This window comes from Vidua macroura, chromosome 2 (assembly GCF_024509145.1).
Source record: "Vidua macroura isolate BioBank_ID:100142 chromosome 2, ASM2450914v1, whole genome shotgun sequence".
NCBI classification, from domain to species: Eukaryota; Metazoa; Chordata; class Aves; order Passeriformes; family Viduidae; genus Vidua; species Vidua macroura.
In genome coordinates, this window is record NC_071572.1 from 96385120 (window position 1) to 96456505 (window position 71386).

At 37.8% G+C, this 71386-nt stretch overlaps 3 protein-coding genes across 19 annotated transcripts; 1 reads left to right on the forward strand and 2 right to left on the reverse strand.

Moving 5' to 3' along the window:
• Positions 1-223: 223 nt before the first annotated feature.
• Positions 224-17995, reverse strand: ALG5 (ALG5 dolichyl-phosphate beta-glucosyltransferase). Of its 3 annotated transcripts, none has more exons than XM_053971550.1 (10): positions 17865-17995; positions 16829-16970; positions 15942-15988; positions 15207-15275; positions 13877-13969; positions 12270-12383; positions 10899-10958; positions 8018-8169; positions 2661-2746; positions 224-1453 (listed from the first exon to the last, which is right to left on the reverse strand). In XM_053971550.1, the coding sequence occupies exons 1-10, from the start codon at positions 17952-17954 to the stop codon at positions 1341-1343; spliced, it is 966 nt and encodes a 321-aa protein (XP_053827525.1). In that variant the 5' UTR covers positions 17955-17995; the 3' UTR covers positions 224-1340. The 3 variants fall into 3 exon arrangements, with proteins under 3 accessions (XP_053827525.1, XP_053827527.1, XP_053827528.1); XM_053971552.1 differs by lacking the exon at positions 17865-17995 and adding an exon at positions 17388-17675; XM_053971553.1 differs by lacking the exon at positions 17865-17995 and adding an exon at positions 17429-17673.
• An 84-nt stretch (positions 17996-18079) lies between these two features.
• Positions 18080-27622, forward strand: EXOSC8 (exosome component 8). 2 transcript variants are annotated; one of them, XM_053971555.1, is made up of 11 exons: positions 18124-18202; positions 19823-19859; positions 20902-20965; positions 21512-21585; positions 22147-22192; positions 23167-23272; positions 23355-23400; positions 23666-23762; positions 24782-24902; positions 26891-26997; positions 27410-27622. In XM_053971555.1, exons 1-11 carry the CDS (start codon positions 18186-18188, stop codon positions 27523-27525), a joined length of 831 nt encoding a protein of 276 aa, XP_053827530.1. In that variant the 5' UTR covers positions 18124-18185; the 3' UTR covers positions 27526-27622. The 2 variants fall into 2 exon arrangements, with proteins under 2 accessions (XP_053827529.1, XP_053827530.1); XM_053971554.1 differs by lacking the exon at positions 19823-19859 and having other exon boundaries at positions 18080-18202.
• Positions 27551-56865, reverse strand: SUPT20H (SPT20 homolog, SAGA complex component). 14 transcript variants are annotated; one of them, XM_053971537.1, is made up of 25 exons: positions 56787-56865; positions 56011-56108; positions 53995-54030; positions 52817-52875; positions 52667-52733; positions 51215-51341; positions 50508-50611; positions 49866-49982; positions 49689-49742; positions 49350-49489; positions 47952-48108; positions 47808-47864; positions 46634-46705; positions 45511-45668; positions 43307-43339; positions 41263-41374; positions 39069-39174; positions 38671-38829; positions 36636-36948; positions 35474-35628; positions 33140-33195; positions 31768-31881; positions 29559-29664; positions 28905-29029; positions 27551-28082 (listed from the first exon to the last, which is right to left on the reverse strand). In XM_053971537.1, the coding sequence occupies exons 2-25, from the start codon at positions 56026-56028 to the stop codon at positions 27945-27947; spliced, it is 2583 nt and encodes an 860-aa protein (XP_053827512.1). In that variant the 5' UTR covers positions 56029-56108; positions 56787-56865; the 3' UTR covers positions 27551-27944. The 14 variants fall into 14 exon arrangements, 13 of the variants coding, with proteins under 13 accessions (XP_053827512.1, XP_053827523.1, XP_053827518.1 ...); XM_053971548.1 differs by having other exon boundaries at positions 36636-36705; positions 39069-39177; XM_053971543.1 differs by having other exon boundaries at positions 36636-36705; positions 39069-39177; positions 51215-51344.
• Positions 56866-71386: the final 14521 nt, after the last annotated feature.

Sequence of the window (71386 nt, forward strand, 5' to 3'; positions counted from 1 at the left end):
TTAGCTCCACTGAAAGGGAATACATCAGGCTGCACCTAAAGAAGCAACCATTATAGGTCCCTTCCAACTCAGAATATTCTCTGATTCTGTGAATCCACACTGTAGCAAGGAGGAGGAGCTGGTATTTTATTCTAGAAATGACAATGTCTTGATTGATTCTGCAGAGGTGACAGACATGTATCTGGACAAAGTAAGAGAATAAAGCCTGTGAAGTCAAACTGAATATATTTTTTGAGAATTTATTCCAGCACTTTATAGAAAACTGAGGTAACTCTAACAGAAGCAAAACTCAAGTCAGTATTACAGAAAGAGTAAGAAAAATCACCAATGAATTCACATGTGAAAGTACAACCATACACTGTTCATTCTTTAAAGCTTTTCAAATTTTACAAGTTTCAGAAAGACAGATTGGCTTAGTTTGTTGGCAATTCACAGCTACTTTGAAAGTACAAATGAAACTGTTACTGTACTGTAATGCAATGTGATATTAGTATGAAAGAGTCAAGATCCTCCCTCTGTCTCTGATCTCATTTGAAGCATGACAACATCAGACTGGCATTACTAATGCACAGGTCCCCAGTAGTGTACACTGGGTCTCACTTTTGCATGCTCTGAGCTTTCCGTACCCTTTTCACTACAGATCTCTAGATGTCCAGGACTCCTAGCCTTGAGCATGCACTACTGTGTCTGTATAAGCAAAACACGTTTATAAAAGACATTTTAAAATTAAATGTGCTTTCTCTCAGACCTTCTACGGTCTTGAAAAGATCTGCAGTTTGATCTCAGGAAAACTATTTCAGCTTCAGACAAAAACATTTGGAATGTCAAGGGACTACTGGAAGTCCTGAGAACAACTTTATGAACATTACTGTTATAACTCAGTAAAATCCATTAATGTTTCCCATAACACTGAATCTCAACATGCATCAGCGTGAACCATGAATGGTAATTCCAAGTTGCAATATGTCCTAACATTCACAACAGAACATTGCACAGTGTCGAACAGAGTGCTTCTTTTTAATATGTATAAGGAGATTCCAGATGGATGATGAGACAAAAGCAGATATATTCATTTGAATGAATTTATAAGAAATGTTAAAGCTACTATTTAATAAAATAAAAACCTGATTACCACATAAGAAAACCTTTTTGGAAATGCTTTCTTTTTTCAAAATGTAGAAATTCTCTGCTGACAATCTTATAAAACACATACATGCTGCAAAATGAAACATACAGAGGAGCAATGAAGAATTACCTCAGCTTTCACCACCACTTCACTTGATTGAAACTGTTCTTGTGTTCCATTAAGCATAATAATATATTTGGAAAATGTAAATAACCTAATTACATTTTTTTGCTTCAAGCTTCCAGGCACCAGTCATATATCGCAGTCGTATAAAAAGAAGATCCCTGCCCATCTGCAGCCAGCTCCAAAAGGGAACTAACTTAGAACCTGTGATTAATGAAGAAGAAAATCAGAATGACATTGTTAGGAAAAAAATGAGCACCAGCAAGACTAACATTTAAGCAGTCCTGAACCTCTGCATTCTCAGCACACTCAGCCCCACAACCTAGACCTTAACGTTAATAAAAATATATATATTTTGAAAGCAATTGCTTTATAGTATTACATTATACCATAGGTGGGACACTCTAGTTTGCAAGCAGCACAGTAATTCCATGTACATGACAAGATGCGCAGTGCTCTCCCTGACAAGGCTTTGTTCAAGTAAATAGGAACCTGAACATCAAGGACTAAGCAAATGATTTATCTAGCAGCTTTGGAGAAGAGGACCACCAGCTTGTCTTACAGCAATAATATGAAGGTGCCAATCATCAGGCAAGGCAAGGAACCCACACTACAAAACCACGCCTTCTACCATCTCTGCTAAAATTTGTGTTAGGTGCAATGAACACATGGAACTGCACTGAAAGGAAACATTTCTAGTAAAACTGGCTCAGGACATTCTGTACTTGCACGTTTCATAATTACTACATAAGTTCATTATAACTTCTGTTGTCTGGAAGTTGTACTGAGGAGATTAAAAAAGATAAAAACCATGAAAAGGACAAAAAAATAAAGGAACTGCATTTGATGTAGGGGAAGTGAGCTTAAGCAAGCAGTACCTCTTAAGCTGGTTCTGCACTGAAGAAATACGCATGGAGCTATACTTCCAATAACTCAGTGGCAGAGACCTCCTTACAGGTCTGAAACAATATCACATCTTAAGAAGAGATGGTGCTCTAGAGGAACCCTTAATAGCTGACAATTTTGGAAGGCAAGATACAGTGAAATGGAATTGAATCAGTAAGTGATGATGGTCAGACTCCCTGCACAGTGGTTTACAACTGCATTAATTTATTAACACATTACAGCAAGAAGACATGCCAAAGTAAGTGTTTTGTCCTAGCACTGTAACTCCTTACTTTTGTCTCCAGTGGGACTGCACAGTTTCTCTGCCATGCTACCCCTTCACCTACTCTTTCTGTACCAAGCCATGGCAGTAGGCTGGCAAGGACATGAAATTCAGAATTTGTATTTGTAAATTTGAAGGAAAACTGTGTGCTATCAAAATCAGGTAAATAGGACAATAACCTTGGATCAGCTATTCTGGATTGATATGTCAGGAATCTTGTAAGAACATGAACTCTCTCCCTACCTTCTATTTCAGTCCAGTTGACAGCAACTTCTGCTATAGGTATTTTCAAGTGCTGGGCTATATAAAGAAGTTCCACGTCAAATGCCCTGAAGAAGAACATGAAATACCAAATATAATCAACATACTCCCAGATGAAAGACAGTGCAAATGTTAATTAAATGACTGTATAGTTATGTAGTTGATACCAATGCTCTATGGGTCAGATACACAGGGATGGGATATTAATTTTCCTGACTAAACATCTCAGAACACAGCCAAAATACAGTCAACAATAACAATACTTCTCTGAAATCTGTATTTGAAGGTATAGATCACTCTGTGTTCAGCCCACTACTTGCTTTTCCTTCTGTTACAAACACAATTTAAACATTTTTGAAGACCATGAAGACCAAGCAGTCAAATGTACAGGGTCACTCCACATCTCTAGTAGTTTTATCGAGGAGGACATCTACCTGCTGTGGCTTTATGCTGATCTGATGGGCACTCCTTTTACTTTCTCGTCAAGGAACTCAAGGTGGCAGCATAGAAGTGAGGTATTATTTATTTTACCATGCACAACAGAATCCAAACAACAGTTTAGTGACCACTTAATGCTCAAGAACCCTCCTGAGAGACTTGTCTTTTTTGTTGGCTCAAATTTTTGCAGGTTGTATGGCAAAATGAATTGGGGCAGTGATTCTGCTCTGTCAGGTGCTTTCCTTTTCACTTTGTCCAGAATGCACTTTAATCTTCTCAGGTCTCTGCACAGAGAATTGTCTGTGTGTTTCATTCCTGTAAATGCATTCTCAAGTAGGCCTTCTGGCTCTGAAACACCGGACTTTTTATATGCAATAAGTAGTTTGGCAGCTTTTAATGCTCGTTTAGAAATCAGCATATGAAACTGCCAGTAGCTACTATTGACAGGGTTGAACACAAATCACAATTGTGAAGATTCTAGTAATTTGCCTTTAATTCTCATTGCTAAGTCTAAGACAATTTTCTTTTGAAATTAAAGAAACTATTTTACACTGGAGGGAATGTATGCAATAAGAAAACCAGAAAATTATTAATTTATGCTTAAAGAGTTGCGTAAATTCATGTCTTTAACACTAGAGAAAAGATGGAAAGGGACAAAGTGATTAAGAACAGGCAGAAGACTTTAGCAGGTTGCTTGCCAAGTTCAGATGTTATTTCCTTCTACTTCAAGCCACCTTCTCCTTTTAAGCAGTGCATTTCTGTAAAGCTATTAATAAATGCAACAGCAGCAGTCCACTGTGAAATGTGCATGTAGGTCTGACACACACAGGTAGGTTCCCACTTAAGCACAGCCCACAGCAGGCTGGCTTGCTGGTGGAATCACAGGCACACACGCACAGACCTGGACTTGCGCTCTCCGTGTACGCGACAGGAGAGCCACTGATTCCACACAGGACAGCACTAAAACAAGCAAAGGCAGCACAGACAGATGTTATCTACAGAGGCTACAGCTATTGTGTACAGGGAATTTAGAGCTGCATTGTAAATCTGACTTTGATTAGGACACATGCCTTCTCATTGTCACCAAAAAAGTTACAAGAATAAATTATTTTTTTACCTCAGTGAACTAAATCTGCTCCAAGCAGCCCTGTCATTTCACTGCTGTCTTTACGTGAGGGTTGAATATTATTTTATTAATCACACCATTCTTCTACTGAAGAGGTAGTATTTAGTTTTTTGCTGACATTTTACATTTTTAAGCCAAAAACCCAATGTATTCACCTTTGAATGTTTATGGATCATGTGTATTAAGACTAAATCTAATTTTGTAATACTTACTTAAATGACTCAAAATCTTAAGAGACACAAAATAATTGTCTGATGAATTAGACTGCATGAGCTGCTCTAAAAGTATTACACAAACTATTAGCCTAGTGAACTAATAGTTATTTGCAGTAATTCCTGTGGACAACTGATTACTAGAATGTCAGCACATACATCAAGAACATTAAATAGTTCTGTGAACTACAGGGCTCAAACTAAGAGATTAAAAGCACAGGAATTAATCATGATGAACACTAATATTGTTACATGTGGTTGCCATTTGGGTAACAGTGAACATATCCTGAAATAAAAAAAAAAATAAAAAAAAAAAAACAAACCAAAAAAACTATTCAAAACTGAAAGGAGAATGACTTCAGTAGAATACCACTGGGTTATCGATTTTCATCTCTTTTCCCCACCACCTCTCAGTATGCCAGAATGGTTAGTCAGGGAATACAGACTGCAGTGTGCTCAATACACTGACAGCAGTACAGCCATACTGCAGACCACCAGATCCAGATGGTACAGGAGAACCACACAGAAGCTTCCACAGCCAGGATTAAACTTGAGTGTGTTAAATGGAGCCTACCCTAGAGGAGATCAAAGCCACACCAGTGGATGAGCTGTAAGTGCAATTCATGTGACTTGCCACAAAGCCGTTTGTGAGCAGTTAACCTGTGACAGAACCACTCTCAGAAACAGCAAGATATAATTCACACCATGTACTTCATTCTGCAGCCTCTTGGGAGGGGGGCACACAGTTCAGAACACCCAAACGTGGCTCCAGCCTGAAAGAATTCAGGTTCCAATTTAAGTACCCAGAGTACTGTAGCCAAAAATCTATGGTATGAATGATTTCCCCATCTATTTCTAATAGTGGCTCCATGATGTGCTAAGTACCACAAACATGTATTGTAAAGTAAAGAAAAAATTCTCCATGTGGTTGTGTTTTGGTTAAATTACAATTTAAGACAATTCTGGCTAAAATTCATTTGAAAACCAAGCTGGTAGGTGTTTAATTCAATTCAGTCTTTTTAAACTGAATCCTTAAGATGCTTGAGCTTATAAAATATCTATCCTTAAAAATTATTCTGCATTTTAAAATTGCACGAGGACTCTTTCTGGTCCAATACTATGTGTTTCACAAAACAAAATCAGGCCTTCAGCTATAATGTTTTAACTGGAATTTACGAGTACATTTTGTATGATGTGCAAAATGTACAATGTACAATTTTTGTACATCCAAGATATGTTTTTCCAAGAAACTCTTACAGGCAAAGAAAACAGCGAATGGTCAAAGAGGTCTAACAATGAAACCAAATAGGATGCCAAGTAGGCTAGAATGCCAGAACTGCCCTAGCTGAACTTGGCCTTTTGAAAGTCCACGTGTCAGCCAAGAGCAGGACTTTTTAAAAGACAAAACAGACAGAGTTAAACCAGAAAAATATTTTTGCGTTGACTAGATGCTCATAAACAATTTTACTTGCCATGCACAAAACCAGGAAAAAACCAATTCATTCCACTGCTTGTGTTGGTCTACAATGGCACAAAAGTGGGAAAAAAATCTCTGCAGCAACATGAATGCTTATTTTTCTGTAACTTTTATATAGCAACTCATATTTAGAGATTAGTGACAAACTGGAGAAACAAACATTTTTTTACATTGATCTTTCTCAGTTTTAAATGTGCAACAGCATGTCTTGTTCAGTGCACAAGGCAATTTTTATAGATAAAAGTAATAGCAACAATTTGGTCTCTTCATTGATCTGCTGACTTGTACAATGCTATCATAAATTGCCACTTCACAAAAATATGCCAATCAAACCAGGATTAGAACTACATTTTGAATTTCCCCTCTGTTTGTCATAAAGGTAGGACTGTCATTGCTATGTCTAGTTCTTCCAAGGATAGACATTTTCTGGCAGGAAGAAAATATATCTTTTTTTTTTGTTGTCAGAAGAAATCAATTATCAAATTTAGGACAGGAAAACTCAGCCAGTGAGACCATTTAATTTTCCAGTATTTCTCCTGTGCATCAAAATTTAACACGAACAGTTAGATTTTTCAGGTCAAGACTACAGATGCAGAACTAAATCTTCTTTTATAGCCTGAAGTAATTCCAGCTGTCTCTGTTATGTTTTTATAATATCTCTTTTAATTTTCTTTTAAGTTTTAGATTAAAAAATCTGCTCCATCCATTTCTGAAAAACAGATTAGCTGTGTAATCAAATTCAGAATCTAAAACACAAAGCATATGCTCTCTGTTCACAAGGTTGCTTTCATTTCAAACTAATGTCAAAACTTTGCTATTTAGAAAGTAAATTTCAAGAATGCTTCGTTTATACTCATATATATACAGCCAAAGGGTAGTTAAACAAAAAAGACAATGAGAACACTCACCAAAAAAAGCCAGTTTAGGATGTAAGTATTGAATACATAAACAGTTTGTAGAATCTATTAATTTTCAAATGCCTTCTAAAATGTAGGGTTAGATTAAAACAATATTCTAGGAAATATCTTGGTCTCTCTTTAAGAAGTGTTATGTGATCCTTATTGCCATAATGATAAAATTGTATTTTTCCTTGTATGCTTCAGTTTCAAGATTTCCTAAATGTAAGCATCTATAAATCAAATTCATCACAACAAGAAGAAAAATCTGGTCTGTTTTCTAGTATTTTTAATATTAAAGAGGTGTTTCAGTCCCATAATAGTAGTCATGGCAGTATCATTCACATAAGGTAACTGTTGTATCTAAATTACAGCTAAAGGAGCTCTAAAGTAATTTAAAGATCACACAATTTTCAGTCGTCTTAAATTAAAGATATCTGTCAATGTTCCTCACATAAAATACACTAGCAAGAAAGTAAGTAAAGAATAAGCATTTGTTTTCACTTTAGAGTCCTCAGCAATTACAAACACCTTATCAGATATTGATTTTTCATAAAACACTTTGGTTAAGCATTACTGAATAGTAATGTATAAAAAGTAACACTGATAGGAGTTTTGAGTATGATTAATAACTCTTAACTTTCCTTATCATAATAACAGCTTCTCTCCATTTCTTACTCTGCTTGCATGGCTTGTATCTGTAAAAGGAGAGAAGACTCAGAAACTGGGAGTGAATTACAGCACCATGAAAAACTGTTTGTTTGAAATTTCTTCTGGAGGTGAAGAAAGAAGAGTTATTGGGATTTTCAGTTGTTTGAGGACTTTTTCCTCTTTTTTGCCCTCTCCTCTTTCCTAATCAATTATCATTTCTTATGACAAGGCAAAACCAAAATATCCTACCTAGGATTACATACATCTTTTGAGAAAAGAGAATAAAATTAAATATGCAACTACTTTCCTACAATGTATCTTAATAAGAACATAGAATTTCTAGCAGTTACCAGGATACTTTAATGTAACAAGAAATCAAAGCTGCCATGCAGGCAATACTGTAATTGACTAAACTGAGCAGCTGGGATGTATACAAAGACATCACATATTTCATCATAGCTGCAGCACTAAAATTACTTTTCCAAACCCATGTTCAATTATTAAAAAAAACACCACCAACAAAAAAAGGAACAATTTACCAGCGTTCTATGTGAAGGTTTGAGAAAGTCTGCAAGGCAGCTTCTCTGGTTAGAAGTTTAAATCCACACTGTGTGTCCCGGATCTCTTTGACACAGAGAAACCACACCAGGAAGTGGAACCCATACATGAGGAGAGTTCGAAAGTAAGAGCGCTGTGGACAAAAGGCAAGAAGTTAAGTGGTTTTATTTGAGTGATGAGTCAAGTGCTTGAAGAGAGCTGTCTTACAGGACAGCAACCCTATTTCGTGATAGCTTTCAAAGTTCATAAACTGGCTGTATTTTTGCACTGGAATGAAAACAGAACTTACCAATTGTTACAGTACAAACAAAATTTTGGCTGAAAGGGAAATATTTTGATCTATGGAAAGACTTGCCAGTCATGTGTATAGTTTAGGATAGGAGAAATCCAAGTTCCTTTTTCTCCTCTCCCCAGATCAGAGCAGTTTTTCACTCTGGATTACGCCTTATTAAATAAAGCAAGAACCTGCACCTGGATTTCAAATAATTAGTGGAACAGCCATAGTATCTTCTGCATGACTCTTTGGAAGTATATAATGGACCAAGTGAAAACCAGGTCTAAAGTAAAGGCTGCTGTGTAAGATATTTCATTTTGTATTTCCAGCAATGTTACAGTCATCTCTTTTGTTCTTTTGCTTTCATGGATATATTTTAGATTCCTGATAAATGTACCCAACCTACTCTTTGGTTACACTTGTGTTCCTGACACGATAATCATACAGATAAGTCTGTCCATGAACTCCAGAGGCTGAGTCTAGATTTGCAGAGGTCCCTCTTAGTCTTTTATTCCAGACAGTTCCTAAACATCTAGAATTGTGATCTAAAAATTGCTTCTGAACTCACTGCTGTTCTCAAGCTAAATTTAAGTGATTGTATCTGACTGCAAGCCATGTATCATATAAAATCTTTAGAAGCCAATGATTCAAATGTTAAGTATCTCTGGGTGATAAGAGATGCCTTTAAAGCCAACAATTTAGAATCTCACTTGAAAAACAGAGAAGATGCTTGGCTTATTATGTAATAGCCTTTGGCTTAAGGAAAACCAAATTCATAGCTTGTGTCTTTTGTAAAGTGCTCCTGCCCAGGTTAATGGTGGATCTGGTGTGGCCTCTTTGGCTCTTTTTGTTCTGTGACCAAGAACACCAGGCTCCCACCAGGGCCAGAAGGGAAGAGCTAGGAGGCTGCATGATTGTCAGACAGTGAAACTGTGCACTTACTTCACAAAGAGGAGTTCTTGGGTTATACTTATCACTCCTAAGACTACTTATGCAAGTCATAGTATAGATTCATTAAAGGACATTAACATTTCTGGAGGCAGACCAGAATTCTTTATGTATTGAGATTGAACATAAGGGTGAAATTCTGGTCTTAATAACTTCAATACAGCTGCTTATCACAGCTTCATTCTACTGTTTTAGATGCCAATAAGTCCAGAGAGAAATCCCAACATCTAAAAGATTGCTCTCCAACTTTTTTATACCTATTGCACTACACAGCAGTCTTGTCCCACTATAGTAAAGGTAGTCTTTCTATTCCAGTCTAGGGACAACTGGGTGATGAAATGAAATGGGCTACACATTTCAAGCAAATCAGTACTACCCAACCAGTTTGTGATTCCTCTATTAAAAATTCAGAAATATGGGGAGAAGCAGGAAGCAAAGGATGGACATGTCCCAAAAAATAATACTTTTGTATTAAAAGATGAAAGTCCTGTTCCAGTACTTCTCCTTAATCTAGCAATACCTTCAAGAAATATGAATGCACTGAGAAAAGTCTGTCTACATCCAGTACTTGACCACGCAATGAAACACTTTTTCTGGGCTCCACCTTATCAGCTACATAATCTCCCTGTAGTAATTCCTAGTTTCTGATAATAATGACATTTTTTTTTCTTGTTGAGTTCTTTTTTTTGTTTTGGTTTCTTTTTCTTTTTGAGGATGAGGATGCTTTGAGGATGCTAATATACACACAGCAATATTTGCAAGAACTCAGGAAGAGTGAACCACTCCAATACTATCTCATAAACCAGAATAAAAAAGTACAGATCTACCAGAGGCTGAACATTACCAGTGTAACTTCTATTGAACTTCTGTAACTATTTTAGTAGTTGTGTATGTATTTTAGAATAATTTCAAGTACTAAACATCAGTATGAACAAAGAGAACTCTTTGAGAACATTTACTATGATGAGCACATCCAATGACACTAAAAAATGAGCCCAGCAATGTGTCTGCTGCAATACAAGTTCCATGCCTGTGCTTTGTCAATTACTGTCTGCCAAGACATCAGAAAATCAGATGCAAGATAAAGCCATGTGCCTGTGCATCACTGTTTATTACACGAGTCACACATAGAACAGTACTGTCTGTGTGTTCAAAACTCAAAAATTTTATTATGAGTAATACAGAAGACTTAAACCACTTTCCCATGAATAGAGGTACTCTTCAAACAGTTGGCTGCTAATTATCCCTAACTCATTTTAAACAGGTTTCAAGATCTGCAGGCCAAGTTCTTGCACTGGAAGGAAATCAATAGTAATGAACTCATCAGCTGCTTTCCCTTCCAGCCCCAGTACTCGTTACTGGCAACCAATTCTGTCAGGGTTTAGAAGCTCTGCTTGTGAGATATTCTCAACTATAAAAATGAAATCCATAAATTGGAACACTAACTGAAATGAGTTCAAAGTGCCTAAAATCTAGAACACATCCTTTGTATATGATGGAGGACATGAATGACAAGCTTTTCCTTATTTTTAGCTTCCATTCTTTTAAAAATATTGATTATCTAATTGCAAAACCTGTAGAGCAGAAACAAATAATGGAAATATTTGGTTATAAGTACACAGCAGGAAATGGAAACAAACCTTTGCTATTGAGTCCTTCTCCAGATGAGCTCTAGAACCACAGGAAATAGCCATCCCTTCCTGTACAGGAATATAAATTAAAGAGTTATTTCTTAAATTAATATTATTTGAATTGGTGGAATCTTGTGTTGAGAATTATAAAATAAAAAAAAAAAACTTCAAAGCAGCAGACTTTCTTTTTCCTGTAGCTGCATTTCTTCTAGTGCTAGGTTTTGAGCCTAAATCAGTCTTCTACAATTAAGAGACAATCTAAAGTTTATTATAATTTGCATAAGGTGCATGCAAATTGCCTCAATTTATTCAGGTCCTCTTTAGCTTTACATTGTTTACTTTATGCACATGGCAAATGTTAGCAGTACAGATAAGTATGCAGCATTCCTAGGAACTAAATGTTACAATGTACATCTTCCTTAAATATTGCTCGATGGAAGCAATAACAGAATAAAGCACTTGTTGCACTGATGTATCTTCAAATGAATAAAATGCCATGATATCAGCCAAAAATATAATCTCAAATTAAATCAACATGATCAAAACAAAAGGTTTAACATTATTCTCACACTACTTCCCACAGAAAATCTCTCAAATCTACTCTATTTGAGGCCAATGTTGGAGAACCAGCAGCTGCTGCAGCCCTGGTAGGGAAGAGTGTCAGGGTCACACACTGCCCTCTAGGTCCTGCACTTGTGGCTCTGGCACTCACAGGCTGTGAGCCCTTCCACAGGGACAGCCCCCGCAGCTCTGTCTGGAAGGCTGCACACTTCTTCTGGCACTCTGGGAAACCAGCTACAAGCACCTCACCCATCTGCATTTAAGCAGAAAATAAACCTCAGTTCTTTCAAGTCAAGCTCCCAAAAGAGAATGACTGTGCAGGGAGATGTTCTTGTTCCACAGGTTCTTGAATTTTTGTTTACAATAAAAGTTCTTCCAAATACTGTCATTAAACTAAGGACCCTGAGAAAAGAAAACCTATATAAAAGAGGGTGGAATTAAGATGCACCCTTAAAGGTATATACGATGACATCAGATAAAATGAAAAAACAAAACAGTTCACAAAGAAAACTAAGTAGGCATCACATGGTATTTATACAGAACAGAACAACTTCAAACAATTTGCAGGAAGGATAAACAGCAAATAGAACATTCTGTACTGCCTTGGAGTAGGCACAATGGATGCAAAGGAGGTAAGAACTCAGTGAAAGCTCCTTCTGACAGCCTATTCTTGAGGCTTCTAACCTTACACTTAGGTCTTCAGACTTACACCTAGATCTTCAACTGGATCTCAAAAAATTTGAAGAGAACTACAAAAGTCTATCTTGTGTATTAAAGTATGCATGTGTATTGCAGTAAAGGATGAGAATTTATACTCACAGGCCATGGCCGGAGATTCTTTAGACCTTCTTCTACTTTTTCAATATCTGCAAATTTTGTAGCTCCATCTGCATCAGCCATAAGAATCGTTTTCCCTCGAGAACTAAAGACACCCTGCAATGAAAATAGTCAATAAAAAAATAAACACCATTTGAAATTGAACAGGTGAGTATTAATATTCTGCTACTAACAATAATTTACCTATTTATATGGTAATAACATCTAGAGACTTCACACTCTGAGTGTCCACAGTGACAGACAATGCATGAACACGAAAGGCTAACAATCCTCAGGAAAACCTAAATCTATAAGGCAACAAGTGCTACAGTCAGCTCTAGAGAGGAGCATGAAGAAGCGGTGATTGGCAGTTGCCACTGCACTGGATGGCTTTCCTTTGTCATGCGTGCTACGGAAAGGAGGATGCAGTGCGAGTTTTTCCTAACAGCGTTTCATGAAAATTCAAGAGCTATTTCTCAAAATCAATTTAAGACTACTGTCTCAAGTCACAGTATCACTGCAAAACACTTGTGATGCACAGGCTTCTCAGCTTATTTTGCCACATGCTTGGTCAGAAAAATTCCGTAATTTTTGAAGGGCTCCAGACAGGAAAGCAATTAGCAGTGGGTGTGACAAAAGTACTGTTGCAACCAAGCATGTGTGCATCTGGACTGTCAAAGAAGTACCTGTACACACAACCACTCTCCATGATGCATTGCAAAAGTATATCACACAGAAAATTGTTCTCCTTCTCTTAGAATAACTTCAAAATTGTATCTCTTACAACAGTTCCATATGTTCTAATACTATGTTCTCTCCATTTCTGATATTTACTCATTTTTCATAAAAAATAAATTGACATACTAAAGATAGAGCTGAAAATACAAATAAAGACATGTCACTGAAAATCCATAGATGATATCACCCTTTTTCAGAAAAGCAAGGTGTTGTGCATTGTAGGAATACGATTCCTTCTAAATGTGTAACAGCTATTTCACATTTAGAACATGTTCATTTTATCATAATATCTATGTGAAAGCATGAATTGTGCTGTTTTGACTATCTAGTGTGGGTGATAGCAGTGGGCTTCAGTAAACATAAACTTTGCTGGATGAGTTCTGTTTATCAACCATATTAAAAACCACAGCCATGACCTGGAGATTGAAGTTTGCCAATTTGGCTCTATTTTGTCTACAAAAGCTTAACTTTAATCTGTAACAGTTTTGGTTTTTTTTTTTTTTTTTTTTGTTGGCTTTTATAAATACAAGCCTATTTCTAACATGAACATGAGATTCTAACATGAACTAACATGATTCTAACATGAAAACTAACATGAGTATGAGATTCAAGCAGTTTTTTCCACTTTGAATTCTAGTATTAAAAAAAGGTCTTTGCTGTTGATCTTTCTGCAAAGACAATACTGCTATCAAGATCTAAAATAAACTTATTTTGAAAAAAAATTTTGCTTTAATTTATAGAATCTGTAGTCAGTTTTCTCCTAATCCCTTTGTTAATGCATTGACTTCAAAATGTCAGTCAGCACAGCTCTATCTTCTGCATATTTGGGCACAGGTAGTTCAAACAGAGAAGGAGATGAAAGTATTAATTACCGTCCTGACTGCTCCCCCTTTCCCTCGATTTTTTTCCAAAGATATCACTCGCACTTTGTCACTTCCATATTTCTTGCAGTACTCCTTTGCAACCTGACAGATACACAAAAAGCCAGCATAAAACAAAACCAGGAACCAAGGGAGAAGTGTACATTTGCTCACCCTTCAAAAGAAAATAAATTAATAGCACAGAGCTATAACCACTTCAGTCGGCACAAACACATTGCCAGTGTTCGCTGGAGTCTGGGAAAATAAAAAACAGTTCACAGTCAAAACAAGAAGACTGAAGAAATGAAGTAATGTTCAATAAGAACAGGATTATTTCCATAAGCAATTTCAACCCCCATCCTCCCACCTCCAAAAAACTCAATCCTAATTTAATTTATATCATACTATTACAGACCTTTTCTATTAACACCAATAGTTCATAAAAGAAATACAATTTTCTATGACAGCCATCTATTTCTCACTTGTCTTGCTGCTGTTTGTGGTTTTGAAGAAAAATTCATATTGATCTAAAACGCCATTGACACTGCAAGGATCTGAACATTTTGGTACATGTTGTGGGGAAGATAAAGCTTGAGTTTTCTCCTAATTTTTTCTAAAGGTTGTCTTGAGTCCTTTTAAGTCCAGAGGCCTGCAGCCATCGTATGCTCAGTTGAAAGAGATGGTATAAAGAATGCACAGCAGTCAAAATTATATACCAGCAATTCTTAAAGCAATATACATTTTAGTGTCTACCTCAAACATCTTCCAAACAGTAGGAAAAAAACCCCACAAGCTGGCTAGCCTTCCTTGCCAGTGACAGAGATCAAAGTTGAAGCAGAAGAATACAGAACTACTTTTTTTGGTTTTTTTTCCAGAAAATACTTATACTAGTATGTGGATTTTTAAATGAACAATCCCAAGAAGGGTGTGGGAAAGAACTGTGTCAGCTGTTCTGTCAATCACAGTATGAATGAGATATTTTAAAAGACTTCTTAGCTTCCTCAAATTCCTATTCACATCATCACTATGCACATGTAGAGTATTTCAAGTGAAATTTCTTGAAGTTAGGATTAGAATTCTTAGAACCTCAGCTGCAGGAAAATGGCTGTCACAGCTGCCAATCAAGAAAACTAGAATTTGCAGAAGAATTGTATGTGTATTCACGTGCATATGTGCCATCCATGATGCAATGACAGAGATAATTCAGATATGTGAACTTCAACTGTCAACTGCTTCAAGTACCAAAATATAAATATAAACCACTGTTATATTCCACAAATATACAAAAATCCAAACAAAATTCCATGTCTCTGATTGCTTGGGAAGACATACTTTTGCTTACCTTTGCAGTTTGATCTTTACTACCATCATTAACCACTATCACTTCATAAGTGAATGAAGGATCTTGTTTCTTGAAAATAAAAGCAGAAATAATGCATTTCATCCAATTTCTTAAGTAGGCAGTAGGTTTTTCAAAATCATTATTCTTTTCTCCATACCAGAAATTCACAGTTGCCAACAGATACTAATATGATGCAGTAATTTGTTAAGATGGCATAATTATAGAATTTTGCCATATTTGATGCAGGTACCGTTACATTGGCTTGTCTTGCTACCATCTAGAACTGAAAAATCAATTAGCAGTAGAAGATGGAAGCTTAGAAAAACATCCCTTTTAAGAAAACCTAAACAAAACAAAATCCACAAACTTTCACAATGATCTTCTTACCCAGGGAACAAATCCTAATGAAGAACAGATGCTTAAGAAACTTGTTGGAACAAACCAGGACATAGATTAGAAAGTTAAATGCATGGTTAATCCTTAGCTCTGTCTTGGGCAGATTTCATGCATATTAAGATTGTTTCATCCTATAGTCGCATATTAAATTTTTACTTAATTTAAAAATCCTTTCTGGCACTTGATCTAAAAATAACTGATAAGAGACAGAAGCATTATTTCTAAGTAGCCAAGTAGTACTGTGTTAATGTACACTAACATAACAAAGTGACTAGATCACTGACTTGTTATACGTAACACACAGAAAAATAATGACTTTTGAATGCAAAAAGAAAATACCTGTCTTTTTTCTAGATAATCCAAAGCTTCATCCATCATAAGTGGTACTAGAGAAAAGGTGGAGGAGGTCAGGTTAGTAGATTGTAACACCAAAAGCACCTACAAAAGCAAGCTGAAATCAGCCACAAAGCAAGGCTGAGCAAACCAACTCTTTCATACAACACTACCTTCAGTAAACAAGCTTAGCAGCTGCAACTCTAAGTAAGTGCTGTCCTTTCTGAATGCAGAAAGAACACTGAAGAAAATCACACACATGATAAAAAGACAAGATAAAAACTTTTATTCTAAGGAACCAACTTTTCATTTTGAAGTATGTAATTCTCTATACAACGTTAAAGGAAAAAAAAAATCATTCTTTATGACTGACCCTGCAAAGCACCACTGACTTTATCTATTTAAGCAAGCTGTCAGCTTGTGTACTGCCACATCAGCTTTAGAGCTTGATTATTTCTATCACATCTAAAAGCCTTCACTCAGTATCTATGGCCAAGTCGAACACAAACCAGTGAGATCATCCCTTTCTCTGCTTGTCTGAAGCTGCTGTTGTTGTTTAAAGAGTGGGAAGCTCTCAAATAAATTTAAAAAGTATTTTACTACTTCTTCCCTTGCAGCATGTACAGGGGTAATGAACAGCCATTCTTCTGGGGTTCATTAAAATTAAGAGGATTCTTAAAAGTACCCCATGCTATTTTTAGCAGTAGAAATCAAGTCACACTATGCCTTAATTTTGAAATTCAATGTACTTGGACTGCTTTCTGGAAACTGTGTCCAAAATCTGATATATAATCTGGCCCGCCAGAATCTACTGCTAACCCAACTGACCTCTGCATTATTACAGTAACAACAGATAGATTTTCTTCTTTTCCTCAAAACTAGAAAAATCTTACACCGGTTCTCCTCATTGTATGAAGGCACAACGACAGAGAGTTCTCTTGTAGCAGGATCATGTATATTTGGTGCAGATCCTTTCCTGCACTCAGCATCTTCATGAGGCATTGTTTTGGCAGTTACATGAGCGATTACACAAATCTGTGATGAAGAAGAAATGAAAAAAGTTGTCAAGCATTGTTAGAAGTTTATCAAGCTGTTAAATGTGCTACCAGGGGCAACCAAGTATATTTCAGTAATGAGGTGGGTCACTGTTCTGGAATTTCACACAGGACCAAAACCCTCTCATGCCGTTTGGTTACTCCCACTCTGACCACTGTCAGCATCATTGGCTTCATGAACAGCCAGCCATGTGTGCTTGCAACACTAAGGCTCTGATTGCTTTATGCATGGCTAAAAAAAGTGGTAGAACTTGGGTTCTGTAGCACTTTTACTTGGTGATACCACACACAGAATAACTTAGGTTGAAAAAGACCCCTGAGATCACCGATGCCCCAACACCACCGTATCAATTAGACCAATGCCAGTGACACGTCCAGTCTTTCCTTAAACACCTACAGGGACGGTGCCTCCGCCACCTCCCTGGGCAGGATGCATACGTGGCACTGCGGACAGGCAGCAGAATTTCGCGTTCCAGGGGTTCGACCTTCTTAATCTCGCAGGGCACTTCGGATACGCAGAAACACAGCCACTTCCCAAATGGTTAACGCGAAGGCGTTACCAGGACATTTCCCAACAGGTACTGTAAGGCTGAAATGCTCCGTCTTGCTCCCCTTTGCCAGGCACGGTACCCCAACACCTTGCCGAAACACATTCCCCGCACAGCCCCCCGCACAAGCGCAGCCCTGGCGGCTTCAGCCGCCCAGCCCGGGCCGGCCCTACCGCCTGCGGGGCGCGGCAGGACCGCGGGACCCCCGGGCAGAGCCGCGATCCCGGGCAGCGCCCCTGCCCCGCACCGGGGGGCGTGCACAGGGCGGGCCTCGCGCACCGCCCCCGCCACGGAGCCCCCCCGGGCCCGCCGTGCGCGGCTCTCACCAGGACGAGGAGGAAGGCGGCGAGGACCGCCAGCACCAGCGCGGCTGCGGGCAGGGACAGGGGCAGGGACGGGAGCGGCGGCAGCGCCATCGCCCGCGGCAGCCGCGGGGCCCCAGCGCGCCGCCACAGGGACGCGGAAGCGGCCGCGCCGCGCGCCGGGTGCGCTGGGAGCCGCCGGCGCCCCCCGGCGGTCAGGGCCTAGCAGCACCGCCGCCCCGACTGCCGCCACTATGGCCGCCGCTGCCGCCGGTCCGCCCGCGGAGGCTGCCGGGAGAGCGGGCCGCCAGGGGGCGCCACATCCGGGGCGGAGACGGCACCGCCATGGCGGCAGCGTTCAAGTAAGTGCTGGGCCCGGCGGCCGCGGTCCCGCCGGAGCCGCCCCGCGGGTCCCGCCCGCGTCCCCGCCGCCCCGGCCCCGCGGGGACCCTTGTGGGCTTTGTCCGGTCACCGCCCCGGCCGCGCGCGCGGGGAGCGGGCTCGGCGCGTCTGGTCGGGATGGGGTCGGTGCTGTGGGGGCTGTGGAGCTCCGACGCGTGCGGGAAAGACTGAGCGAGCGGGGTTTGGCCAGCCGGGAAAACGCCCGGCAAAAAACCTGAGCGGAGCTCAGTGAGGCCGGGAACTACCTGGTAACAGAATTGCGGAGTATCCACCGAGATGGATCCTTAGAGATCGGCGGCCCTGTGCAGGACACCCCCAGGAGTCACCATGTGCCTGAGAGCGTTATCCAAGCACTTCTTGGACTCTGTCAGTTTTGGTGCTGTGACCTCTGTCCTGGGGAAGCTCCAGTTCCAGTGCCCAGTCACTCTCTAGGTGACAAACGTGTTCCCACTGTCCGACCTAAACTTCCCCTTACACAGCTGATAGAATTATAAGGAAGTTAAAACTGTAGGGAATTCAATGACTTCCCATTTATAACTACTCGTTTTAGAATAGTAAAATGGTTTGGGTCAGAGGGGATTTTCCCAGATCATCCAGTTCCAATCCCTCTGCCGTGGGCAGGGACACCTTTTGCTAGACCAGGTTGCTCAGAGCCCCATCCAGCCTGGCCTCGAACACTTCCAGAAACAGGGCATCCACAGCTTCTCTGCGTAGTCTGTCCCAGCATCCTTGATTCTGTTGTATGGCTTAAAAGCTTCAAACCAGATTTAACAAGTGCTGTTACATGAACTGTACGACAACAGACTTTGTGTTGGGTTTATAATGCAGCGGTACAGGACCAACACGTGGAGCCAACAGGAGCCAGTTCATGCTGGTCATTCTGTTGGTGATGCCTGAGTGTGTTAGTTTGCATTTGGAAAACTTGCCTATTGCATTTACCTTTTTTCCACCCCTGCCCCAGAAGCACTGTTTGAACAAAACTGAATGCTTTGTTTATTGGCAACATTTTTTATAAAAGCTTTTTTTTACCTTAATGATCCCTGCATGAAATACTAATACACAAATACTGTTACTAGTGTATGATTAATAATAAGCATCAATTATTTCTCATCTGAAGCACTGCATGGAGCATATTTTGTAATTTTATATTTTGTCAAAGATTCTAAGAAAAACTGAATAATTTAAAATTTGTATACAATTTCTGCATCTGAACATCTTTGGACTAACAGATATTTCACACATTGTAGTAAAATTTTACTTTTTGCATCCCTTGAAAGACAAAGTGTTTAGTGACCCTTCTGTCACTAAACACTTCTTTTTATTAAAGCTAATAGGATTATTGAAGTGAAAGGTAGCAATTTTTGTAAAGTGTATGTAAAGGCAGTTTCCTTGTATGGAAGGAGCATTTTGGAGCTGAACTTAGGAAAACATCTTTTTTTTTTAGATTAGTTTAAAATTTCCTCATTGTTTTTTAACTGTATTGGTAAGCAGCTTTGTCAGGCATCTTGATTTCCAGATATTTTTTTTTTTTTTTTTTACTCTGGAGCTTGCATTTGAGCTTCTCTTTCTATTTGTTCTAGAACTGTGGAACCATTGGAATATTACAGGAGGTTTTTGGTGAGTGAAACATGAGATGCCTGTAAAAATTCCTTGTAGTGAATTTTTTTCTTGCTTGCTTCTGCTCTTCTAACTTGTTTGTATGGAAATCTGAAGCTATGGAAATGGAAACCAAAAAAAAAAAAAACCAACCAAAAAACTGTCTGAGCAGGCAAAAAACATTTGTGCTCTTCAGAATATGTTTTTCTTTCCAGGTGTTGATGCTGTTCATCTTGATGGGTAAATGCTTCTTTTGGTCTTGAAAGGAGTTCAGGTTAAATTTGACCAAGATGGTGATGCAGGTTTTTGCCTAGTACAAAATTATGTCAAACCAGGCTTTTAGATGCTACAAAAATTAGTAATAGAGACTATTGCTGCTAACCATGTACAGTGTAACTGCAGAGGAAAACCACTGACTTTTGTTCCCTTAAATTAGTTCAGCTATTACTGAAATTGTATTGACTTAGAAATGGATCCAGTGTTATTGCAAATTTTGGTTCTCATAATTGAGCCAAAAGTGTTTGCATTTGAAAAGCTTGAAACTGTGGTGAGTGACAATTCAGATCTAAAATGATGGAATATTGTTTCAGTTTCTTACGTAAGGGTTATGTGTTGTACAGCTTCTGACTGATGGTATTTGAATGCTGTGTTTTCTTTGAGTGCAGGGTTTTTCTTTTGTTTTCTTTAGCTCATTCTAATTTTAAGAGCTCCACTAAACAATACGGGCGGGTAGAAACTTTCATTTTAAGCTTACCAGTGTGTGTTCATTCTTGGATGATATTCTGAATCTAGCCTTCTGTAGTACCTACCCTTGAGACAATCAGTCTATTGTTATGTTTTCTAAATAAATTTAAATGAGTTTTAAAAATCAGGGGTTTTCTTTTGGAGGCCTACCATCACAAACTATGTATCAGTTGATGAAAAGCCAGCTAGAGTATGACTTAGTTTTCCCTAGCATTTTTGAGAAGAAAACTTCATTTTTTATGAAGTTCCATAGCAAAAATATTATTGTGTTATTTGATAAAGTATGCTTTCTAATTTGAAGTTTGTAATTTTTCTTTAGAAGGAGAACTGTCGGCCTGATGGAAGAGAGTTAGGTGAATTTCGGACAACCACTGTCAACATAGGCAAGTGCTTATGTGGAATAATAATAATGGGGGAGGTATTATTAATATCAGGTTATAGTGGTGATCTTAATGACTTGCTAATTGGTTTTCTTGGTTCTTGCATTTGGAAACCAGGAAGAGGAAGGATTTTTCTTTACAGTTTCAACAAGGATGAAAAAGAGTATGTGATACAATAATATCCTTGAGCATTGTTTTCAGTCCTGTTCCTGGGCTGATGTGCACAATGTAATTAGTCAATTCTGCACCTGTATGTGCAGCACAATTTAGGTGCCCTCACAAATTTGCAGATGACACCGAACTGAGAGTGGCTGATATGCCAGAGGGTTGTGCTGCCATCCAGAGGGGCTCAGCAGGCTGGAGAACCTCAATCATTCTGTGTGATTGACTGTTTAATACAGAGATTCTGTCCCAGTCTGGATTTGAGACTTTGCTTAGGCTGTGTTTAGTATAAAATGATGGAAGCTAAACATTTCGTGAAGGTTGGATGTTACTTTGCGCCCTTTGAAGGGAAAATAAATTTTACTGAACAGTACTTTTTCTCTTCAGGTTCAATTACAACTGCAGATGGTTCTGCCCTGGTGAAGCTAGGAAATACCACAGTGATTTGCGGAGTAAAAGCGGTATGGTTGGTTTTTATCTTTATTTATCTGTTAGCTGACTTTGTTCATTTGTGTTTGGAATTAATCGCCCTTGGAGTTACAGTAACGTGCTGGTCCAATGCAAGTCTTTCACCTGAGTTACTTCCAGACCTGAAAGTTAATGTATGATGTAATGGTATAATCCTACCTGTATAGTCTGAGAACATGTATTTTTGTGATGCTCATCGTATATGGGGAAAGATGTGTACAAAACTAAAGTCCTTGTTATTTCTAGATAAAAGCTCTGTAAATGAAAAGTTCCTGAACATGGATCAGTAAGTGCATTGGGAATGAGCTAGCTGGACTATTGAATGCCTTGTAGCCTCAACTCTACTGCTGGCCTGACATGACCTACAAGACAAATGACTGTTCATCACTCTACTGAGTTCTTCCATAGGAAATTTACAGACAAGGACTGATTAAAAATTACTTCAGTAAATCTCATTGAAATGATAACTGGGAAGAAAACAACCATTTGTATATAGAACACCTGGAAAATATTTCGTACAAACTTCTTCATTTTTCTCTTTTCTATTTCTCCAGGAACTTGCTGCACCTGCAGTGGATTCTGCTAATAAGGGATATATTGGTAAGTGTTTCAGTATGGATCTGAGGTTTTGTATTACTTCAGCTAAAAGGTTGTGGAAATTATGTTCTGTAGATTTCTTAAAATAATTAATTTGGATAAAATTTTATTACAACCCTTCAAATTAATTTCAAAATTGACATCTAGGCATCTAGAATTCCCTTTGCTTTGCTTGTGAGTTTTCCTTATACCTTTTTGTTGCTGTTTCCAGGCTGGGCATGGAAGGAAACCTGCATCATTGTGTATATTAAGAGGGAGAAGATACTCTGTAAAAGATAGTGGCATGCAAGGTTGTGCAAAAGCATGTTAACTTCTGTTTCAAGGTCCCAGTAGGCAAAAAATGTAACTGTTAAAAACAGTGAAAATAAAAACTGTTTATTTCTCAGAGAACTGTATGTCCCAGTGGTACCTCCTCACTCTTTGGAAGTAATTCTGTGGAATTGAGAGCTTAGACAAAGTCCCCTTTTTCTAAGGCATCTCCCAAGTATGTTGTTTTCAGTAAGCTTGACTATTCTTAGGTTTTTTTCATGAATGTTTATGCATGTTTTTGCTTCATGTCTAAAGCCTCAGGTTTTAATGGTTGATGGAAAGCAGACAGCATACCAGTAAAGTCAGGCAGTGGGATGGAAATGCTGCTGTTTCCTGATCTGCTGAAAAGTGCTTAACTTTAAGAAGTGTTTGTGTGGGTCATGATAGAGAAGGATCATAAACAGAGAGTGGTAGCTAGGAGTGTGTGCTTGTCCATGGAATATACAGTTTCTGAGTATAGAGAGTACTACAAGTTCTTTAATACAAACTCATGCATAACTTGATTTTTAAGGGGAGAATTAGGAAGGCTTGACTGAAAAATTCTTGGTCTTGCCTTTCATTTGAAGTACATAAAATCATATTAAGAGCATTTGTTACTTTTTTTTTTTTTTTTTGATTACCTATTGCCTGCTTTCTTTGGTTTATGACTAATGATTCTTGCTATCTAGTTCCAAATGTGGAGCTGCCATCCCTCTGTGCAGAGAGGTTTCGCTCTGGACCACCTGGGGAAGAGGCTCAAGCAGCGAGCCAGTTCATTGCAGATGTGATTGAAAAGTAAGAACCATCTTAGTGCTGTTAAAATACAAGCAATTCTGCAAGAGTTTTCTATTGCCTTGCTTACTGTCATTTTATTTAGTTCACAGATGATAGTGAAAGAAGATCTGTGCATTGCCAATGGCAAGGTAAGTTCTATCTCAGAATGAAGAGGGAGATAGTAACAAGATCACAGGACTTGTACACAAGTACAAATACAGAAGGTATTTGAGGTTATAGGGGGTTCTAGTGTTGTTTTTGCTTTTCAGTCCTCATAGTTTAATTTACATCCTAAGTGCAAAAATCAAATGATAGATATAAGTATCTGTATTTAGTGTGGCCAGAATTTTCTTATATATTGCACCATTTCGTTAGCTGATGGAATATCTCACATGTGCAAACCTTTTTTGATAGCTTGCATGGGTGTTATACTGTGATATCATATGTCTGGACTATGATGGAAACCTTCTGGATGCCAGTGTCTTTGCTTTGTTGGCAGCATTAAAAAATGGTAAGGCTTTCTCAGAACAAGAGACATTCTGATGTTGCTTGGATAAATGCATTCGTTTTGAACCCTAATAAGTGGGTAACTAATTCATGGGACCGTTTGTTTCCTGTCATTTGAGTGCAAATACAAGGTGGAAATGATGGTGGGATGCCATAAGTGTGTAACGCCTGAAAAATAGGATCTTTTTTGTGTACTTACTGCTTTCTTAAAAGACTTAACACCTATTCTGCCACATGTTCTTTGGTGTCAGATACCTGAGTCTTTCAGCAGTGGCCATGAAAGAGTTTAACATCTGTATCAGAATATTACTTGGATAATGTGATTTGTGTAAGCAGGATGAGCTATTGGAGTCTTTGCTTACACAAGTACTTTGTCACGACAGAATATTCCTTTCCTAGCTTAATGAATTATAGTTTGTAAAAAATGCGTGGCCTGTTTGCAGGTGTGTGGCTTATAAATGCATGAAGGCAGCAGTTTAAAGGGAAGCTTATGGCAAGGCCTCTCTTTCTAACTGTGAATTGCCAGCTTTGGAATTCCCCTACTTTGCTCTTGTCCTCCTTGTCACCAGCAATGTATTGGTTGTCACAGCAAGAGTTAGCTGAAGGTCAGGTTGCACTGTTTCTACAGATATATAAAATTCATGACATGAGACTATATTCCTAGTTTTTATATGTCCAGTAGACTTCGGGAAAAAATACCTTTGGTTAAATATGACTGTGAAGTATTTTACTTGTGTGGCATTTTGGAAGTAGAAAATATTTCTGTGTAAGGAGAAAAGCTTCTGTTACCCTGAGTACAAAAATGAAATACTTCCTTGAACAGGTAGTTCTAAGCAAAATACTTTCCTTGAATTCAAGAATTTTTTTTTTTTTTGTAGAGAGTACCATTAATGTAGGAAAAACTATTCTGATTGATTTTCAGTGGATTAAGAGAACAGCTTAAATATTTCAGTAGTTATCAACATCTCTAGACCTGCTAAACCCAGCATGTTTTAGACCATTGTAATTTTTTCATCTCTTCAGTGCAATTGCCGTTGGTTACGATAAACGAAGAAACTGGTTTATCAGAAGTTAATTTAAAACAGAAGAATCCTTTGTTTATCAGAAAGCATCCGGTTGCCACATCATTTGCTATATTTGATGAGTAAGTTCCAAACTGTTTTGTACTTTATGGAGACAACAGTATCTGTAAAACAAATGAACGACAGAGAATGCCACTACAGCGAATGCCACCGGTGATGTTTCTGCACTTCTGCCAGGGATGAGAGTGGAGCCTCAGGCAATGCTGCTCCACCCATCTTAAATCCACAGCCTCTTTCATTGAAGGGGCCTCTAGTTCTGTGATGTAAGGAGTGCACAGAACAGAGTGCAGTCTGTACTCTGCAGCTTCTTCCTGTGGCTTAAAGCAGAAGTGGTTCCCAACCTACAAGATAAGCTTAAAAGTACAGGGGATGGGTACTGTTTTAGGTTTTAGAAGTATCTTAGGATAAAAATGTTACCAGTGCAGTTAATGTTTTAGAAGCTTGTGTAAGTAACTGATAGAAAAGATGGTAGTTTTTGAGCAGCTTATTCCAAGAATGTAGTCAACAAAGGAAGAAAGAAGTAATAGTCCAGTTAGAATAATAGAACCCCTGGATAACTGAAAACATAATTACCCAAGTTGAAGTGTAACCAGCATGCTTAAATCATTGTTCATATAGGAAGAGAATCTGATTATGAGAATTCAAAGTAATCACATCTGATAACTTGACTCCTCATCTGAAATTGTCTACTGGTTCTTCCTTAGGTCAAGAATGTTAAGAATGTGTTCTGCTGCTATTTATAAGAAATGCAGTCATTTCTGGTGACATCCATTTGCAAAGTAGAAAGTGACAGGATAGTGCTCACTGTGCTATTCAATATTTAAGCCTGTTTGGAGATCTTGGGGGGGGTTATTGCACATTAATGTGTATTCACACAAATGATTAGTAGGGGCCTTTCATCCAAATAACAAATAGGGTGGGGAGAGCAATAATCTCAAATGTTGACCAAGTGATGCATCAGAGCAGGACATTACTGGTACTTTAGAAAGCTTCTGTTAATTGCTTTAATACCATTTCTTCTGGGTCTGAAGTTTGATGTACACTGAGCGTTTGAGTAACGTACTAGGCAGACAGCTGTCAGTAGGGTATTATTTACACACAAATCACACATAGTTACACATGGACCAAAAAGCTGCCTGGGGAAGAAGGCTTTCCATGAGTGTCTGTTGGGCTTTGTTTCCTTCCCTAAAACCAACTGTTGCATCAAACAAGTTACTGAAGTATCCTTTTAGCTCCTAAAACTAAGTATTGAGGGGGTGTCTGCCCATGTTGTGTGGTTTGCGTGGGGTTTTTTTAAATTTTTTTTTAATAATTCTGGTTAATAGCCCTTTCAATAAAATGCTTTACATACTCTGGCTTCCAGAGGCATTTTTCTTCTGCATAAAAGGCCTCCTTGAATAAATGGAAGTGGTAGGTTGCTGGTTAGCATGGCCATGGCTGAGGAGCACTGGTGCAGGGCTGCTCCTGTGGCAGAGACCTGTACATCAACAACAGCCATGCATTGAACTGCTCATGTGACAGTATAACAGCCAGAATAAGCTGTCTTAAGCAACTCAATGAATCTGGTTTTGAACTATTCCCAGTCTGAGTGATGTTTGAGGTCACTGACAACAAATGGAGAACTACTTTGGTGAACTTACCACTGGAAATCAGTTTTGCTTTAAGGTGTCTGGTAGAAATTAGTGCAGCCTACACGTAAAACCAATGCCAGTCTTCAGAGTAACTACAAAATAATGACCGCCATCTTTCATAGTGCATACTGCAAATGGCAAGTTAGTGGCATTTTCCTGCAATACATCACTGTCACAAATTTATGAAATTACTTATATGCCTATTTTCCACAGTCACAAACAGGATTATGTGGAATCCCCCACATTTTTTGGCTTTTTTTCTTTTTTTTTAAATTGGTGCATTTTGGTAGGAAAACAGATAAGCTCGTGCACTAAATCCATCTACAAGTGTTTTGTAAGACTACAGTAAAAATTGTATTTTGCAGTAACATTAATGAAGCAATGTATACCAACATATCTGCATGCATTTCTTTCACAAGCACGCTACTCATTGTTGATCCAACTGCTGAAGAAGAAGATTTAGCAACTGGAACAGTAACCATTGTAACTGATGAAGAAGGCAGACTCTGTTCTGTCCATAAACCAGGTACTTCTAAATTTATGACAAAGAAACCTATGGGAGATGATGATGTTAGGTCAAGAAAAGATTCTGTACCTGCTTTGCTTTGTGAGATGCAGGTGCTTTATGGTAACAGAATATCTGCTTGAATAGTCATTAAATTACCTCATCTTGAAAGGAGTTTTAAGATGGTGGGTGGCATGACTAAAGTTCAAAAAGCAGTCACAGCAGAGGGCTAATTCTGGGCATGTCTCCTGTTACAGCTCTTGTTTGTTTCCATTATCTTTGCCTGAAGCTAGGGCTGGGAAAGCTGTATGCTCCCCACTGGAAGGTGCTGGTAATGACAATTACTGTACTAATACTCGCATTTGGAAATCACAGTTAGATACACGTAAGTGAAGTATAAGTAGAAAATGAAATTGTTCCCTTCAATGTTTAGGTGGAAGTCCTCTTACAGGAGCCAAGCTTCAGGACTGTATCACCAGAGCAATTACAAGACACAAAGAAGTAAAGAAGCTGATAGACAAAGTAATAAAAAGTATAACACCCAAGTGAACAAAAAGAGAGCTCTTCTCAAAAATGGATTTGTAAAAATTGTATTTGTTACAGTGTTCACAAACCTTTTATACTAAATAAACAAATACCAATACTACATTTACAAAGTTCATTTTTTCTAAAATGTTTTTCACCCTTATTCTATGTACAATGTTGTTGAGTGGTAAAAAATACAAGATAAAACATTCTGTTAAAAAATTAAGTGACTAGAGGAAACCAGATCCTAGCCACTTTATAGCTGAAATTTCTAAGTTCTGTAAGGTTGGCTTCCAAAATCAGTTCATTTCTTTTAGTGTAATGTTAAAAGTTCATTTTCCCACCAGTAGTATAAAACACTAATTTTATTATAAGCCTTTTCTTTAACAATCTGAAAAAAAAAATCCCCTTCGAATCAATTTTTTTTGGGGGGGAGGCAAGTCTCATGATTTTGGAGGGGCTGGTGTGCCTCTTTTCCTTTTACTTTTTGAGTGGCTGCCTGAATGCTGTTGATGATGCAGGTGAGCTGCTTGTGCTGCTGCCGCTGCCATAACCATTTGATGCTGCAAGAATCGCAACTGCTGCCATGGAGGAGAAGGGAGAAAAAGCTTGTTAGTGTTGACTATAAAGCTTTCACATCAGGAAGAATGAAGGGGGGGAGAGAAAGAAAAAATGAGGAAGCACCAGGTTGACAAAAGGAACACACCATATACCAGGGCAATGGGTACAGTCAAGCAGCACCAGTGGCACAGAAGCCTGCTGAGGGCACAAGCTAACATTTTACATGTGAATGTGCACAGCTTTGTTTCTTTGCCCTTTCTCTTCATTGCAGTAACTGCAGTAACTCAGCAACTTCACTGAGTGTTTGGTTTACACAGTACCTTTTTAATGTGATACCTCCTCAGTGTATGCATTGTATGAAATTTCTGTATGTATTACAAACATGAGACTGTGTGCTAAAAAATGCTAAAATGTTTTCATGAAGCATCTCAATGGTAAAGGAATGCTTTGCAGAGCTCTTGCTTTCATGTACTTGCTGTAGCATTGCTACATTTGAATTTCAGGTGCTTACATCCGTGCCATTTTGAAATCTATTGGCACCTGGTATAGTATTTAGATATGTGCCACAAGCACCCCTTGAATGTTTGCAAATCAGGAAGGTGGAGGGCTTAAACAAATAAAAATAAATTCAGTGCTCCAAGCTGAGAGAACCAGAGATTTCAGGTATTGCATTATAGTTTGCCAAATACACGTTGGTTTTCTTTTCCTTCAGTTTGCGAGACCATAACTGCATTAGTTAAAAAGAGAGCCCAAGAGGGCAATATTTTTGATTTTGGAGCCAAGAATTGTATTTTTAATTTAATTTTTTTTTAAACACAGTCAGAGTGAAGTTGCTGGATTACTTGTATCTGTTGCTGCTGCTGCTGCAAGGCTTGCTGTTGCTGTTGCAAGGCAGAAGAGATCTGGAGTCTCTGCTGAGGAAGGCTTTGCCCAGGTCTGTTCACGGCAGAGCCAAGCTGAGACAACACTGAGAAAGGAGAAGGGGAAAGCAGGCAGGTCAAAGAGGTCAGGTTGAGTTGGTCAGTGGAGGAAGACATAGGAATAGAGTGTAACAGGAAAGGGGGATCAATAGAATTAGTCTCAGAGTCAAATTTGGAACAGTGCAGAATAAAGTATACATGATATACATACTCTGTTAGTTAGAACATAATTAATTATGAAGTGCTTGTGGAGACACAAAGGTTTCTCACACTGGATGTTAAGCACAGAGTTAAAGAAACATTCCTTAATGAAGTCTGGCATGAAGTTCCCTGCATTTTCGTTTTAACTGTAACTTGTTTTCACGTGATACTATCAACTGATGGCACTTAACTGCCAAACAAAGCAGAGAAGTGCATACTTTAGAAGTCGAGTATTTCTCCTAGAATTCATGTCCTGATAATAAACAGTAAATCATTCTGATCTAACGTAAGACTTCCTTAAGACCAAACTTCATTTCAGTGTGAATTTATCAACATAAACACTTTGCTACAAAAGGAGGCTCAGCAAGCACATACCTGTGGCTTGAGGTTGCATAAAATTCCCTACTCCAGTCAGGTTAATTACAGCAGCTTGTTGGGCAGATAATGCCTGATCTTGATTGGATGGACCTTGGTCAGACCCCTAGCAAAAATGAAAAGCTTGATCCTTATTACCAAACTTCTGTATCAATGAATAAACAAATAAAGCCAGTGTGAAGGCAAACTTCTGAAGTGCCATTTAAAAACATTTAATGCTATGTCATCCAGTGTGTGCAGATACAGGCTATAGTGTAGTCACTAACAGTAGAACAAACAGATACTGAATACCCCAGAACAGCTTTTGTATTGGCAGAAATGGTATTGCTCCTGTTACCCAGCAGAAGTCCACGTAGTTGTCAATTTCTCTGCAGTCTAGCAGAGACTACACTTCATGGTTGTAATCTTAGGACAATTTCCTCTCCCACTCCCAGCCCCAAAGTCTTCAGGGGACCCTAAGATATCCATGTGCAAAGGTCCTAATCAAAGTGTGCAAAGGCTGACACATACATTCCCATGTTCGTATTGTGCCACACACTCCTTAATTTCATAAAAATACAGACCCTGGTTTTAAAATTGTATTTTCAGAACACAGTAGTTTTCACAGTAATCACTTTAAAGGAATTAGTGGAGTCTGACCTAGTGTCTCCTGAAGTCAAAGGGGGCTGAATTATGACCTCTTCTAGAACTTAAATTATGCACTGATTTATAACACAGGGAAATAAAGCATTATATGCACAATTCAAGAAAACTGCATGGCTTGTGAGTCAGAAAAAAGCTGGTTCAATCCAGGAGCTGCAAGGCTTCTTTAGCATTACATTATAATGCTACTAAGATCTAGGAAAACCAGACCAAAATATTGCACGTTGAGACATCACCACCTCCATGATAACTAACAGTCATAGAACCACCATGTGGGGAAAATCTCTAAGTATGAGACAGAAAGCATATTTATATTATATTGGTAGCACAGAAAATTGTTGTTGTTTTTGGGCCTAAGTTTTTTCACTAAGCACTGTGAGCACATACATTCCTGTCCTTATCAAAGCTAAGGAATCTAGTGTTCATATCTCATTTTAGCCAACAACCCCCTCCTCTATAATGCAAGGTATGAGAGAAGTTCCTTAGGGCAGTTTAACCAATGCAGAGATTGATTTTCTCCAGAATTTCCTGCCACAAGAACTATGCTTACATAAGCCTTTTTATAAATGCCCTTGAGTTCAATATCTAGAAAATAAAACCCAACAGTACAAGGTCACATTATTTTTTTTTTAGTAGTTCAACTACTAACTGACATTTGGAGATTTGGATGCTGCAAACAAATTGTAAAGTTTCCCATTAAACTGTCCCACAATCCAGAATAAGGCCTGTGGCACAGGAGGCTATATACCATAAAAAATTTCAGAGAGGCATCTTATTTATGAACAGTCTACAGCATCAGAAGTGAAATTATGACAAACTTGAGTATCCAGTAGAGAGTATTTGGTAAGCAGAAGGCCTGTGTGTCTGAGAACCCAAAAGCAGAGCAGCTAGTTTTCTCACACTGCTGCATCAATGTTGGTTAGGATCTTTAAGTACTAACCTGGTACTTCCACCTTAGGATTTTTAAGGTGCAACTGACCATTCAAAATTTGTCATTTGAAGACGGAGCAGTGTCTATCAAGACTTTAGATTTCCTCAGTGATTAAAGCCTTTAACACTAATTACAGGCAGCAGTAGAGCAAATGTCTTAAGATTACAGCTTTAAAGACAACCGGTATTTCCTTTGGTGCAAAGAAAATTCTGAACTACAGCAGTGATGTTTGTAAGCCAACTCACAGCAGTGTCAGTAACAAGTTTTTGTTACTCTGTAATAATCCTGACTGCATTTTTTCTCTGTTCATCTTATATATCTGTTAGTTATGATAAACAAAGCATTAAGCTGATTTTACACCACTCATACAGTGGGGCTGGCTCTCTTCATGACAGAGTTAGACAATGCTCAGCATTGTTACAGCTTTTCTATATAGGATATAAATAAAGAAGTATAACCCAGCTCCAGCCACAGCAACAGAGCCACTGCACTCTTTGCTGTCTGAGAAAGTCTAGGAGGAAGACTTTCCTCCCCCTCTGCTTCAGCTCTATGGGGTAATGGCTCATTTACTTGTGGAGATGGGGAGGAGAAACTGTTTCATCCAAGCACCCCAGACTGAGGGCTGTTAGCACACACCTGTTCTCCCTGTTGCTGAGGACTACAGGTTGTAGGCTGCTGACATTGTTGCTGTGGAGAAAACTGTGACAGCTGCTGCTGGAGTGGGTTAAAAATAAGTGAACCACCTGGAAGCTGTTGAAGATTAAAAACAAAAGGCATAATTCAATCAAACTGCTAGTTTCCTACTGTTCTAGGATGAACATAATATTGATAGTGGTGTACTTCCTAGAGGCTTGATTTTTGTTTTGTAATGCCTTTAAAAATCAATCAATTTGCAATTGTTGCTGTTTCTGAAAAAGGCTCATCCTTTGAAAACAAACCTGCATGAACTTATAGAAAGATATTTCCATAGGAAAATATATTTCAATTATTTTAATTAAAATGGCAGATACTGTACTAATACTGGAAAGATAAATGCCACTCTTCAACAGCACTGTATATAATTTCCACTTTCAGAATATTCCACTGAATTTTAATAGATAGTGAAACAGCCTTGATTCCTCTCCTTACCCCAGCTTTAATTGCACTTATTTCAGCTGAATTGTTCTTGGTTTATATGAGTGGCAGAGCTAGCTTGAAACAATGTCCTTCAACATGGAATCACTCAAATACAAGCATTTAATTCTATAGAAGAGCTCTACTCTGGCATAACTGCCTCCTGTGCCTGCCCTTTTCCATATTTCTGGAGTGTACAGGAGTGGGAAGAGGAAGTAGCAAAGGTGGTAGTAATTTTTTGAAGTGCGGTGCAACCTATGTGGAACACTGAAGCTACAGTTCTGCATCTGGCACCTGACTTCAAGGTCCAGGAATCACAAACAATCCCTGCTCAGCTTTTAAATGCTACTCTGACATAATAAATATCTGCTCGTGTTTGTATTTGTAAGCTTAGCACAAATAAAGCATTTACAGACCTTCTAAACTCCCTATCTTGCATTTCCAAAAACTCTTAAAACCTAATACTGCACCTACCTGTGCATGTTGAGCTTGGCTTTTAGGCATTCTACGTGTAACCTCTGAGTGATTCTACTACGCTGTTTTGTACAGTATAATTTTAACTTTAGTCTATGATTTGCAATGAAACCTTAGGCAAATCCTGAAAGATTGTATTTTAGGATTAATATTTTGAATCCAAATGTCAGCATCTTTATATTGTTACTGAGAATTATCTGCTTTTTCCTGAGCTAAGAATATAACTTCCATCTGGTATCTATATGGAGATGTCTTTTCTCTTATTCTAAGTCTTTTAAATAAGCAATTAAGATTTGCAGTAAATGGTCTGACCAACTGGCTCCAAAGATCTGTGTGGGGCAGTGCAGTAAGCAGCACTAAGCAGGTCGCTACAGAAAGATAAGAAATTATCATTATTATTGTGTCCAAGTATATAAATTACCTGTAGAAGATTTAAGGGCCGAAGATTTGATGTATTTTTCAAACCAAATGGGCTGCCTGTTAAAGAAAACATCTTTTCATTAGTAGTGAGTCTTTACTCAGTTGTATTTGTGTTTTGCAGTACACCTTTCCACTGGGACTATTTCTGAACATCTGGAATTTGGAAAAGTGGCAAATGTAAATTGAGTGTAAACTTAATACTGAGTGTATAATAATACAAGTATAATAAAAGTGTAATACTGGTAAGTGTAAATTAATCGTAAACTTAATACAATGCTGCATTTTCCATAATGTAGTTCATAGTTATTCAGACTCAAAAGTGCACAAGAGCTGACTAAATGGAAAGAAATCTGTATCACTACATAACATTATACCCTGTGACCTATAACCTGTTCGTGCATTTACATAAAGGTGATTGTGGAGAACACCACAGCAGTTATTTTTCAGTGATCCTTCTTCTGCTTTTAAAAAGCTTTACTGTTTGTACAGTAAATCCAAAAAAGTCCAAAGGCTCAGTGAAGTAATACACTCTCACCAATCTCTTAACAGAAAACAATCCCACCCCAAATCTGAGCCAATGCTCCAGTAAGACAGCAGCTATCAAACAGAAGCCCTGGAGGTCTTGCACAGACTTAGCTCAGGTCACTACTTGCATCTGTTGTGTGGGTGACAGCACAGCATGTACAAATCTGTGACACTTAACTGGTAGAGGTTGATAGTGCTTGAAAGGACAGAATAGACTAAAAGTGATCCTCATGCACTGAAGAAATGAGTCCAAAACTCAGTAACACTGAATTAAGAAAAGACAAATGACCAAGTACAAAATTTTAAGTATCTTTGTGTCTATACAGCAAGAAAGGACACGAGAAGTTACAGGAGGTCACAAACATATCCAAATCATCCATATCACAAACTACAGAGCACACAAAGAAAAGAACCTCTTCACACAGTTTACATCTATAAAATTCACTGTCACAAGATGCTGTAGAGATTCCAAAAATACAGATGTGTTCAAAAACCAATTAGATAAATCCACATACTAGAAATCCAGCACAGGATATTAAGCACAAAGATCCATGTGGATATTCTTCAGCTGAGAAAGTCTCAAAGCTGTAGATTGCCAGAAGAGGTACAGTTGTAGACAAGGGATGTTTCATTTCACACTTTTGCCTCATCTCAAACACTCTCCTCCGTATCCTCTAATGGCAACTGTCAGAGACAGAATATAAACTGGATGGATTTTTGGCCTAAACCAGTAAAGCCATTCTTATGTTTAAGTAATGCTGTTGTAAAAAATACAGATAAAAAACAGGCAGACCTCATTTGGGGAAATGTTAACAGGAATGTTGTGAAAGAGATGAGATGCATTTATTCTGCTGTGCTCCACAGTGGTAAATCAGCCAAGCTCAGGCTTGTGTCCCGTTTTGGTTATCACATTTTAAGAAGGATGTAAGCAAATTGGACAGTCTAGAAAAGAGTGACAGGATTATGAAAGGTTTGAAAAATATGATCTATCAGAAAGAGAAGACAAATGTGGGACATGACAGCATGTTTGATACTCAGAAGGTAAAGAGAAAGTGTGAACAACTGTTTTTCACATCTGAAAGGTATAGGAGGAAAAAAAAATTGCAATTCAGGAGATGCACTGTAATTAGAAGGAAACATTTTGCATGGATAACGAGCCACTCCAAACAGCTACTGAGGAGGACTGGAATCTTCTTCAGTGAAGGCATTTAAATACAGTTTAGATAAATATTAGTTCAGTATGGTTTAACTCTTAGCATAAGGGATGGATATCTTGAATCTTCTACTGTTCTCATTCTATGACCATATATTAGACTTTTTTTTATTATATTCAGAAAAAATAAACTGATAATTTAAATTGTGCTTTTAAGATTTATATAGTTGCATTTGGAGGCAATAAGGAACTACATAATTGTTGTACAAGAATAAAGTAGTACCAGGGCCAGAATAAAATGCCCCACACATTTAAAAAGTGAGGTCTCTTTCTAAGTTCAATCATGCCTTTTTTTTCTGGCAGTCATCATTATCAAAACTGCATTTGAATTTGGAGTTTCTCTCAAATTTCGTACTGAGCACACCAAACAATCCAGATTTTGACTGTGTATCCCAGCCTAACTCACCAAAAACCAGCTTAAAACAATCTCCAACACAGCCTACACCTTGAATGCAAAAACATGTATGTTGTTCCTGAGCTCCAGCCATCAAATACACAACTTCTTCACACAATAGCCATTTCAGTCCATTTTTTCTCACAAAATGTTTTCATACTGTTCCTGTCTGAAGGGTGGCATTTCCACTCAGTCACACTGACCTGCTTGGGAGGCAGATTGCATTGCAGCGGGCAGCGCACTTGGTACCAGACCTCCTGGGGGTAAAATGCCACTCAGATTTATACCTGCAGGGGCTATGGCACCAGTGTTGCACCCCAACATAGGGTTTGAACCACTCATCAGTGACTGTGCTCCACTGTAGAAGAGGAAAGACAACACATCAAACCCAAGTGGCACAAGTAAATGTGAATAACTAAATTGTTGCCCTTTGTCTCATGGCAAATAAATCACTAGTTTGCTGTAAATTATGGGACTATGGATAAAGCATCAATGCAGCTTAAAAAAATAATTTTGCCTAGAACATAACATATATTTCATATTATGAGACCATACTGTTTTTTTTTCTTCTTTGATATCAACTGATAAAAATAAACCACAAGTGGTCCTTTCGTTCTAGAAATACTAAAAGGTCAACAGTCTTCAAAATGGTTGTACTATCATAAAAGGAACAGGTTTGCATTTTCTTTTTGCCCTATAAAAAGAAGTCAAATTTATCAACAGTGACCAGCTGCTGAACACCTTAGCTGGATAATCTGAATGTCTGACACCTGCATTGAAGCACACTATGTGTCTTACACTGACCATTGTAATCGCAGAATTTTCCTTAGTCTAAAAAGCAGTTCATGTTATACCATACCATCTATTCTTGACAGCATTTATTATTTTCTTCAAACCACAAAATGAGTTTTAAGGAACAAAGAGTGTTTCACCTCAATGCTTTTTCAAATTGATAGAAACAAATCTGTTCCCATTTTTCATTTAGATTGGTCTGCATATGATATTCTACCTCCTCTCTGATTAATAAAAAGTTTTCAAACTTACAAAGCGAAACCTCAGAAATCACTTAAACTGAGATAAACTTTAAGAAATGAACCTATACGACTCCACAAAGATGAAAGCAATAAAGGCCTTTCTTAATATATCTTTTCAATAATCTAATAGTAGGTGACTTCTATTTGAGAAATACAAATAGTTTCTAGTGGCTCTTCACTTTGTAATTACAAAGTGAGTGATCTTTTTTGTACTGCAGATCCTGAAAAGTATTTACCCTAATGGATGGTGGACAGTCCTGGAACACACCCCCTCCCACCAACCAACCAACCCCCATGGCAAATTAAGAAACCATCATAACAAAAGACTTACCACACAGAGCCCACTACATTGATGAAGTTAAGTCCTGCAGGGTTTGCCATGACCTGGGTGGAGGTTGTTCCTGTAGTAATGGATGTTACCATGGTGGAAAGAGGAATGGTCATTACAGGCAGTGCCTGGCTCAGAGACATTTGCTGCTGAGCAAACGGGGTTAACAAAGTGGGCTGAGGGGTGAAGCCTGAATCTTGGGGAGTAGGGGTGGCAGAAAGGGTAATAGGAGTTGAGCTCTGAGCATCAGGAGGGTGTGGGGTCGATGAAGGGGTGTTGGTTGGAGTAGGAGTAGATGGTTTAGGAGTTCCAGACCCTGCTCATTGAGAAAAATAAAAAGTGCTAGTTTGTTATAAAAGGCCAATCCTTTTTGTATAATAAGGTTAATGGAATCTTAGCACTGACAATTTCTTCCGTTTTTTAGACTGCAAGTGTTAATTTCTACATGACAAGTGTTGCAGCACACACTCATTGTTAAGGATGCAGTATAATGACAAAGAAAATCCATTCTCCATGCTTCATTCTTTGTGGCATACACCAATTTCTATTTTCCTTTAAGGCTTCCATAAGCTATCATACTTTAAGTCATAATTCTATTCAGGAATACTTAAAATAATTTCTTAGTGACCATTTTAACCTAATTAATGTTTGTCCTAAACTGTTAAACAAATAGTATCCATGTACTGCCTGCACAATAGGTTGTGTTAAAAACTTATGGAAAACCAAAGTCAGCAAGATCATGTACAATTTCAATGATCATGGGACTGATCTAAATTTCATCAGATAAGTCAAACTGCAATTTTCCAAGAATCAACCAAATAAAAGGCAACTATCTAATATTTAAGAACCAGAGGATAATACTGCATCTTTAAAAGCTACTGTGTAATTCTCTCTGCTTAAATTAACACATACAGCTGTATGTGTTGTGGATGCAGTAGGCAAAGTCTATCAATAGAAAAAGAAAACAAAACCCCCAAAAAGCTTCAGCTGTTTTTTTTTTCTTTTTTTTTTTTAGCTTTCATGTCCTGCAGAAAGAAAGGAAATAAATATGAATGGTGACCAGAGCCTTAAAGTAACTGTGTGCAGCAGATTTACACAATTCATAACACTAACGTAAAACCAGACTCTGTATTTTGGAAGAAAACTTAAGTTTTCTTTTTTATCTTGTGCAAAACAAGAAGGCAGAAAAGTTACACCTTTTGAGCTACCCAGATTTTAGATTATTTAATGCAAAAAGCATATTATAATACCATGCAGGATACTGGAATGTGCAGTATACAATTATTCATAAAAAACTGAGAAGCTGCAGGTATGGTTTCCTCTTTGTACAGATCTGTTCACGAAATGGCTCAAGACACATACATGTTTTAGAAAACGTTTATGATCTACAGCTAAGATTACAATGATCCTGTCAGTGTTAACGAAAATACTTTAACTAGGATGTCGCTTCTGATTGAAATTTGCATTTTTACACCTGAGAATATGGTGCTATCATCAGCAGCATCACCACCACACTTGCAATCAGCAATGATTTGTAAAACAGTGTAGGAGTGTTTTTAAAAAATCATCTTATCGTTTATTGTATCATCACCTTGGGACTGATCAGATTATATACATACATAGATACACAACTGCACCAGCTCCTATAACATTTAAAAAACCAGATGCTTAAATTATGAAAAGGCAAATTGATCTAACACACTGTTTTTACACTGGAGGAAAAAAATCTACACTTTGGAATTTATCTCATCACATCATCTACCAGCCTTTCATATATGAGGAGATCATGCTAATTGCATAAAATGTATTAAAACGTATACACAGAGGGTGCATACATATATATACAGAAAACAAACACAGTTACAATAAACATAAAGTACATACAGTGAACAAGAGACCTGCCTAAAGCTGCACAACTTATACAATTTAGGGTACACTGTACACTTAAGTTTCATCATTCCACAGGTTAAGAAGTTTATCTCAGGAAGCATTTATGCAAAAGCCTAAGATTTAATGGAGAATTTAGGTCGTGACTCACTTTGTGAAGAGCTCGCAGGAGACATGGCAGCTGGAGAGAGCATGCTAACTTGATTAAGATCCATAGATTGTTTCCGAGAAAGACCAGGAGGCTTAGAAGGAGGAGGTGGAGTTGGGGATTTTAGATGGCCACTTGACTGTTGTGAACTAAAAATATTACCTGAAAAAGTTTAATTAAGATACATCACTATTCTGTGAGTACACATTAACTTAAATATTAGGATACAAATTTGTGAACAATATAAGCAGAAATTAAAAAAAAAACCAAAAAAACTCCATACTCTTCTCAGAGATAAGATTCTGTTATTTTTTTATTAAATCTTGACTAATGGGATATCCTTTCATTTTACAACAGGCAGAACATGTTAAAATTAGATGTTTGAGTCAAAAAATAATTACCTGAAGAGCTACTTCCTGAACTTGAAGGTAATTTGATAGGAGGAGGTCGGTGTTTTACACCTTTCCCCAGTACTGACGACTGAACAGAGCCTGATACACTTTCTGGCTGCTGGGAGGAAAGAGAAATTAACACTACCACAGCAATGATGAGAGCTTTCACATAGCTGACAGAAAAGACAATTCAACTGATTTCTATAAAGGCTTCTCCGAACTACAACAATATTCCTTTCAGCCATTTCAGATGCTTATGTATTTATTAAAAAAAAAAAGAAAAACCTATGATGAACTCTCTTTAGATAAAGTCTTTAACATCAAGAAGCAGCACGAAAGTTCTAGTAAAAATTTAAACTGAACAAAGAAATAAGTAATATAATTAAAGAGTTTCACTTTTCTCCATAATTCTGGAATTTTCTGTAGTAATTTTCACAAACACGAAAGTGATGAATACACTTTAAAATAATAAAACATTTAGGTTTTACTTGAAAAATAACATAATTTCATTAATTCATTCTGTATATACCTGCCATTTTCAACCAAGACAGACTTAAAGAACAGGATCAGAATTCTTCATTCTAGGAACAGGATTTCAAAAAAATTTAGGAAAATCCTGAATGCAGAGAAATCAACACACATTTCCCCACTGGCTTCAGTGGGACCAGAACTTCATATTCTTAAGAGGGAAGATACAGCCTTTTTGTTTGTTCTTATATCCTAATTATCAGGTTGTCTAAACATATATCTACTTCACCTACTTGAGTTTGCAGTTCTCACTCTCTCACAACAGACTCTAAATCCATAATTCCAATAGCTGGCACTGTCTAAAGACTCAACAGTGAAATGCATTGTTATATTCTATGTGTTTTTACCCTATAGGAGATATCCATAAATGACAGTAATGTTTAAACAAACATACAGTTTGCAAACTGCTGAAACTAGGAAATGAGGCTGACAATATAGTGAACGGAATATTTCAATATTGGAGTCTCAATTAAATGTGCATGAGCTAAGAATCAGAGCATTGTGCAGAATTACCGCTTCTGGTGAGCTTAACTTCCACTGATTCTCAGTAATAAGAGACAGTCCCTCTACATGTTTCTAATTGTTTGGTTATAAAAAAAGAATCTTTTGCGGAAAATTCTGAGAACTACCTTTCTATTCTTGTATTAAAATCTGCTTTCTTGATTTTGAAAATAAAGACCAATGCCCAGTTCCAATGGTGATTAGATCATTAAATACAGTAACCTGAGTAACTCTGGTCCAGGCAAGCACTCTTCTACCCGACTTATTTTATGATTTTAATGTATATATACACACATGCATGTACATGTCTGTATGTGTGCACACATACACAGAAACATCTATATCCCTTTCTGCAACTGCTGAATGCTGCTGGTCTGCCTGACACCAGGAACTACCTCCTTCAGAAAAACATTGCTGGAGTTCGTAAGTAGGTATTTAGGGGAAAGATGTCACAAAGGAAATACCCCTGGGGATACAAATCTCATTTACTAGCTGGAGTAGAACATACAGCTCACTGCTGAAGTACCAACTCTGACCAAAAAAACCAGAAGTAAAACGTAAGGCAATGCCAACAGGCAGGAAAATTTGGGAATGCAAGAGATTATACTAGAAATGTAGAAATGTGTGTGCATTGATCATACACACTTTAAAGTCGTTGGGATTTGTGTTTTGGACATTTTTTTGTATGTTTGAGGGCTTTTTTTGCCTTTGGCTTTTTGTTTCTTTTGTTTGTATTGGTTTTAGTTTGGGTGGTTTTTTTAAGTTTTCCTCTTCAAATTGAAAAGAAAATAATTTGAATTTCAAAAGGTAAAAAGTTCTGCTACTCCATCTGCTTCTGTGTTTACTGACCTATATACTATACTGCCCTATGAAAGGTTCACCTGAACAGCGCAAAATGCTAAAACAAAACTTTGGAGCTACCTACATGATACACAGCCAACCCCCTATGCCTCAGAAGAGCTAAAAGACAACATCTGAACATTGAAAACACAAATCCTTTCCACCAACTTTTCCAATATACTCATATTGAATGATCATGACCATGACACATTTAGAAATTCATGCAGGATAACATTTTTAAGTTATTTTACTGTTAAATGTGGATAGCAAAAATTATTCTAATAATTCAATAATTAAGCGCAAATAAAAGAAATTTGTAGCCTGATAAACTCACTTCCATTTCCTTCCCTGGAGAAAGATGACTGACTGATCCACTTGAATTATGAAACATTTTCACAGTACATTTAGCTTCATTTTGCACTAACTCCTGGTACTGGTTCACCACCCTGAAACAATCAATGAGGACATAAAAAGCTTAACAACTTCGGTCTTCTAAAGTAGATACTTATAGATAAACACATAATTGTGTATGTTATATTCATGTATTTTATATAATATTATGTAAGCATTATCTCTATATAACATAGAGATGCACATATATAACACATACCTCTTTGTAGCTTTTTACATTATATCCCTGGGCTCTTAGATTTATTCCATTTTAACATTTAATATATTTTTTTTTTCCTAATACAAAATATAACGTGAGAAACACTCTACTGGAGGAATATAGAAAACAATAGAACAGTTCCATTCCCAAAAGCAACTGCAGATCTTTAGGATGTCAGTCAATGGGGATCCCATTCCCCCTTTTTTACAGAGGTCCAGAATCTTCTATAAAAAGTGTCTCTTCTGGTTATGCTGCCTGTGAAACAGTCAACCCTCCTTCAGCTTGAGGTCTATGTCAGGTGAGGAGTCTAAATGGAAGGGCTGAACAATCACTCCCTTGTGAGCATTATGACAGACATTTGATAAAGCATCAGGGAAACAAGTTTAAAATACTGTTCCATCAAATTGAATCAGATACTACATCTCTATTAATCTAAGACAACCAAGCTGAGGGAATACTGTTTCACAAACATGAGTGGAATATACAAAATGACCTTGAAATATAACACTGAAGTGCTGTGGTCACTTAACACTCTGGCAGACTGGACCTCAGTGAAAACCTGCTGGAATATTTCCATTACCTCACACCTAAATGTGATGAAATACTCTTTATTTTGATGTAGGCCTGCTTCTGTCATATGCTGTTACCTGACTAATGAGACAAAAGCAAGGGCCCTGACACACACAACAGAGGAAAGGGGGCAGTGCACTTTTCGTAGCAATTTTAGTGCACTTTTTGTAGCAAGACTGACTTAAAAATCGGTGGAATCAGGGTAGTAAAATGGCATGTACTCAAAAAGGTGGTCCTGCACTCCTCTACTGTTTCTTCTTGCCCTTGTCCCTGAAACCCTATTGCTTATTCTGATGAAAGGACTTGTGCAACCCAGTGACAAACATGATCAAGAAATCAATCCCAGTTACAATCAGGCTCTTGTAATATTGTTGTTTTACTTTTCAGCCACCCAATCTCCCCAGTTCAGCTTACAGAACAAGCAGCAAAAGTATCAGCACAAAGGAGGCAGGAGAGAATATAAGCAAAGCGTTTCTTGATCAAAATTACCTATTTAAAAGAAGAACATTATTACTGATTTTTGATCAAATCAAAGACTCATTTCCCTGCCAGGCACATAAGGGTGCATGGGGATAAGAGCTATGGTATGTACATAGCCAGCAGTATCCAGTGGAGGCACAAAAACACAACTGGCTCTGACAGAGGTTGCTCTTTCAAGGTTCTGTGCTTATATGCACAGGCAATCTAACATGGTGTACTCTGACAAACACTTAAAACCACTTATCTTGCTGCCTCAGTTATCCCCGAATTGCTACACCTACTCATTCTACAACTAAAATACACTGAAAAACCGTTTTATTACTTGCTTCTCTAGGAAAGCCAAATCAAGACATGCACAATGCACAAAACGAAGGTGTATAAATCTTAAATCCTAGATTACACTTCAAACAACAAGTTCAAATGAACCATTTCCATGATTGCTAATTTACCATGCCAAATGTTAGGACGAAATTACTGCTAAGTGCTCTCAGAGTTCAGGTGTACTCTCTTATTTGATGTCCTGTATTCTTCCTTGCTTGTTAAATACAGAAACTACACACTATTCTACTTCTTGATATGATGACTAATTCCTCTTTTTTTTTCATTTGTTCTGCATCTGTTTCCATAACCATAACACTGACAGTCATAACCGCCAAAAAGGAACAAAATTTATTATTTGTCATCAAGCCAATTAGCTGTACAAACTATATTAATTTACCTTTCAGCATCAGTCTTCGAACCAATAAGGAACCTAAAATGTAAAGTACATTTTCAGTCATGAATTGGACTAAAAGAACATATTTTTATGATCACAAGGCTTCAAACAACTGGTCGTGCTGTGTTTTTTTCATACCTGCTCAAAATACAAATGATAATGTATCCATTCAATGGACTGAGTATCATTCAGTACTTGAAATACACACTTGACTTCCTAACTATATATACAATATACACACATGATCTAATATGGTCTCCTTTAACAGTAAATTACCTACAAAGCAAAAGGCAGAATATAGTTTTGGATTTTATATTTTTTTTTAAATGGAAGCAAGTAACTGCTACAGAATTATTTAGGTAAAAAGTACAAAGGGAAAGTTATGTATAAACCAACACTATACCAGTACACTCAAACTGAAATACAAGTGTGCTGAGGTGAGATCAAAAACAGTCCTATGCATAATATTTTAACAAACATTTAGTTTCCATTGTTTGATTTCACTTATGCCAATTCCAGTACCCCATGATTTCCCAGACCTCCTAAATAAGTATCTCTCTTTTGCATAAGACTTATAGCTTGCAAACTTATTCCTATGTTTCTTTAACTTTACAGAACTTTCTCTTTCTCAAGCTGCAAAAAAAAAAAAACAAACAAAAAAAAACCATTTTATTTTATTGAACAACAAAAATGTTTACTTCACCTTTCGTTTCATATGACAGTTTGCCAAGGATGAGTTATCCAAACTTTGATGAACTTTAAATTTTTAGTGTCTTAGCAATGATTTCCAAAACCTCCAGGCATTTAATACCTCTAAATTAATTTAATTCCCAGCCTTATTATACAACTCTAAGCTAGCATTGTTGCTAGATCAGTACTAAGTATGCATGCTGGTTTTGGCTAGGGTAGAGTTAATTTTCTCCGTGGTAGCTGATATAGGGCTGTTTTGGATTTGTGCTAAAAACAGTGTTGGTAAAACACAGGTGTTTTAGCTATTCCTAAGCAGTACTGACAAAGGTCTTTCACAAGCAAAAGGGCTAGGGGTGTACAAGAAGTGGGGAAGTGACACTGCAAGGACAGCTGACCCCAGGTGACCAAAGGAAGGGATATTCCATACATACCATACGGCAACATGCTCAGCATATAAAGCCAGGGCAAAAAGTAAGAGAGGGGTGGGGGAAGCATTTAGAGAGAAGGCATTTGTTTTTCCCAGTAACCATCAGGTGTGATGGGGCCCTGCCCTCCTGGAGACAAACAACTCCCCATGGGACGTGGTGAATGAATTCCTTGTTTTGCTTTGCTAGCATGTGTAGGTTTTCCTTGACCTATTAAACTGTCCTTATCTCAGTCCACATGGTTCCTCACTTTTACCCTTGCTATTTTTTCCCCCATGCCACCAAGGGGGTCAGGGGAGGAGGGAGTGAGTGCTTGCATGGTGCTTACTTGCCTTTAAACCACAACAGTATGGAAACAAACAGTGAATAGCTCAAGTCTAGGGATAAAATATTCTTAATACTCAGGATGTTTTAAGATTTTAATAAAAAATAAGAGATTACATACAATAAGATAAAAATAACTTTCATTAGCAGAACTAAAAGGTTTGCTCAGTTTCACTGCTCTTTGCCTTAGTGAAATTTATAGGCTCTACTCTGCTGCAAGGGTTCCTCCACACAAATAATCTGGTATCTATAACAAAACCAGCTGAGAACAGAGAATCTTTGTAGAACCGCAGCCAAAACCAGCATATTCCAAACAATCCAAAATTATGAAGCTTCTTAGAAGCTCAAGTTTTTCTTCATTTATTTAGTTCAACTGGATCTAAGAGTAAACAGAATACAGTCACATCTTACGCTTTCATAGCATCAGGCATTTTGAGAACAATGAAAATTCTGAGTATTACCAAAAAGGAGTGCAACAATATCTCATAGTGTCTCCACAATTTATATGATTGGATTTGCTGGTGGTCTTATTTCTCCCCCCAATGTATCTTTAATGTAAAAGAACGTACTAATTTAATGTAGAAGTACATTTGAATTATGATGGTTGCTTGTACACATTTTGGTTTGGTTTTTTTTTTTTTTTTGGTTAAAAATCTTAAGTCAGACTTCTAGCTCTAGAGTACTTTTGTGACTGAAAATGACAAGTAATGTTTGTTTTCCTCCACCTACTGATCATAGCATAGTTTAAAAAAAGAACATGCAACTTACTGTGATGGAGTTACTAGGCTGTCATTTTCCTCATCACCCTTGAGCGTCTGAATTTTACCATAGTACAAGGGATTGCCAAGAGACTGAAAAATGGTCAGTTTTGTTTTTTGAACCTGATTACCAACTTCACATTCAAACACATAATCATCCTTCATTTCCTAAAAAGACAGAATGACCTAGTAAGCCTTGAACAAGCCTGAGCTGAAACAACAAGTAAAGTAGACCAACTCCATATACAATACAGAGTAAGAAACATTCTATAAGTAACTTTAGGTAACATTCTATAGGAAGGGGTGCATTATTTAAAATGAAAGTGATTCCAGAAGTTACATTAACAGAATGAGAGGAAAAGGATTCATCACCTCTTAAAAATACAAAGTTATTGCAAACCCCAAACCATCATGTTAGACATGGAAATGTAGACTGGGTAAATATATATAGAAACAGTTTTACATGAACTATGACAATGCAAAAAACATTGAGAATAAAATGTTGGAGCTGAACATTAAGTTCTATGGGGAAGTATTACTTTTTTCCAACAGGCAACTACAAAAATATGATACACGCTGTTAATAAAGCTAGTACCTCGCCTCTGAAATTATAAAAAAATAATAAATTATGTGATTTAATCACATAACTAATCAATGAATTATTATTAATGTGAATTAATCAATGATTATATGAAATTACTACTTCTGATCAAATCACATAGCTTGTGCCAAAAATCTTAAGGTTCAACTTAAACATTGCAGAAAGAGGCATTTATTTCAAAATTTAACATTTTTATTTCAATAAAGCTTTTTTTCATCAGTCTTTGAATTTCTGAGTAAAGAAAGCAATTTGTTGTACAGAGTTCTGCTCCACATAAATTATGATCACTTCTTTAGTACAAGCTGCTTATCCTTGCATTTCTGGAAAATCTGAGGAAATCATACTGATCACATGCTTGCTTGACTGTATAAAATTACAAGTATCTCTGGTAATCTTCCCATGTCTCTGTAACACATGGAAGATTAATTAAAGTGGGGGAGGGAAGACTATTCCACATTACATTGATTTTGTTGAAATAAGAGGCATTTTAACTAGAAACAGTGAACTTTGGCCAAAGGTTTAAATTACTCACGTGTGCTGGCCAAACAGTTGGTTGTGAGTCATCAGACTTGATAGACTTTTCCACTTTGGCATATTTTTCCACCTTGAAGAAAATAGAGAGATCAGAAAAGAAAGAATCCTCCATGTTATCTCCTATGTTTCTTCAAGGAAATGTAATTGAAGAACCTTCAGAACTTTGCATTTATAGTGTTACACCACATTTGCTATGTTAAACTTAACAGAAGAGTGAAATATAGTTTCAGACTACAGTCTGAAATCATTGCCTGCAATATGGAATGGTTAAGTAATTTCACAATAACAGTAATCCCTAAAGCGTCTGATTAAGTCAGGTACAACACAGTTTAAGTGAAAAGAGAGGTCTGATTTGTAGAAACACTGTCATTTCATGTGTTATTTGCATTCTTAGCAGCCCTTTGATGTCCAGAGCTACAGTCTTGTCTAGTCTACAGTATTTTAAAAAATCTCAGCATAGTAGAGAAAACTTGTGGAAAGAGCCCTGGGTGTCCTGATTGGTGGCAAGTCAAGTATGAGTCAGCAGTGCCCTGGCAGCCAGGAGGTCCAGGCGTGCCCTGTCCTGCAGGTCTAGGAGATGGACCTGATGATCCTTGTAGGTGCCTTCCAACTCAGGATATTCTGAGTCCCTTCTGTACACTAGTAGTATGTGTTTTGGCAGTGCCAGAAACTAAGACTATGAATTCCCCCAAGAGAAAAATGCACAAAGAGTGAAAAAAACAACTCTCAACTAGAATTCTCTGCATAAAATTTAAAACTTTTCAAAATATTAATATCCAATAGTATAACATATTAAAAGACGGGAATTCCTACCAAGATGAAAAGTGACCCATTTTTAAACAATCTACAAACCTCATTTGCTTTTCTGGTTTTCATACTATCAGACAACTTCAAATAAACATGTGCTCATTGAGCCCACAGGCCCACAGAAGAACAATGCTAACAATTTGTACTCATTACTTCACCCAAACTATTCTATTACAACTGCAATATATTACAGTGTGGCTTAACTTGTGTTTATACCTTATGGTACAGAAAAGTAATTGTAAATGTTAAAGTCACTCCCATTTTTTTAAAAGGTCATTCTTTGATACTGGTTACTTCTTAGACACTTCTTCATGTAATACAGTTTCTAATAATTGCTAATTATATGTAACAATTGGTGGGCTTACATCTACTTCAGAAGGAGCAGTCAAGTAGCAAGGGTTCTGTTTCCACATATCTACGCACTGGAAAATAAAAAAAACAGGATTAATATATGAAATACTTCCATTAAATAGTTAGATGTGTATTACATTACTTTTCAGAATACTTACATTTCCAGCTTTTGAAATTTTGAGATCATACTGCTGGGCTGCTTTCCTCTCCTTCCTTTTCTGTAAGTAGTCAAGTAGTCTGAGCTGAGGTGGAGTTGAGTAGTGAGCTACTTCTTGCTGTCTGTTCAGAGAGGACCTTGAGTACCTTTTGAAGCACCTATGGCAAAATGACACCTAAGCTTGTAAAAACATCAACATCAACTTCTCCACTGCCCTTGTACAAAACCAGAAATATGCAGGAATTGCTACGTACATGGAGACTAGTAAGTTTTTAAATACTGATTTAAAATTGCTTTTCTGGATTACACTGTACAACTCTAAATTATGATTCCATATTTATAAAATATACCAGTATTGCACTAAGAATGGGGTTATTTTTTAAATGTCTAATTAAAGTACATCATCAAAATGAGTAATTAAGAAGTTGCCAAGCTTAAAATATTTGTGTATCATCATAATTTCAGTTCCATCAAAAGATCCTTGTCCTACTTATGTAACTATAAAGTTATAAAGACAGTAATTACCCTCTAGTCTTTGTTTCGTGACAAACTCATGGGTTCAGTAATGCTGTTCTGGACATTCATTTAATCCCTTTTCCTATTTTTCTAGTGGAATATTTGTTGACTACCAAGATTTAATTTCAAGGACAGCTTGATCAAATTAATGATTTATATTTTTTTAGAAATTACCACTGGTTTGGTACTAGCATAGTATTTCAATGCAAATTTAGTTTTAAGTATTTCAGTAATTGTGACAGACCACTAATACATTTCCTATTTACAGAGTGAATGCAACTCTTGTGATAGAACAAACATGTTGAACAAATGTTTCAAGCTTCTGTGGAAATAAAAAAGAGCCCAACCACACAAAAAAGTGAAATAATTTCAAGATTTTGTACATAGTGCATACCACATTATTTTAAATTTTTCCAAGATTCTTATACACTTACACTTCTGTTTAGCCTGAATGTCAAACATACAAATAATTATTTTCATTTGCTCATTCAGGATTAAACTTATATGAAGCTTTTAACAAATTAGAGACCAATATGCAACATATCTGTTTATATATTTTACATTACTGAGCTGCTATCTGACTCTGCTTACACAAAACCTACACAAAAAAAAAAAAAAACCCAAATCCAAACTGCAATATAACTGATTATGTTAAGAAAATACTTATACACTTTCCTTTGACATACAAAAATAAGCATACTACAGTATCTACTAGTAACTGAAATAAAATACAATATTGAGCACTTAAAAATATGATAGAATTTCTTGACTGTTTCTCACACATTTCTATTTAAGTTACAGGTATTACATATGAGGAGCTAAATTTTCACATAGAGCATTACTTGTATTTTTCTTTGAAAACATGTTTCATACTGAAAACTACCGTTTCATGGGGCGAGTGTTCATCTTCTGCTTGTTGTACAGGAGTCTGTTTGTAGTACAGGTCACTGCTATTGAAGGATCAAGACACAAAGGCTCTGCTGTAGCCAAAATAAGTTGGCTCTCAAGTAGGAGTTTGTCTTCCTGTAATATACATAGTTATTAATAAATATAAAAATATGAAAACTTTTACAGTAGTCAAGTTCCTATATACCTATGCATGTAGACATTATCTTAGAAAAAAATGAAAAAAATATTAAACAAATAAAAAATCTTAATAAATTTTTGGTTTGTTTTGTATTTATGACATCACTGTAAAGTTTTTAAATAACCTCTAACCTACCTGCGTCCATTTGTGGTTGTCACTTGTTATAGAATGCACATCACAAATTAAAGTCTGAGGAAAAAGACATAATTGTAATTATGAATAATAGGATTTGATAATATATGTTCAGTAACAGTGCATATCCAGTCTAGGAACTACCATGACACTGAAAAATTACTTAAGGCTCCTCTTTACCTGCATTGTAGGTCGCAAAAGAATGTGCTTGCTTTGATATGTTGGAGATTTCATGTTACCAGACTGCCTATAGTCACGTATCTCTGCTATGACACATCCACAATGGAAAATATTAACCTGGTTGGAAGAAAAACACCAGCTTTTGAATAAACAAACATTTATCAATCTTCCCCCACCTCTACAAAGAAGTTTGTTATGTAACATAAAATTCAGTGAAACGAGGAATAGAACTCATGACTAAGTTTTTCAGACCAGTCATCTTTCCCATGTACATAGACATGTTTGTCCTAGACATACCTAAAATACAAGCTTCAAATGCCGTGTTTTCATATGCCAGCATTACATTTGTAAGAAATCCCCATGCCAAACATTCCATAATGACAAAGACCAAAGGAAATTTTGCTAGAACAGAGCTGAAGATGTTTCACAGCTGTAATCATAGCAATCTCTCTTCTTCTCCTCGGTAGTAAGTACTTTTTTTTTCCCTACATATCAATACAATATTTATTTGGAACATTAAATAGTACAGTTTCAGATGCACAAGTGTCTTATGCTTACAATCAGCTATGTGAAGCACTCAAAAAAATCAAGGTCTATCTGGGTACAATATGTAAGCTCTTTTTGAAAACAAAAATTTCACACCTGAGATTTTTCCAAAAGATCAACCAAAATAGGTGGTAGTTCCTCTGCATCCAAGTATTCAAGCAGCTCCCCTTCTTCATAAGGCAAACGAATGGTCTCAGAATCTGAATTTAAACAAAACACATCATCTTTGTGTTTCAAGTTCACACATGAAGAAATCTAAAACAAACTTGCCAAAGGCAAAAGCAGGTTGGCAGAAACCTATCCACACATATCATTTTTTTGCATACAATTAATTTTACATCCATTTCTGTACTTAAAGAGTTTTAGTTTGCTCTTACTGTGCTAGCTTTTGCTCGCAGGTGGTATAATGTATGATCTTATTGCCCATGGCAGTACAAATGGCATAAAAATGCCACCAAAGTGGCACACAAATGCCTCTAGGCAGATCTAGACATGGGAAGCAGTGAAAGAAACAATTTGACAGAAGGAACCTGAAGTGAGAGAAACTTGGATATGCAGCTCCAGAAACTAAGGGTAAATAAGAGACTGGAAGGCTATCAAAATGACTCCTATCTACAGATTTTGTCTGTAGATAAACAGCTCAGAGCTTTATGTAACTTTTAGTTCATGTAGAGCTGGTTGTTCTCCCATCCCGCACCTGGAATTATGTTGGAAGTGAAACAGTTAAAGGTAAACAACAACACATTCTAAAAAATTTATATAGCATTCTGAGTATTTTTAAAAATTCAAGACAAAAATATTACCTGAACCATTTTTTCCCCTGAGCATCAGTGAATAACCCTCATTTCCTGGATAGAGGTTTACCACCAGACATGACAACGTCTCCTGCATAACCAGCTTCTCAAGTAAGTTCACATTTCGTCTCAGCTTCTGCTTTAGAAGTAAACATTTCTCATGAACATAATACTATGATATAATTAGCAGAAATAAAAACAATTGACTTAACAATGTGACTTAGATTAATGACAAATTATACATCTAAACAAGCCCAGTTAAATTTAATTGCACTGTATTCAGCAGAGTAAACACATTATGTATTATCACACATGCTTATAGACACAAATTTTTGTAAAAAATCCCACTCATTTAAATTATAAACCCTGGAACTGGAAGTCCACTGACAACAGAGTTAATAGGTATAACCTTATGCTAAAATGTTGTAAATCTACAGTGCACCATTATTTGTATCATTTCTATCAACATCATTAATCCAGTACAACTTGTTTGATAACAACAAAATATTTAGTACTTTCAGATATTTGTAACAGAAGAAGTCATTTCTCTCCAGGATTAAAATAATTAATCTGAGCATTTGGAAGCTTTCTTAATTGCATTTTCTTGTCTTTATTTGTTGCAATCTGATCCAGCAGCCACAGACACTCTTCCCTTATTTAACTGTAAAACTATCTTTTCAAAGTATAACAGATTTTTATAATTACTTGGTGTGTTTCAGAGACCACATAGACATCCTACAAATTGAAACATCTGAAATCTCCTTAGAACTTAAGACAATGAATTCTGAACCTCAGATAATGTTACAGCCTCTGGCTGGAGACCATATTTCATCCTGCATACCAGCTCTGGGTACAACCCTTAACTGGGAGTTAACCCAAGTGCTCATTTGTCTTCTCATTCATTTTACTTCCCTGAAAGCAGCAATACAGCAGGTTCCACAGCTTTTTCTTCTTGTTCAATTTGACATTCAGAGTTTAGCAAAATAATTTGTGCCTTTTACACCTTATATTTAGCACTGATAAGCCTGTTTGAGTCCCTTTGCTAACTTATGAAAATTTTTCACAAAACTTCTTAGTTTACCAGCAACTGGAGGAATAAATCTGAATTTACAACAAAATTACAGGGTCTGAAAAATGATCCACATTTCTCCCACACAAGTCATGCTAAGCAATTGATTGTGAAACAGGTATAATGACAACAATGCACATGGCATTGATGCTGGCCCTGAACTTGAACACAAGTGCCCTTCGGTGACACAGCATCAAGATAGAATGAACAGTTCACTAAGTCAGTCTAGGACTTACTATTCATATTATGTGGTCTTATCTTCAGGTGACTACTACAATAAGAAGGGTTTATACTTCATTTAACAAAGAAATTAAGTGGAATTAAAACCAAAGTATTTTCTCAACCCGCCTATTTAGACAGAAATGAAAAGCTTTTCAGAAATTTCCACTTACCTTTATCTCAGGCTCTTTTTCACATTCTTCAATATATAAATCATAAAGTTTTTGAAATACAGATTTTCTGAAATTAAAAAGATGCAACATGTAACCAAAATTAAATCAAAGAAATGCTATTAAAAAACTAAATACTGAAACTCTTGGTACCTTCCACTGGATAAATATTTTCTTTTGGGAGGTCTCTGACGGGCACTTTCAATAATATACTAAAAGAGAAAAGTAAACAAGAAACCAGCATACATTACAAAGAAATTTAATTCTAGTTACCACAAATCTAGAGATCATTACCAGACAGCGTTCCATGTATATAGAAAGTAATTAACAGTTATGGTACATGACTGTTCCAAAAGTGTACTAAACATAATCTGGTTTATGTTGCAGTCATCAACAAGAACACAGCTCAATTTAGCTGTCAAAGACAGCATTTCATGGCTATCACACCAGTTCCATGCAAGGTCTTGGTTCTACACTCACATCTTTTAATTACAGTAGTAACTAAAACTACAACACTACTGTATTTAGTTACCACTACTGAAATTCATGTGGTTAACACACTAAGGTACAACCAAGTTTATGCATACTGGCTTGACAACATTTACAAATCAAATACTCTCCAACATGATAATTTCAGGAAGTTCTCCCTTTGCCTTTTGCATTTACATTATTTTTCTCTATAGAGCTGTGTATTATAAATACAATTCATGTACATTATACATTTGAATTAAAAAAGAGTAAGAGAGATAGCATCCTCCAGTAAATGTGATTTATATTCTAACAAGGTTTTTCCAAATCTCTATTGTTTGAAGTATTTCAATTAACAGCTTTGTTCAGGATTTATGTGAAGGGAGGTTCTCTCACAGGAATGTGTATTTCCTGTAACAGGGTTCAAGGTAACTGTTATATCACATGACAGCATTAAAGAACATGAACATGAAGGCACTTGCCTCTTCATTCTCACTACGCTATCCCTAAAAACACAAACAGGATTTTATCATGTATTTCTGCCAGGTGTCTCTGTAGAGCCCTGCTTATTTCACAGTACACAGATCTGCTGGTTTAGAAGGGGAAAGCTCAAGTCTTGCATAGTCTATCACCATCTCACTTGATGATGTTCTCAGTACAATGGGTAAGAGACAAATACGTGACAGCAATTTCAGTGAGAATTCAGCAAACTCAGTGTTACATGTATAGGTGATTATACACGTATATATTTATATAATGTGGTTTTCTACCACTCTTCAGGAGAAATAAAAAATAGCTGTTGTATTTTTATAACTCTGAGACCAATAAATTATGTACAAACAAGTAATTTAGCTGCTTCTTACCTCAGCACGATCCAATGCCAGTTCTAAAGCTTGTTGCTGCAAGAATGACAAAGAGTTTTTTAGAAATTACATGACTTTTTTAAACATTCTCATACATTAAAAACACCCCAACAACCCTACCACTACTGATACGAATTTACAATTAGAAGATGGGCTCAAAAATTCTTTGGCACATACTAAACTTAGCTAAAACCTCATATAACTGCATCACAAGGCTTGGGTAAATTATGAAGCCTTAGAACAATGAAAGGCAATTAGAATTAAAAGTAAGAATGGAAATTACACCTAATAAAAGCAATAACAAATACTACCCAAAACAATTAGAGATAACAACTAAAAAACCTGATCTCCTTTGTTAAGCTGGTCACTAACTCAACAGAAAGGATAGGCCAAAATATCCCTGAACAGGTGTTCAGGAAGAAAACATTTATCTTTTAGATACCAGTGCCTAAGCATTGGTACAGTTATTTTTCACAAAATAGAAACAAAGATCTTGTAGTCAGAACATTACTTCTGTACATAATACAGTTTAAGAAGTGTTCCTTATGATATACTAGTAGGTGGCTAGGAAACAAAACCAGCTTCCACTACAGACTTTTTCTAAGGCAGGCTAAAAGTCTGCCCAACCCCCCAAAACACAGCAAAATCTGCAAAAGCTTCTCAATATCCCATAGCATGGTATACTCAATACCATTTATTTTAATGAATTTAGCTCCTTTGGAATGTTTTTTACTTCAGTACACCTGCAGTTGATATACTTTTATTTCAAAAAGAGCCCACAGCTTCACAGATCAGAATTAGGAGTTCTTGGACTAAAATTTGAGTATTTCAAAGTATTTCAAACCAGAATAAACAAGCACCAGTGTCAAAAAAAAAAAAAACCAAAACAAGAAAGTCCTCCTTGGCTCCTAATGTTCCTTCTCTGGCACTCACTTAAGCTCTGACCTCCTTTGTGCAGGAATAATGTGCAGCTGCTAAATGAACCAAACAATGAGACTGATTTGGAGTAGGGAGGAAAAAAGAGGACACTATTAAGAACCAAAGTGTTGTAGGAGAATGCCAGGAGCTTGATTCATCTCCAGGTAAGTCTAGAGAAGCAATGCATTCACTTCAGTGGCAGCTGGATAAAGTCCTTAGGAATGTACTCGTGACAAGCTCTAATATTCTGTGAAGCTTAGGAACATTTGTAATAGGTACCTCTTCCCAAATATGCATTTGCTCTATTCCCTCAGTTTAAACCATCCCTCTCAGCTGCTCCTAAAAGCAAACACCTCTGCTTGAGCCTCAAGAAATAGAAGACACACAAGCCATGTCCAGTCCAAGGTAGCACCAGTTATTACATAGATAATATTTTACTAGAATAGAATCCAGTGAAGAAAACCATACACAACAACAAAAGAACAACAAAGAAATATACAACAAAAGCACTCATATAATATACCTAAAACAAAATTTCTTACCTGTTCATGAAAATCCCCCCACCTACTTACCATGCTACTGTGCAGTAGAACCTGCCACGACAGAACACTTTAATTTTCAAGTGTCTAGGTGCTTTTATGAAAATGTCAAATACTGATGCTTTCTGTATAAGAGAATATATCTAGCACATACATCTACAATGCCTATGTCTAGGTATGATTTCAAATATTCAATTCACTCACTGTTTAACACTAGGCAAAAATTCATGGCAATATTAGTATCTGTGAATAAAAGACTACTATGTAGAAGCAAGATTTATATACACCCAACTTCCTGCCACCACTCCTGATTGAAAACACCACTAGCTTGACATGGCAATTCCTATGCTGCACTGACCAGTGAGTAAGTGTTTAGAAGCGTTCACAAGCTATGAAGAAAGACACTCTTAAAAAGGAAAATATCAGAATTCAGCAATAACAAGCAAATCAATATTTTAAAAGAAAATGTCAAATATTAATGGCATACTCCTCATCAGGCAGACAGCCAGCAGACTAGAGCAAAAAGATCTGAAAATATATGATCTAAATCCTAACCTACCATTGTAGTTGAAGCCATGTGGCCAAATGGCAGAAGAAGTACTCAAGGAATTTCGTGTAGCACGCAAAGGATCATATTTGATGGTTAGACCTGGGGTACTGAAAACAAAAAATTCAAGGAGAAAAAAAATACCATTGAGAAATTAAATGGGCATTTTATTTAAATACAACATTTCTGGTGGTTAATTCTACTTTAATTTCATTTCCAGTTTCCTCCAAGAGTAGGAACAAGTGTTCCCTCCGCTGCTAGTGCAGAGGTTCTCACTCCAATGACTACTGCTACTTTTCACCATCATTTTACATTAGTTTTATTCAACAGTAAAGCAGTAATCATGTAAAGTTTTCTCTAGTGCAGCAGTCTACCTAGGCTATCCCAAATGTCACATCCTCAGATGCACAGGAGGCTAAAACACTGAATGAAAAGCAGAGTGTTTAGCATACTGCATCAGCTCTTTTGTTTTGCTTTTGAGAAGGTGTTATTCCATAGCCAACACCTCCACTAGCGGTGTCTTCAGGCATTGTTGGTTTAAAACTGACTAACAGCAAGCTGTCAATCAAAAAATGAAAAAAATTTGCTGCCACCGCCTCCGCGGACCCGCCGGGGCTGAGAGCGAGCGGCGCAGCCCCCGACGGCAGCAGCCGGCCGGGAAGGGCCGGGCCGGCGCAAGCCACGGGCGCAGGCCGGGCCCCCGCTTCCCCTCCCTTCCCTTCGCGCCCGGCCCGTCCCGACGCTCCCTCCCCGGCTGTGGGTCCCCCGTGCCCGCCGAGCGCCGGTACCTGGCGGCCTCTCCCGCGGAGCCCCCGGCGCAGCGGCCCCGCCGCCCGCCCGCGCATCCGCCCCTGCCGCGGCGTCCCGGCCGCTTCCGCCCCGCCGCTTCCGAGCCGCGGCCGGAAGGGGCGGGCAGGTCGCCGTGGAGACCGCGAGGGGCAGGGGAGGGCGGGCAGCGACCGCCGGGGCCGCGATGCAGGCGGGGATGTGTGTAGCTGAGGGTCACGCGTAGGCGCCGAGGAATTCGAGGGGTTTAGTGGTTTAGTTTACAAAGCGCCTGGACTGCGCTGCAAGTCACAGCTTTAATGCCCTTGTGAAGATCAGGATAGGATCCTGTGCGTCTCAGGGATGCTGTAAGGATATTTGACGGGGTTTGGTATGTCCATCTCTTGGCCCTGCACAGGACTGTCCCCAGGAGTCACACCGTGTGCGTGAGAACAGTGTCCAAATACTTAAGCTCTGCCGAGCTTGGTGCTTCAATCACTTCCCTGGGGAGCCCATGGCCCGATGCAGGTTATGAGCATCCACGCTCAAGCTCTGCCAGGCACATCTACACCACACACTGTACATATGTCCCTGGGCACAGCACTTTTATGACTTGTAGCACGTTTTTCCCAGACCTTTCTAGCACTTCTGACTGAGCCATAATTTATTTGTTCACAGCAATGAGCAAACGTGCTACCCTGAGATCCAGCAGCCAGTCCTATAGGAAAAACCACACATAACACCATCCTTCAATGCCTTTGTTAACCTCATGGTGCTGACATGTCCTAGCAAGGGATGACTTGAAAACGCAAGAAAATGTAGACACTGGGAGCTCCAGGTAGGTCTGGATAGAGTGGAGCGCTTCTTGTAGGACTACCCAGGTACTCTGTCTTGGTGCTGACGCTGTTTTGCTTTCAGCACTGGATTCTTAATAGCCCTTCTATGTCTCACAGCATAGCCAAAATGTTGGGAATCAATTGCTGCTTTTGTCTAGAGTCTCTCAGAGGTTCTCAGTGTATAGAATAAAAGCATCTGATGAGATCACTGTTCTTCAGCTGAAGAACATAAAGGCATAAATAAGTTGGATACCTATTTTCAGCAACAGGAAGGCTAGTTTACTGATTTTTTAGGAGCCCATGTTGCTCCTGAATACCAGAGCAAAAATAACCAGAATCCTGTCCTGGAGCAGGAGCAGGTGGCAATTCTTCCTTGACTCATCGAGGCACTAAATAGGTTCATGGTCCAACCGTTCAGCAGCTGCATTTCATCCCATTTTGAAGCTCCTTTGAGGATGCAGTTGTGCCATCCTTTAACCTATTTTTTTTCTAAATTTCTGTGCTGTATGCCTGGGAGTACCAGTGTTCTGTAGCCATACTGATAGACCTGTCCCAGTACAAAATTGCAAAGCTGTTTTTCATTTTCCTGTGCTCTTTCAAAATTAAATGGCTTACAGGCCTATGAATCTGAGTCAGACTTATATGCTGAAGCTGAGACAGTGATTCAAGTATGGTCCCTCTCATTTGAGAACAAACATTAAAAAAAAAAAAAAAAGACAGCATGCTGTGAGTAGAAAGTGCTTGATTCAAGTGAGACAGACTGTAAGCATGTGGCTGAAACTTAGAGCAAACAACCATGAACTCCTGAATTCTAAATCAGTTATGTCATTGGCTTTCTGTGTGGGCAGTTATAAATCCTGTGGTAACATTTCCTAGCCTGGTTATACAGTCCTGAATCTGTATTCAGGACTTAAATTATTTGCAGACATGAAGAAACGTCACAGCTTCCATTTACTTGTAAAGTCAGATACACCTTGTCAGGTATAACCATCCATACTTTTGTAGGCAGGTATTTCTAACTTGACTGTTTAAATAGAATTTTAGAGGTCTGGCAAGTGTAGCACAGAGCTTGAGGGATCTGTGTTCTTCAGCGGGAAACATTATTCCTGTCTTATTCAGCCTCCTGCTGGTCAACCAAGTGACTCCCTTGGGACTTCTTGGCTGAGTTGAAGTATTCCTCTGACTATGGGAGCAGTAACCTATAGAGACACCTAGAATTATCTGTCTGCATCTCAAACCGATGTATGTAAGTTCATACCTCAGTTTTGAGATGCTTAGTAGAGACACCTTAGTAGAGACACCTTAAAAACAGTCTTGTTTTTCTGAATTTTCTGACTTACACTTAGTGACATAGGCATGTTTAATTCCATTCCTTCTTCATTGCTCCCCACTTGTTTGAACTTGACCATTCCTATTAGGCACAGCATAAACTGAACAGTAGGAGATAAAGTGGGTAAAGGCTTGCTTGCATTTCTGTACACAGAAATGTGGCTATCAGAGAACTAATTCAGGAGTTAACAATCCTTTTCAGGATAGCAAATAAAGCAAGGAAATTTAATAGAGGTGATAAGTCTGAAACCTTGTGAGCCACAGGGAGTAAGCCAGAGGCTAAGGTTACTAGGACTGATTTTTTGATGCAGTTTTTTCTGTTTTATTGAGAAAGACATGGAGAAGGAAGTAAAAACTGAGGACATGGACAGTGGTCAGAGTAGATTGGCTCCCTGATGATCTGGAGGTAGGCAAGGCAACATTAGCTCGGGCCTGAGGAGGTTATGCAATCCAGGCTGTACTTTATATAGGAAGGCTGCTCTGACAGGTCCTTTTCTTGAGACTTACATAGAAATCCTTATGAGAATGCCAAAGCATGCTTATAGTAATTAATGTCTCATGATGCTAGGTCAGTCTGTTATTTGGATTTGGGGTAGGTGTCATATTCTTTCCAAGAGCCAAGGAACCTGTGGTTGGCGGAGTTTGGCACTGAAGGCATTTGAAGGAGAACTTAGGGCAATACAGATACAGCCAAAAAATTTGAGTCTATGATGCCAAACTTACCTAGCTTGCTAGCACATTAAGGAAGGCTTACAATGAAACCATTATATTTAGAGTATTTCTGGGAAGAGAATTTTGTCCAGTACCAGTTGATCCAACATGACCAATCAAAGCAGTCAGCTAAACAGTGAGGTTGCCATGGCAAACCATAGTGGAACAATAAAAGAAGGCCCTCTAATTAAGTCAAGGATGTCTGAGTGCAAGACTTGCAGTGTAACAAAGTTAAGGGCAGCCTCAGGATCCCTAGAAATTTCTGTCAAATTATTCTTATTTGGCAAAGTATAATATATGTGCTTGCACTAAGAACAAAATTAATGTAGATGTTGAATTAATAAAACTGTAGTAAGGATAGAAATAGGATGTTTTCTTCTCCTTAAAAGATTAAAAATTACATATTTTATTGAGCATCTTCTGTATTGAATAAGCAAAGAAATGTACTATTTCTACGTAATTAATTTTTGGATGGGCAGCTCTGACTGAGTAGTCCAGACTTTATAAGTAACAGATTTGTTGGCCTTCTCTTGCAGAACTCAGAGTCTGGAAAGCATTTCTGCATATTTGCATTTTTAACTTTTACAGATGATGTGAAAGTGCAGTGCATTTGTCACTCTTTTGAAGAGGTATCTTTGTTTAATTTTTAAAATTACTATTATTAGTAGTATTATTATTAATTTCAGTAGTGTCACCCTTATTATGTTCTGTCTGTCTAGTTTGGCCTGATTCCCATGTTCCTACTTCACAGCAAACCAGAAGAACATTATATTCATTAATGTAGGTACATAATGTGATGAAGAGAATCAGGTGTATGAGTGCTTTCATGAGACTTCTGTGCTGGATACTGTAGGACATGTAGGAAGGAGTATGGCAGAGTATCTGTGGGTATCCTGTTAAGGCTATCCATGCATCATTTATCCTGTGTCAGGAATTTGAAAGAGGCAGACCTCATTCCCATCACTTTGTGTCTTTCTTTGACCTGCTAGATGAAGGCAGCTGAATTTAATGCTGTCTCTTGCATATTTTCTGCAGTCTTTATGTAGAAGCCTCCCATACTTAATTGGAAAATAATTTCAGTAATCTTTTCAGAGCTCTGGATTTAATTTTCACTGTGGGATAAAAATAACAGGAAGCCTAAGATCCTCAGTCTTTGAGTAACTGGAGTGATTCACGCAAGTGTTAAATTTTTGCTGAAGATAATAGAGGTTCTTAGGCCTTTGCAGCAATCAGGTCTTAATCTAATTCTCAGATTGTAGAAAAATTGGAATGTATTTATCCCTAAGTCTTACTTGTTTTTCTGAATCCAATCGTAGGGTATCTGTCTTGTTTTTCTGAATCCAGTCATAGGGTATCTCTTGGTCTGAAGGTAAGTTAGCAAAAAAAAAAGATAAGTCAAGCAAACTTTGCAGATAACTAAGAGCCTAATAATGGGGTTTGCCTAATACAGAGCTCCCAATGGGAATGAGCAGTCATCTGCTGAGAATCAAAACACCTCATCAACCAGATGGATGTTGGCATAGTGCAAACACAGTACTGCTGTTAGCCTGCAATTAATTTTCATCTGTTTAATAAAACAGCTATTCCTTGGCTGATTGCATGACTTTGCTGGAACTTCTACATTTTCCAGGTTTAAATGATATTGTTTATGAAACCAAGTTAGCATGTTATCCTTTCTGCAATATTGTTTCACTGAACCCACTAGAGGTCAGGGCTGTACTGCTAAGATAAATGGTTAAAAATCAGCTAGGGAGAAATCTCTTAAGAGGTTGCCAGAAGTGGGAGTTATGTGAGAGACTTCTAAATAATGGAAATTTAGAATATGTTACATAATGCAGCTAATATTAAATAATCCATTGTATTTACTAGTGCTGAAGTAGGTAAGTTTGGCAGATCCACAGTTACTATCAAATTATAGAGCAGTGACAAAAATATCTAATCTGTTTTTTAATTATTATATCTCTAATTTTCTATTAAATTGCTATTGCAGTTTTAGTTCCAGCTTTGTGATTGCATTTTATTCACTGGTTATCTAAGTATCTACTTAAAGAAGACCAGAGAAAAATATAAAGAATTTTTCTTAGTTCCATAGAACAAGGCTTAATTCAAGTCCTGTAACCTTCTCAGCAACATTTTAAAGGAAAGGGTTGCAACACTAATGGTTGGTAATCCAAAGCAGGGGCAAGGTCTTCAGCATCGCATTTCACACACAGTCCTGGGACTTTTGTACTTTGCTTGCTGGTAATAGGAACTGATTTCATCTTGTTATAAGTAACTGAGATGCAGCACATGATCAATACTTCGTTCATCCTTTATTCTGCTCTTTTGTAGTGTTCCTTTTGTAAAATTCATGCATGCTAAAGCAAGGAGAGCCACAAGGCTCATGGCAAACCTATAAAAAGGCTTAACGCTCTTACTACATCAGTGTATGACAAAACTAAGGGAAGGCAGATGAGGAGCTTCATATTGCTTCTGGTGTAGGAAAGAAAACATTCTTTTTTCTCTTGTATTGACTGTATGCCTGACAAGGCCAGGTCCACCTTGTGACAAGAACAGGCAACCCAAAGAGATGAGAAATTAGTATTCACCCAGACTGACAGTGATGCTTATTTCTTTGCCATTGTTTCTTATGAGATCAGCATCTAAAATATCTGAGACATCTCTCTCAAGTGACAGTGTGTGTTTAAACACTCAGCATTCATTTCTCATTTTGATGTCTATGTGTACTATGGATGTGTGCCTGAAAGTGGGGGTGAGAACAGCAGCAGCAGCTCCTTGCTGTGCCTGTGGCATTGCAGGAGGGATGTGTGCCTGCCTATGGAGTAGGTGTGCTCCAAGCCTACTGTGCTGGGGGTGCTGCAGGGAAGGGCTGTGGCTGTAATAGGGCCACATACAGTGGGATTGTGTTCCTGACTTTGCTGGCATTCTACTGGCCCAGTAGCCATGTTGCCTAACCAGTAGTCAACAAATCCCAGATCAGGTTGACATGTGACATGTGTGGCTCTGGAGTAGTGAAGCTGCAAAACCACAGATGGAAGGGACTGTGGGAGAGCCAGAAGACTGAACATTAAACTGAGAGCAAGATGATTGAAAGGTCTGATAGTTTATTTTTATCATTTTTCAGAGGGTGATACTTCCCTCCTTCCCTAATTTTTTTAAGAAGTCGATAATATAAAATTTCACATATGCAATTGTGTTTTTATCCAGAATAACTAAGATTCTTTCCACGATAATTGGCTAAATTATTCTTTTTGAAATCTCACACTTACAGAATTTGATTGAATTTGAACAATGGAAGTTGTTATGTTTCTGAGCAGGTCTGATATCGGTATATGCAGGAGAATGCAATGTGATGGGTTTGTACATTTGTTAATACTCCCTAGCAAAGGAAATACTTTTGGCTGTGTGCTGGGATTTTTCCCAAAATTAGGGAAAGCTATGTGGACTCTTCTAAATTTTTCACAATATTGTAAGATGGTGCACAACAAACTTACCTGTCTCTGTCAGCAGGAAGGGTGATACATGTTGTGATTATTTGTTACTGTAAACTTTATTGAACTTTTGCTGTAGCACATTGACAGTCCAGCATAATTTAATTTGTTTTTTTTTTTTTTTGCCAGGCCTGGCTGAGCCACTGCATGTTGCAATATGAACAAACTGTGGTGTTGAAGCCCCAGTTGTTTAAGTCTTTTGACTCTCACATTTTACTTTTCCTGTGATACTGTCTTTCAGGATACACAGTTTAAGAAGAGTCATTTGTTCAGTGCATCTCTGTCCTACTACTTATACCAAAAATAATAATCAAGCATTGCTGCTATGTAGTAGTCATGTGTAGATGGTGTAGTTGGTAGCCTCAGCAATCTCATACACCTTCCTGCATGTCAGAAGCTTTCTGAAACGAATTTGATTACCCAGTATTTGGCAAAAGTTGGGGTAATGAAGTGAAGAGTAACCAATGACAATCTTTTTCTCCACTGAGATGGTCTGGTGGCTTGTGATGGTCTCAGGGGAGATATTGAAGGCCAGTTCTCCACAGAGAACTCCAAAGGTGGTCCTCTGTATGGGAAAATTCTTCATCCATTGTTGGTCATCCCACTTGTAGCATAGTGTAGTCTTGCCAATGGGTTTTAGTTTTTGAGGCCTTAGACCTTTCCTCTCTTAAGAGGTAAAGCACAGCAGACTTGGACCCTCCTTATTGCAATTGACCTTGGCAAGGAATTGTGGGCCTCAATAGCACTTTTCTTTGTTCCATTGCTTAGTCCCAAGACAAGACGTCGGTTATGCGTGTCATGGATCCTTTGCTGACCAATAATTTTGTCTCCATCCAAGAAGGCAAGCCTGAGAAAGCATGCAAAGCTGTCTGATATGGATAAAAGTAATAAAAAAATCAAAGCAGTTGGAGCTTTGGGAGTATGAGCATCCAGAGGCAGTATGTTAAGACACAGAGGGTTCAGCAACTGCCCATGTGAGAGCATCTGTGGGTCTGAAGTTATTCAGTGCCTGTGTCCTATTGGGCATGCAGAGAGGTGTGTGGGCCGCTTCAAAGCTCTGGGAGATGGATCCCTTGCACAAGTCTCTGCCGTCTAACTGGCATCTGGCCCAAGATCACTGTTTTGGAAGGTGGTGAGTTTACCAGCCTGCATGCACACCATGCTATGTCAGCTTGCTGAAGGGGCAGAGCAAGTAAGTGCTTTGGCATGCTCATTTTTGCAGTGGAAACATACTGTAATTATGTTAGGCAGAGCTAAGTACCTATGGATGTTTCATGAGTGCCAACATGCTGATTGGGAAATCATATACATAGTGAATCAACACTGTTGAAATTGTTGTAAACAGCAGTGTTGTTAATCATAACATTTCCCAGCTTTCTCTGCAGCAGGATTATTGCACAGGAATTCCTTTGAAGGTAAAGCCATAGTAACAAAATTAAGGCAACATCAGTCCTTGCTCTCAAAAGATGATCAGAGATTAGATCCACATTTATCAGTCCTTTCTCGGGTTTTTCCTCACTGTCTTCCATGTTTCTCCCTGTCTAGTTTGAAGAACCTTTTCTTAATAATGAAAAATGGCCCAATTTGAATGGAGCTAACAAAAAAACCTCCCATTTTCTCCATTCTTCCCTCACATTGTTTTATTCTAGAAACATACATTTTTCTGAATATCCTAGAGCTGTGGGGATGGGATTCCCTGGGACAGCAGGAACAGTATCTTTAATCACCCAAGAAAGGAGTGGACTTAAATGGCCATCATATAGATCTTTGCTAATCACTCTAATAATCATTGTGCAATGATGGAAAGAGGCACACTTCAATCTCCCTTATGGAGACATTGGTATACTTCATGAACTCTGGACATGCCTCAAGAATTGAGCTCTTAAGGTAACAGGCCTGGGCCTGGAGGACCACTTTACTTGCTTTATTATGCATGAAATTGGTGCTGAGTTTTCAGAGCTATCAGGAGCACATTTCTCCTGACAAATCCCAGGCACAGAATTGTAGGTGTCAGGTGAGCTCTGGTATCAGAAACATAGCCAGCTGCAGAGATTCTCTACAGACTGAACAGATACCAAATGGTGATTGTGCTGAGCTATACTTCCACTTAACATGTCTGAAATGGCTGTTGGGACTCCTCTGTGGTGAGACTTTTAAAGGAAGTTTGGATTAAGCTATTTAATACTAGTTTTAACTGTAGTAAAATTAATAACTGATAAATGCAATAGCTGACAGCAGGGCCCTTCATTTCTTTTCCCTCAAGCCTGGAAAGAATGCTATTGTGTTGCAATTATCTTTGTGTGTCTGAAAATTTAAAATTTTTCAATATGCCTCTGTTTTAAGTCAATTTAAAATGGTGTTCAGTATAAATAATAGCCTTTCTTATGAATAAGTAGTTCTGAAAAAAAGTCAGATTAAATATTGCTCAACTGACAGAGCATGGAAAAAATCACATGGTAAGAAGGCCAAGTATCCTTATGATGTAACTTTGTCTTATATATCAGGTCATAATTTTGTTTGAGAATATATGTTTGTTTCCAGCTGTTGGCAGCCTCTGCTTTTCATCTCTATGACCTTCAAGTGTGTCTGTTAAGAAGAACATCAACTCAAAGCCATTTTCTTTTAGTTGCTTTCCAGATAGAATCACTGTATCTCCTTTTTGTTTAGAGAATCCAGAAAGCTGTTGTATGAGAATTTGCTTTCTTTTTGTTTTGGCTTTTAATTTTCTTTATTTCATGTATTATTATGTGTTTATGTATGCTGTAAATGACAAATAAATCCAAAACTTTGAACTGATGCTGAAATTCAAAGTCTTTAGTCTTTTCTTACATGAGCACAGACAATTTATTCCATATGTTACTGAAAAGCTGGCTTGTAAATTCTGTTTATGTGTTAAAAATAAATGTCTTATCAAAACTAACAGCTACTCCTCACGATTTTAAGGGATTTTTATCTATGGATTTCATTTCAGTCTTGGAAGAAGGTGTAGGAAGGTAGGCTTACTGAAGGGACTGACCATCCTAAAACCTGTGACTTTCAAAGAAGCACAGTGCATTTTCATTAATCTGGGTCCCTCCACAATCGGAGGTCTTTTTTGTTTTGTCTTTGTTTTGTTTTGCTGAAAGTTAATACTATGCCCAGGACAAACTGCTGCCTCAGAAGCAACATACTTTTTGACTTTGCAGGTCCCGTATGTTTGCATATTCTCAAGTAAATGGTACTTTTAGTTATTGTCTAAACTCTTGCTGTGTCAAGGACTATTATTTGGTGCTACTGGTTTTTTTTGTATTAATAATACCACATTTGGTATGGGAAATAAAGTGTCTCATGGCTTCTGGTGTGTGTGAAGGCAAGGAAAGGATATGTCTTACTTTGGACTTGTCATTCTACAGCTGTGGAAAAGTGAATTAGATACTTGACAAGTATCTTGACTAGTTGTACTTGACTATTTGTTTCTATTTGTTTCTATTTGTTTCTATACATTTGTAATCATTAAAGAACTCCAGACAGGCTATGCTATTTCTGGTTTAAATTTTGACATATATATGGAGGTATCATTCCACAATGTGTATCTTCAAGAGCCCAAGATGGGAATTATGCCCAGACTACAGTCACCTAAGCTTCTGCATCTCAAAAGAAGTTTCCACATTCACGTGAGGTGCCTCAGATGATGACATAATAAAGAGATCAGTACAGGGAACAGACTGGGATTCAGTGGCATTAATTCAGCTCCACACTCTTAATAGATTATTCAGCTGATCACCTGTAAGTGTCTCTTTTAGGATAAACTGGATCAGTTGATTATATAAGTGGGAAGATGATTTTGTTTCCTATGCATGTGAGTTTAATGCCCTTTTTACTGGTAGGGGTACATTCCTGGAATTCAGCTGCTCCACATTTTTCCCTGTGAATCCTGTGACATAGCTGTCATCTCTGTCCAGGTGTTCTGGATTGTCCATGATGCTGGAAGTCTCTAAGGTCACTGAATTCCACTCTAGCTCTGATGACATCAAAATTTTATCTTCAAAGTCTGACACTGATTCAAGCCTTTGTCCTTTACTATTCTGCTAATCATGTCTCTGTTAATCTACCTTAGATTTTTGTTTCATGCCCAAGTGTTGGACACTGGTTCTGCATTTATGTTATAAACTTTATATCATATAAGTAATCCAATCCTGGTTTTAAGTTCACAGTATTACTCAGTTAAAAAATAGTGATACATTTTTTAATTGGAAATTTGAATCAAAATTGTATAACTCTGTGTTGTCTTTACGAAAGGCCTTCTGAACAGTATAATGCAATTTTTCAAGTATTGCTGTATTTCAGTTATTTGGGAAGTAATTCTTAATTGCAATTTTGTGATCCTTCAGAATTAATATAGTTGGTGTAATTGTTATTTTCTTTCATTACAAGTTTTATCACAAATTTAACAATGTGGGTTATAAATACTGGATGGTCTTTCTCTTGACATCATAACCTTGTCTTTTAAGCAGCTCAAGCATTATTCTGATGTAGACAGCAGCTCTCCACTTCTGCAGATGCTATGAACAGGCTTAATTAAAAAACCTTACTCTTCTATTCTGAATGGCTAGACAAAAAATCAGATTTTGAACTTGATCCAGCTGTAAGCTGGAGAAGTCTCTGGCATTGCCTTCTTCTATTTCTGTCTGAAACTAATGCCTTCTACAATAACTACCTTGTATATCATTTCAGACCTCTTTCAAATGCACCATTTACTCTACCATATATCAAAAAGTAGATAACATTTCATGACAATAAATGAGTAAGAATTCATAGTAAGGAATAAATAGAAATGCCTCAAATGGAGTTTTTCCAGGTATTCGTGTTGCCTTCCTGAACTTCAGAGAATTACAAAGAGTGGTCAGAGTATGTGTGACTTGTGTTTGTGTTTCTCTGTAAAGAAAAGACAACTTTAGATTCAGATATTATTCTAACATTTTGCTGAAGATTTTGTTCAGTACCGATTGACTCAGATAACACTCAAATAATGCCACAGTCTTAGATGTTGTGAATGTAGTTAGGAAGATTCTTGACACAGCAGGAAGACTGAGCAAACACTGCTCTATGGTCACAAGAAGTAAAGGTTTATTTACTAGCTGTGAGAGTTTACATGCTGCACACCCCTCACCTTCCAGTGCTTTCCTGTCCTGCTGGGCCATAAGGTGCCCAGCAAGCTTCTCTATCACTCTCTCTCCATCAAAAGGACAGGGGAAGAAAATGCAATGAAAAACTTGTAGGTGGGCTAAGGAGAGAAGGATCGCTTTTCAACTGCCATCGTGGGCAAAACAGACTCAACTTGGAAAAATTAATTTAATTTAATTTATTATTTGCCAGTAATGAGAAATAAAAAATAATCTTAGAATACCTTCTCCCCGCCCTTCCCTTTTTCCTGGGCTCAGCTTCACTATCAATTTCTCCATCTCCTCCTACCCTCATCAGTACAGGGTGACAGGGAATGGGGGTTGTGATCAGCTCATCACATATTGTCTCTGCTACTCCTTATTCCCTGGCCTCTTCCCATGTTCCAGTGTGGGATCCTTAAACATAGGCTACAGTCCTTCATGACCTTCTCCAGTGTGAGTCCTTCCCATGGGCTGCAATTCTTCATAAACTTGCTCCTCCATGTGTTCCTTCCACAGGATGGAAGAGTCCCTTAGAAAATGGTCTGCTTCAGTGTGGGTCCCCCATGGCCTCCCAAATGCCACCAGAAAACTTGCATCAGTGTGGTCTCTTCTCCACAGACTGCAGCTCCTGCCAGGAGCCTGCACCTGTGTGGGATGTCCATGGGCTGCAGCTTTCTTTGAGGCACACCCATCTGCTCCAGCGTGGGGCTTGCCATCTGCTCCAGGTGGGCTTCAGGGGAACAGCCTGGCTCACCATGGTCTGTATCACAGGCTGCAGGGGAATCTTTGCTCTGGTACCTGGAGCACCTCCTCCCTCTGCTTCTCCAGGGTCTTTGGTGTCTGCAAACTTGTTTCTCTCATGTTTTCTCACTCCTCTCTCCCCAGTGCAGCTGCGCAGCATTTTTCACCCTTTTTAAAATATGCTATCACAGAGACATTACCTGTGTCTCTGATGGGCTTGGCTTTGGCCAATGGTGCATTCATCATGAAGCTGTGTGGAAACTGGCCCAGTCCAATGGGGAGGCAGCTTCTCACAGAAGACAGAAATCTGCTCTCCAGATATCAGCAAGCCAGCATCACTTAGACATCAGGTTTCTCTTGTGTAACCACAAAATACATAACTAAATTGACCAGTAAGCTTTACCTATTCATTATATTGCTTCAGAGTTGTTCTAATTATCCAAAGAAAAAACAGCTGAAAATGTATCCAGTGAGACATAATTATTTCATATTTCCTGTTAGGATTTTAGAAAAAATCCCACTCTTCAATCATGCCCACTTTGAGAAAAAGAGCAACCAACCTCTGTAAACATGGAGAAAGTTACCGAAGCATTCAAATGAAAAGGGTGTGAGACGTTTCAATGAAAAACAGATTATGTCATTCCCTCATTATGTGTCTGATTTGTCACTGATAGATTTTCCTTTTCTGCAGCCACTCTATGCCCCCAGCATGGTGCAAATAACACGTGGCTTGCATAGCAGATATCGTAGATATTCTTTGGACAGATAAATGTTAAAACCACATAGCTTGGAATATAGTCCAGCTGAGGTTTCCAGCTGGAGTCTTCTTGCAAACCCAGCAAGAGTCGGAATAAATGGTTTGGGGTTCTTTTCACAACTACTCTTTCCTTGTTCCTTTTCCTCTTAGAATGAGTTAGAATAACATTTAAGATTTGTTCTATATTCTTTATTTTTTCCCCTATTCTTGTAAGTTTATAGCCTCTTCATTTAAAAAATAAAAAAGATAAAATGGCAAAAAAGAAAAGGAAGAAAAATATGGGGGAAGCTTCTGAACTTTACTTAGTCATTTTTATTTAGTGATGCAAATGGGAAAAGGCATTTCCACATAGTAATTTTCATACTTTCTGAATACCTTTTCTCTCTTTTTGGTAGAGATCTCTCTTTTAGTAGAGAGATTGAGTCAGACAACGACTTTATACAATCTCTCATTATACAAATAGAGAAAAAGGGGTATTTCTGGTAAGTCAAAGGGGTGAAAGATGTTCTGCATAACTCAGTAATGGTGGTCTCTGGATTGGAAATTGTGGGAAATTAAGAAAATATTATTAAAATAATATCTCTCCATACTTATATTTTTCTTCTCTTTTCCTTAAATCAAATGTTGGAGGGCACTATTCAATCAAACGAACCTCTTTTTGTAGCTGGAAAGGCAGTTCTTATGTTCTTAAGTTCCAATATTGTGCTTATTTTTTGAGAATTTTACATGCTAACACATTTTTCAAATCCACACAGATTGCCATATGAATGAAAGGTTGTTCTTCATTTTAGATTTTCTGTTTTGAGAGTCAGATGTTTCAGAGCCCATTGTTTGACATCTCTCTCCTGGAGAGATGCACAGCAGTCAATAAACTCTGTGTCTCTGACTCAGATCCTGTCTATGTCCTACATGTTTCCTGCTGAGTCACTGTATGACTTTCTCACTGACTTTTAGTGTTTTCATTTTTGAGTGGGAAACTATTTTGGCCGAAGGCCATACTTTTCTGTATTTCTATGTATTAAATGAAGAAACTTGATGTGAAAAGCTGGGGAAAACAGCCGTGGGGTGATCATAATAAAGTTTTTTTTTTTTAATTAAACAGGTAATTAATTTAAAAATGAAGAGAAAACTGTAAGCTAGTCTTCTTTCCATTGACTAGCCCCATCTTGTAGCAGCTGAAACAAGTGACCAGGGAAGTCAATCTGCAAATTTTCATTTGGACAGAGGGGATCTCCATGCTTGCCACACTGATTTACAGAGAAGAAACTGAGCTGTTAGTTCTGTTCTTGTAATTCTACTGCTCCCGTATCACCAAGACTACCTGAAATCTGAAAACCAAGAAATCTGAAAACCTGAAGAGTGAAGCAGGTGTAGTTGAGATGAAAAACTTTATATGAAAACTATGGATTATACTTATAAAAATATGTTTCTCTTGGTGGTTTTCCTCTTCTTCCACCTTTCACAGTTGCACATCTAAAATAATTGGCTAGCACAACTCAGCTACATTAAATGGGGAAATGAAATCAGTCCAGATAAAATTGTAAGAACAGTTTTAAACTTATAAGTAACATATAACAGTTATAAATTTATAAGAACATCTTAATGTTCATGTGG

What these genes read in the sequence shown, in the direction of transcription:
- ALG5 (XM_053971550.1), bottom strand. Translation starts at nt 17,954, where the DNA reads ATGGCGCTGCCGCCGCTCCCGTCCCTGCCCCTGTCCCTGCCCGCAGCC. An exon ending in GTAAAGATCAAACTGCAAAG is followed by an intron (nt 13,970 to 15,206) that starts GTAAGCAAAAGT and finishes TGTATCTGTCAG; the next exon opens with GTTGCAAAGGAGTACTGCAA. An exon ending in AAGGGGGAGCAGTCAGGACG is followed by an intron (nt 12,384 to 13,876) that starts GTAATTAATACT and finishes TTTTCATTGCAG; the next exon opens with GGTGTCTTTAGTTCTCGAGG.
- EXOSC8 (XM_053971554.1), top strand. Translation starts at nt 18,095, where the DNA reads ATGGCCGCCGCTGCCGCCGGTCCGCCCGCGGAGGCTGCCGGGAGAGCG. An exon ending in TCATTTGCTATATTTGATGA is followed by an intron (nt 24,903 to 26,890) that starts GTAAGTTCCAAA and finishes TTCTTTCACAAG; the next exon opens with CACGCTACTCATTGTTGATC. An exon ending in CTGTTCTGTCCATAAACCAG is followed by an intron (nt 26,998 to 27,409) that starts GTACTTCTAAAT and finishes TTCAATGTTTAG; the next exon opens with GTGGAAGTCCTCTTACAGGA.
- SUPT20H (XM_053971535.1), bottom strand. An exon ending in TGGCATTGGATCGTGCTGAG is followed by an intron (nt 52,876 to 53,994) that starts GTAAGAAGCAGC and finishes TTTCTCTTTTAG; the next exon opens with TATATTATTGAAAGTGCCCG. An exon ending in AATGTAGTGGGCTCTGTGTG is followed by an intron (nt 35,629 to 36,635) that starts GTAAGTCTTTTG and finishes CCTCTTCTACAG; the next exon opens with TGGAGCACAGTCACTGATGA.